Source organism: Vigna unguiculata, chromosome 6 (assembly GCF_037176805.1).
Source record: "Vigna unguiculata cultivar grain cowpea cultivar isolate G323 ecotype 2 chromosome 6, ASM3717680v1, whole genome shotgun sequence".
NCBI lineage: Eukaryota > Viridiplantae > Streptophyta > Magnoliopsida > Fabales > Fabaceae > Vigna > Vigna unguiculata.
The window spans coordinates 26,325,643-26,397,731 of NC_140797.1; the positions used below are offsets into that span (position 1 = coordinate 26,325,643).

General features: G+C 34.8%; 1 pseudogene; it reads right to left on the reverse strand.

Annotated features, from left to right (window-relative positions):
• Positions 1–28,926: 28,926 nt before the first annotated feature.
• LOC146885692 (uncharacterized) lies at positions 28,927–33,376 on the reverse strand (annotated as a pseudogene).
• Between the last annotated feature and the right edge of the window lie 38,713 nt (positions 33,377–72,089).

The window sequence follows — 72,089 nt, forward strand, 5'->3', positions numbered from 1 at the left end:
CAATTCAATTTTTTCGCAATTCGCGCAACAAAGCCACTCGCCCAGCAAATCATGCTTTCTTCACATGGTGAGTTAGTTCGCCTAGTAAATTGCCAACTTCGAAAATTCTATAAATTAAGGGTCTGAGTGAGGTCAAAACACACTTGGAGAGAAAGAAACTTGATCTAAATATACTTGAGGGTAGAAGGGCATTCGGTGAAGGCTGCAGACATTCAATTCCATCATCATTCTAGTATTCAGTATGTCCGGGAGTAGCTAACTCCCTCATTCATGGGGTTTGGGTGTAATTTATTCTTAATTCTCTATGGATTAATTATTCAATATAATTATTTTCCATCTTCTCTTGTGTTTTATGTTTGTTTTAACAACATAATCTATGAATTTAGTACATGCGGGAGTAGCAACTGATGCAAAAGATAGTTTGAGAAACCTGATTATGATCTTCAACTTGCATGTTCTATATATGGTGTATATGTGGGAGTATCGACTGATCCAAAAGATGGTTTAGGAAACCTGAGTAAGATAAAAGAATTAATTGATTTCACATGCTACATATACATGTGGTCATTGGTCATTCTTAAACATAAGCATATTGGTCATTCTTAAACATCAGCATATTGATCATTCTTAAACATCAACATATTGGTCATTAAAGCAAACTTAATAATAAAAATTACTAAACATAGAGTTTTTATTATTCAAATTTAGGCTTGTCTACGATAAAATTGAGGCTTGTTGCAAAAGATGTGAGTGTGAGAGACGGAAATGGAAATAGACTATTTGTTGTTTTTACTATGAATGGAATCAGGAAACCCAATCTTGGTGAAACTGTTATCCTATAATTTCTTAAATCAAGTTCATTATTTTCATTGTGCAAATTTCTTATTAATTCTTTATTTTATTTTAAATTTAATCTTTTTATATACACCAAAATGTTTTATTATTCTTACCCTTTATCAGTAACCAACCAATTATTTTAAACTCGTTAGTCTTTGTGGGAAATTATATATAGATTTTTCCACTATATTACTTGTGCAATTTGGTACACTTGTCAATTTCGTAATAGAAGGATACTTAGAGAGGTTGATACTCAGTGTAGCCTGGAGAGGTTTGCACTCATGTATCTAGAGAGGTTGAAACTCATGTAACCTAGAGAGGGTGATACTCATTACTGATCAAAGTTGTTGGTTAGGCAAAATTCTTAAATAGGTTGCTTAAGAGACTGGACGTAGCCTCAGGTAGAGGTGAACCAATATAAACCTGTTGTGTACATACTCTCTATCCTTGCACCTTTATTTGCAAGTAGTTATTTCGTTTGTAACTACATATTTGTGTGTGTAGTATTTGAATTTGTTTTCAAGCTCTATTCACCCCCCCCCCCTCTCCCCTGTTCTAAAGCCACATCACACCAATAAACAACTGATATTACATCTAATAAAACTATTGAGGACTCCTCCAAGGATACCTTAAGAGTTGTCAAAAGGAAGAAAGCTCTTTTAACAACACAAGCTAAAAGAACCAAATCTTCTCCAATAGTTAGAAGTCCCAAAAGAAGATTAATCCTACAAGAGGAAACATCAAATGATGATCAACTTATACTGAATTTCTTGCAGAAGAAAAGAAAATCAAACATAGAGGTATCTGTCTCTCCTCCCTCACCTATTAATTTCTCATGACCTACAAATAACCCTATACAAACCATAGAATCTCTTGTAGAATCACCATTAGTCTCCCTTGTATATATTAATTTTGACATGTAACTTATCATAAAAGACCAACCATTAAATGATTATACCATAATAAACATCTTAACCTAACATGTTATAAATGTAATAATACCTTTACAAACTATAACAATTTACCCAAGACAAAAAATTATACAAGGCAGAGACCACCACTTTCTACAACCCATGTGCATATAAGACCAAGAACATGGCCTCTGTTACAAGTAATTTGAAAGGCATAGTATGAAACAACATGTATAGAGATTATGCCTTATCCGCCACCTATTGTCTTTACTGAACATACCAACAATATTATACCCTCTCACATTGTAACATCCTAATCAGAAATTACTTATTAAAAAAATAAAACAAAATAAATTTAATAAAACAACCTCATTTATTTTCAACAAATTCCCAAAACGCGGGGAAAATTAAAACTTCAAACGTCGCTTCAATAGTAATTAAAACTGCAGTGTTTAGTTATTACAAAACCAAACCATCTAAAATAATTGTTACAAAAGAAATTCCATAATAAAATTTAGTAAATTGTCCCATAGTGATCCCCACTCATTCTCTACGCATCTGCATGCTCACCTGCATCAACATCTGCTCCCATGCAACAAGTTACATGATCATCGCCAAACACACACAGATAGGGTGAGCTGATTTAAGTAAACCAAACAAATATCATAATAAATGCATCATCTCAATATTATAACCCGGGTTAGTATTTTTCCATTTTTCCTTAGTTCCTCACTTCCAACACTTGCATTAGACGTCTATCATTTCTATACCCTTTAGGTGAGATCAATGATCAATCTTTGTTGCACGAGTGTCTACTCGTCCCTCCGACTCCAGGCCACCACCTAATAGTCCACACGTAGGAATAACTTTGCCACGACATCTCACCGCGACACCAAGTGGAGTTCCCCAAAACGAACCTAAGTTCGTAGTTGTTCCCAGACTACCAAAAACTCTATCAGATGCACTGAAGAGGGCAATCATCCGAAACCTCGCCGTACGAGCCACAACTCGCACACTCCACTGGACTTCCTAAACTACCAGGCTACAACCTAGAGTGGCCACGTGTTCCCCAATACAAGATGCACTCGTAACTGGGCCCCCAGCCAAAGCATCGCATCATGAACATCAAGGAGGAAATAGAGAACTTATCAAATTAAGCATGGAATACAAGTTAGGGGAGTTCCTTCGTTGTTTTAAATTGTGACTGTTGCGTAATCATGTAATGTATGGAATTGTTAAAGCCTGCATTTCTGTCAAGGTTGAGTTTTGCTCGCGTTTCTGGATTTTCCAGAAACCGCCTGGCGGTAGGTCATGTGCCGCCAGGCAGCCTATGTGTTTTACTCTATTTTTTGGGGTTCGCTTATGAACCGCCTGGCGATTGAGGATGGCCCGCCAGGCGACGCAACGTGCGTCTTCTCATTTTCTCATTTTGGTTGGTTTGTCAGCGATGTAGTGGTGTTTGGGTTGTATTTCTATTGTACATATTTAATTGGCATGATGAATTATGGGATTGTAGTTACTAAATTGATTGGACATTGCATGAAATTGAAAATTGCATGAATATCAATTGGTGTGTTGATGAATTGGGGATTTCATAGTCGCACTAGATTAAGTGATAAGGTTAGTGGAATTTCGTATATGGAGGAGTATTATGAAGGAATAATGAATATAAACATGTGAAGGCAGCCTTTTGGATCGTAAATCGAGTGGAATCAGAATTGTAAGGGTTGGAATAAGGTTCGTAGGTGTTGAGGAAATTTCTGGGTTCCTGGAACTGCAGGAACCGCCTGGCGGCACCCAATTGGCCGCCAGGCGCCACATCAGAGGTGTGTGGTGTTTTGATTCACGAAAACGTTGTTTTTCATACTTTTCGCGCAACAGTAACCGCCGGGCGGTGGTTTAGTTCCGCCGGGCGGTGGTTTAGTTCCACCGGGCGGTGGTTTAGTTCCGCCGGGCGCCAATTCTTCTGATTCTGGGCGCTAGGTGCCACCAATTTTTTTGCTTCGCGCAGTTTTCGTAAAACTGCATTTGTCGGTTCGTAACCGTCTGATTTAGGTGAAATTTTGAAAGGTGGTCCCTAACATGTGGTTCTTCACTTTGAACGGTGGAAATTGGATTTGGAGGTCAGTAGATAGAGATATACATTACTTAATATTGCTGATTTTGGAGTTTGTAAAATACATGAATAAGCCCTTGATTAGTTCAAGTAACTTCTAATGAAGCATAATTGGGTGCATGTGGTAAGTTAAATTCAGAATGTATGTTAATTGGGTATGAGTGAGATAATTATGTGAGATATGGTATGGATGGTGAAACTTTATGTGGAATGTATGTGGTTTTGTGCTTGTGAATTTTTATTGAGGTACATATGCAATATTGACAAAAGTGTGATGTCATGAGTTTATAAAAATAACAGACTGTATGATCCTAAGACGGGGTGTATGTGGAATGTATGTGGTGCATGACAATACTTGATTTGATGGCATGTTTGAATGGGTGTGGTGTAATCTTATTATAGTTGTATGACTGGAAAACCAGGCTGTGTTGTAAATTGTTGTGTTGTATGATTGGGATCCCTTGGGGATCTGTTTAAGTGCCAAGAAACCCATAGCACTACGCTACTGGTATGGCGCCTGGCAACGCGAGCGAGCCGCCAAGCGGACGAAACACAAATCAGTGGCAATGGCCATTGTTGACGCGTGGCGCCTGGCGGTAGGGAGGGTTCCACCAGGCGGAATGGAACAGTAGAGGGGCTGGAAGGAGACTGGCGTCTGGCGGCGTGAGACGGATGCGTCAGGCGGTGGTGACGAGTGGCGCCTGGCGGCAGGGCGGAGTCCGCCAGGCGGTGACGGTGCAGTGATAATTCTGCAAGCTCATGGCGCCTGGCGGTGTGTGATGCCCGCGAGGCGGTCTGGACCTAGTGTTTTCTTGGTGACGTGAGATGCGCGCCAAGCGGTTTTGGTTCAGTGATGGTGCGCGAGGAAAGGTTTCTACACAGCTTTAGGTGATGTTCATGATGCGAGGCTTTGGCTGGGGGTCCAGTTACAAGTGTAACCCGTATTGGAGTAACACGTGACCACTCTAGGTTGTAGCCTGGTGGTTTAGGAAGTCTAGTGGAGTGTGCGAGTTGTGGCTCGTACGGTGAGGTTCGGGTGATTGCCCTCTTCAGAGTATTCTGATAGAGTTTTGGTAGTCTGGAACAGCTACAAACTTTATGTTTGTTTCGGGGAGCTCCACTTGGTGTCACGGTGAGATGTTGTGACAAGGTTATTCCCACGTGTGGACTATTAGGTGGTGGCCTGTAGTCGGAGGGGCGAGTAGACACTCGTGCAGCGAAGATCGATCATTGTTCTCACCTAAAGGGTATAAAAATGATAGACGTCTAAATGTAAGTGTTGGAAGTGGAGAATAAAGGAAAAAGGGAGAAGAATACTAACCTGGGGTTTTAATGTTGCGACGTTGTAATTAATATTATATTTGTTTGGTTTTATTTAAATGTGTGTGTGTGGCGATCATGTAACTTGTTACATGGGAGCAGATGTTAATGCAGGTGAGCAGGTGGATACGTAGAGACGGAATAGGGATCACGACGGGATTATTTATTCAATTTTATTATGATTTTCTTTTGTAATTTTTATGGTTTGGTTTTGTAATAACTGAATAGTACGATTTTAATTACTACGGAAGCGATGTTGAACTTTTAATTTTCCCGCGTTTTTGGGAAATTGCGAGAATAAATGCGATGTTTTATAAATCTTATTTCTTATTTCTTTTTAAATAGCAATTTCTGGCTAGGACGTTACAGCCTGGCTATGTGCCGCCAGGCGGTTTCTGGAAAATCCAGAAAATGCGAACAAAGCGAAAATCGAAAGGTCCTACACTTCAAGCATGATCCAGAGCACATATTCATATGATAGCAGAATTAAAAACGCAATAAGAACTCCCCTAACCTGAATTTTCTCGTGCAATTGCTCTTTCAAGGTCCTTCTATGAATTCCTATTTGATTCCAAGCCCTTGCCTCCACCTAATCAGCTTCAACCCCTGTCTTTAGGGTCACTTTTATGCTCAGAAACTCTCTCTTACCCAGTCTACACAAAAATCTCCTTCTCCCACTCTCTTGGCCAATTACTCAAACCCTTAATGAGGGTTTATGGTTCAAAAACGAAATTAACATTAAAATTGGTTTTAATTAACTTTCAAGGCTCATTAAGAGTTGTTTTTACAGCCCACCTTGGCTGCCTCCTAGGTTTTCTAGGCCCCTTCACACTCCTACCAAAAATATAGTTTTAACAAAAAGAAAGTTATTTTGTTCAAGCCAAGGTTTGAACCCATTACCATACAATTACAATTCAAGTGCACAACCAACTCAACCATGTCATATTTCATGCCAATATTTATGCATCTAAAACTATCTACTTACTCATCACGCTCCAAACACATCATTATAAAATAATAAAATTAAATAACACAGCAATGGCATACATAAGACTCAAACCCAAGTCCTCTCACACAATCCAAGTACTCTCAACCACTTGAGCTAGTACTTTTCCACGTCATGAAGGTTAGCATTAATTGCGATAAAGGCTTTCACTAGTCCCATTTAATTAAATTCTTATTTATTTAATTATTTAAAAATAGTGGGTCTTACACACATTTTGTTGGGAATAGTCCAAGTGTGAGTCAAAAGTCCCACATTGGATAGAAAAGACTAAGTTAAACACTATATAAGAATAAAGGCCCATAACAACATTGCCTTAAGGTTTTGGGGTTAAAGTGGTGTCTAAGGTCTTATATATGTAAGACTAATGTCATATAACCATATAGAACCACAATCTCTCAATGACCATAACCATAACAATGACCATGACCATAACCTATATGAAATATAATATAACCTATCAGTGGTATCAGAGCCGATGGTTCGGAGTAACTGACCGCATAACCATAATCATAACAAAAAGGGGTCACCAATGTGACTGACCGCATAACCATAACCAAAGGGGTCACTCAAACACCTGAAGGGAAATATACCATATGAAAAAAGAAAAAAAAAAACAAGGGACTCACCCTTGAGGGGAGATGTTGGGAATAGTCCAAGTGTGAGTCAAAAGTCCCACATTGGATAGAAAAGACTAAGTTAAACACTATATAAGAATAAAGGCCCATAACAACATTGCCTTAAGGTTTTGGGGTTAAAGTGGTGTCTAAGGTCTTATATATGTAAGACTAATGTCATATAACCATATAGAACCACAATCTCTCAATGACCATAACCATAACAATGACCATGACCATAACCTATATGAAATATAATATAACCTATCACATTTTCTCACTTCATCTTAGACTACCTCTCTTAAGTGTAGATATAGAACCCAATATTAGTAATCCACTAAAAGTTTGGCCTATGTATACTAGGTACCTAATGTAAGACCCGTGAAAATTAATTAATTAAATAAATAAATAATTAATAAATGCGGGTAGTGGGAGCCTTTATGACATTTAATTGTGACATGTATGTTGTGGAAAAGTACTAGCTCAAATGGTTAAGAGTACTTAGTGGTGTGAAAGGACTTGGGTTCAAGTCTTATATATGCTAATTGTGTGTTATTTGATTTATTATTATTTTTAATAATAATATGCATGATCATGTTGAGTGATAATGTAGTCATAGAATCATATGAATTATCACAAAACATGAATTGGTTGAATTAGTTGTACATTGATTTAGCATTGGCATGCTTATGGGTTCAAACCTTGGTTGAACCAAAGTATACTTTTTTTTTGCTAAACATAATTTTGACAAAGATGAGAAGGGCCGGGAATCCTAGCAGCCACGTGAAGGCAGTCTAAGGGGCTGGAAAAACAACCATTAAGTGATCTTGAATGAAAATTAAGATAGTTTAATGCCATTTTCAGTTTTCTATCATCATTTCCAATTAAGACAACTTTTAGTGAAAGGAGAACTAGAGAGTGTTTGTGGCTGCCTTTGTTTTGAAAAAATTGAGAGCGAATTTGGTGTGGTGAGTGAAGCATAGAGGTGGAATTGAAGGAAACTAAGGCAAGCCATTGGTGATCAAGGGAGCTCTCCAAATTTCAAAGTTTAGCTAAGGAATCCAGGTTAGGGGAGCTGGAACCATAATTTTTATTTCGCGTTGTTAAATTGCATGAATTGTATGATAAATTGTATGCATAATTTCTGCCTGTCTCATATGATTTTTGTGTTTTTGGAGTTTTCCAAAAATCGCCTGGCGGGTGATGAACCACCGCTAGGCAACTCGTATTTTTATGGGCATTTTGGGGTTCCAGAGATGGAACCACCTGGCGGCACAAGCTTGCTCAGTAGGGGACGCGTTGCAGACCAACCTAGTTTCTAGGTTTTGCTTAAACTGCCTAGCGGTGATGAACACCCGCCAGGCGACACGAACCAAATTTTGGTTCGATTTTGGTGTTTTGAGTGTTGTGGGACAACTCTAACCGAAGGGAAAGCCAATTTTAATGGTTAAGGGGTGATTGGATGTCAAACATCATAAAAATTCATTTAATTGATGCTAAATTGGATGAAACAGTAGGAATATTATCTTAGGGTTGATGAATTGGGAATTTCTATAGTGGCAGCAATCTAAAGGGAAAATGTGAATGAATTCGTGAATGGGAAGTGTTAGGGATGAACCGTAATCCTAATAACTGCGATCGTATCCTATGGAGTCATAAATTGATGGAAATTAGAGTTGTTATGAAGGGGTAAGGTTCGCAGGTGTAGGAACTGCCTGGCAACACCTAATTGGCCGCCAAGCGCCACACCAGAGGTGTGTGGTGTTCTGATAGGCTTTGGTGATACCTTAAAGGTCGTCTTGCTGGTGTTCCTTAAGTTGAGCTCGAAATGTATCCCTTGAGTTGAGCTTGGGATAGGGGTTAAGCATGTGGCATTCCTTGAGTTGAGCTCAGGATGGCAGATGAACACGAGGAACTCTTGAGTTGAGCTCGGGTTAACGAGTGTTGCAGGTGAGTGTGCTGGTTGTGGCCAGTACAGATGGGTCCAAATAGATTGTCCTCCTCAGTAATTGGCTGACGAGTTTGGTAGTCTTGGGACGTTACGAACTATGTTCGTATTGGGAACTCCACCTATTGTTACGGTGTATGATCCGTAGCGTGGTTTCCCGCACGTGCTCTATCGGTTGTGGCCGATAGGTATGGCGGCAAGACATCTTGAGGTACTCACTAGAAGACGTAGAACACGATTAACATGGTAGTGATCATGTAGCTTGAAATTAAAGGAGGGAATTCCTTTGGTATATTTATATTGACATATAAATGCGTTGTTTATATGATTGATGTTTTTATTATTAGCTCACCCTATCTGCTTGTGTTTGGCGATGATCGTGTACGTGGTACACGTGAGCAGATAATGTTGCAGGTGGATCTGGTGAGACATAGGGCTGAAGTGGGGCTAGACTGGGATAAAGAGTTTTTTCAGAGTTTTATTGTTTTATGATTTGGAATAATTTTGTAAACACTTTACGATACTTATGATTTGGATTTAGTTTATTTGACTATGTAATGAAGTTTTAAATTTTCCGCGTTTTGGGAAATGAGATTTAATAAATGACGCTGATGTATTATTTCTATTCTATTTTATTTAAAACCGTAATATCCATACGAGATGTTACACCTAACCTATTATTTCAGTGATTCTACTTATCCTTTCACCCTTGATGATGAAAGAATCTTAGCCAAACTCTTGATAAATCTCTATATGTTCGACCATAATTCTTTTGTCAAGGTTGTACCTAACTTCATTTGTATGAGAATAAAGGCCTTGAGCTTGAGAAAGAATAAAGGACAAATGTCTTTTCCTTCCCTTTCCCACAGAACAAAATCCTCAACACCATCGATGAGTAGTCATTTGTGTTTAGTCTTGAGAATTACTTCCTAAGGGAACTAATTAAGAACGATGCCTATGATGCATGGAATGAAATGCTCAAGAGATATCATGATGAAACATCTTTATCAAATGACAAAGATACTATAGGCCTCTACACCAAAGAAGCTATCACAATCCTTTTCTAACTCATACATTATCTTCTAATGATGTTATTGTGATGTGTCCCAAGGACAAGAACTTTGATACTAGCTCTTATGTACAAAATCTACCTAAGGGAGCAAGAGGTTTCTATAGAATTAGGGGAGTAAACTACAAAAAGTTATGAGAAGGCCCCCCCTGAATTCTTGACAAACAAAATCACTTATTACAACTTGAAACAAATTGAACTTAAGAGGAAAACAAAAGTTGTGTGCATAGTATTAATGTGGATGAAATTAAAAAACTATGCCATATTCAGTTCAACAAGCATAAGGCCTTAAGGAAGCAACACCCATGGAAGAAGAGCAAGTGCTTCAAACTAACTCCCATCCTACTTAGGAGGAAGCTTCTGATGTTCAAATTCCTCGTCAAGAGGATGTTAAAGCATTAGTTGTCGCTCCTCTGTTTGAGAAAATGCAAGAAATGAAGCAGAAGTGAGTGAAGGAAAAGTCTGTAGTAATTGTAGAACAAGTTAAGACCACTCTTTTAGTGTTCATGAAAACCTGAATGTTTCATCTTCCTCTAGTCCTCCTCCTCATCCTCAACCCTGAATGTAGTTTATTTTTTTTGTGTGTATATATATATATATATATATATATATATATATATATATATATATATATATATTCCTCCAATATAATATATTTTCATCAATATATGATTTGTTTCCTTCAAAATCTATGTTTTAATATTATATTCTTACTCATCACAATTTTGTTGATTGACAAAAATGGGGAAGCATAAATGAAACATGAGGAGAAAGAAGAAATATAACATGAAGAAATATAAAAATAATAGACATATAAATCAAGAGGAGTATAAACGTTAGAAAAAATGACTTAATAGAATATTATCTTAACAAATGAAAAATAACAAGTCAACAAATGATAAAATTGTATATTAACCAACAAGTGGTATATAACAAGTGATGTATCTTCTTATTTATACTTGCTTACTTTGTGATAAATTATTACTTTACTCTAAAAATCAAGTTCAACTGTGATATTGATACATATTAAAAGAAACAATTGATTGAAAAGTGTGATAGATAATTTGATTGTAATTGTGAATTCTTAAACTCGTTGAAACCTAAAGAGGTTTGCACTCGTGTTCCTAAAGATGATAAACTCGTGAACCTGGAGAGGAGTGACTAGTTGTAACCTAGAGAAGTTGATACTTGTTGCTAGTCAAAGATGTTGATTAGTGAATTTCTTAAGCAGGTGCTTAATAGACTAGACGTAGCCTTGGGTGGAGGTGAACCAGTATAAATTCTTGTGTGCATTTTTCTCTTCCATATTCCTTACTTTATTTGTATTTGTTATATTATGTCTGTGCAAGAAGATATTCAAATGTCTATAGGGTCTATTGAACCCCCTATTCTAGAGTCACTTTGCACCAATAAGTGGTATCATAGCCAACCTCTGGGGGAGTTCTTGACAGAACTAGAGGACAAGTCCATGTATACAATATGGAGAATAAACAACAGAGTGAAGTGTGTCCACCTGTTTTCAAAGAAAAAGAATATGATTTATGGAAAAAGAAGATGATGCCATTCTTAACAACAACCAATTCCAATATGGTTGACATTATCAATAATGACATTCCCACATTGCATGATAATAAAGGAAAAATACTTCTTGAAATACTTGGGACAAAAGGCAAAGATATAAAGTTAAATTAAACACCAACACAAGGTACACTATGTGATGTGCACTATTAGAACACAAAGTCAATAAAGTCATAACTATGGTCATTACCAGCGAAATGTGGAATTGCACCTTCTCACAATGAATCTCTAAAGAATTCTGACAATTTAGAATTGGACTAAGAAGAACATTCAAATATCATGGCAAATAGGATAGACAAATCTTTATAAAAAAAATGAAATGGAGAAGAGGTAAATGTATAAGATTTAAATTCTATAACATTTATTTGTAATGATCATATGATTATTAATACACACAAATTTTTAAAAGAGGTTCACATAAATTAAACCTAAATGAAAATACAAGAGTAAAATCATTAAGTTTGTTAATGGGAGAAATAATAACACTTTAGAATAAGTTGGGGATAGAATGTAAGGAAAGAAATAGGAAAATCGGTAAGTAGAGAATATATTTTCATCATTTGAATAATAATACGACTTATAAAATTGTAAAAAGGAAACTACACTAAGCATATTTGTTGATGTTTTGGGTGATGTTCTTTTCATACTTTTATAAGTCAAATAGTTGTTCAAATGAATGAAAATATGCTTTCTTCTTTTCAAACTTTTTGTTCCTTGCACTTTATTTCCAATTTCTTAAGATGTATTATTGTTTTTCCCCTTAAAGAACTTAATGATTTTACTTTTGTATTTTTTTTCGAATTCAATTATATGGGAAACCTCTTTAATACTCCTTGCATGTTAACAAGCATGTAGTTATTAAAGATAGATGTTATAGAAATTAAATAAGACAAATTTACCTCTGCTACTAGTGAGGATTTGTAACACCTTGTTAGGATGCTACTAAATTACATAGGAATTTTTCAAATTAAAAAAAAAAAAACATCCTTTATTTCATCAAAATAAAGTTTTCCAAAAAACAAATTATCCAACTTTATACTCATCTGACATATACATTTTTTCTAATTATAATTTTTTTCCAAAACATTAGAAATAAAAAGAATTCAAAATTTTTTTCCCAATGCAATCCCCAAGCTCCTCACTGATGTGCATCCAAATCAACATCATATGCAACGTCACTCTACTCCCGTATAACATCGTCATACGATCATTGTAGGTGAAAATCACAACCATAAACATGCAAGGGTGAACTAACCAGATAAAACATCATACAACATTATATTACCAACATACAACTCACCTTGCATTATTACAACATATGCATAACCTCAATCAAGATAACAACCCATAACATGTTCCCATAACCATAACATGTAATTATCAACATTTTACCACCAAGTAATATCAAATGGTATGACGTTCTCTCATAACCAACCACTCTACCTTTCATGCAATAATGGCTCTTGGAAAGGGCCTTTCACTTACTTTCTATAGACTTAGAAGGAACAACTCTACCCGTTGAACAAAGTCTTAGGTAAAAACACTATTGCTAAGCTTATGCCAAAGAGTTATGGTTGAAGGAAACCCTTTTCCTTGACTCAACAAAGCCCTATGGGTAAAAGAACCATCCTGGCTTTACAGTTATCAAAAAATTCATACTATCTCATCACATATGTATACACATGTATATCATACCTCATCATCATAAGATTAATCATACACCATCAATATACCATAACTCAAGCATTATTTTTTTGCACTTAAAGATTTTAGCATATAACTTCACCAAAAATTTGGAACCAAATAATACAAAAACAACAACATTTTTAAACTAGCAACAATATCATTTTAAAAATACAACAATAACACCCAATTTTTAAAACAACAACAACAACATTTGAGTTTTAAAACAACAAGAACAATCTGAAATGGAAATAGCAACAACAATATAAATTTAAACATTAACAATAATCTAATTTTAAAACAACAACAACATTTTAGTTCTAAAACAACAACAACAATCTAAACTTAAAACAACAACAACAATCTAAACTTAAAACAACAACAACATATTAGTTTTATAAGAGTAACAACAATCTAAATTTAAAACAATAACATAAAGATTTACAATAAGTTATAGTATAGACAACTAGAGCTGTCAAAACGGGTCACCCGACCCAACCCGGCTCGACCCGCGACGGGTTGGCCACTTAGTGGGTCAACCCAACCCGACTCACTTATTAGCGAGCCAACAAAATTAGAACCCGACCTGACCCACCACGGGTTGGCGGGTTAAACGGGTTGGCTCACTGGCTCACTTAATTAAAAAAAAAACACACAATTTTTTTCTTCAATCTCCAAAAAACTAAATTATAATTCTGATTAAAATCTAAATAAACTTCAATACAATCCAAATGAAATCCCAAATTATGTTAAATTCCAAATACAAACCAAAATCACAAAAATATAAATTCCTATCTAACATCAAATCATTTTTGTCACTTATTTTTTTAATATATATATAATATATATATATATATATATATATATATATATATATATATAATCTATACATATATAATATATATATATATATATTATATATATATATATTATATTATATATATATATATATATATATATATTATATGTATTATATTATATTATATATATATATATTATATATATATATATATGAATATATATATATATATATGAATATATATATATATATATATATATATTATATTATATATATATATTATATATATATTATATGTATTATATTATATATATATATATATTATAATACATATAATATATATATATATATATATATATAATATAATATACATATATAATATATATTATATATTATATATATATATAATATATAATATATATAATATATAATATATATTATATATGTATATTATATTATATATATATATATATATATATTAATTTAATATTTAAAATTTATTGGCAGGTTGGTGAGCTGCTTATTACGGGTTCAACCCGAATGAGCCGGATTTTTAGTAGGTTGTGTTCAGTTTTAACCTGTACTGAAATTTGTATTTTTTTTTAATCCAATCCGATCCAAATCTGTGATGAGTCGAATTGGCTCGCGAGTTATAACCCATTTTGATGACTCCATAGATAGCATGTAATAATATACAAAACTTTCATCAACTCTACTATATTATAAAATACATGCTTCTATATACCACTAGACCGAAAATGCCAAAAATTATTAATCACCGAGCGCTGAAAAAAGGATACAATCTCCCATACACTTCCGAAATTAAATTACTCACCTAATTATTCAAAATGTGCCTAAAGTGTGAGAAAGGCTACCTAAATAAAATGTACTACCCACACCTCATAATAAAACGAATCCACGAATCCGCCATGCCAAAAATCACTTCAACTTTATTCAAATAAAACACCCCCACGATTAACATCTTTAAACTTTGGCAGAATAAAATAATATTATTTAAGATTTTTAATAATATATACATATATTTATATGCATTCCAAACCAATTAACAATAACAATGATTACAACTTACACCGTACACCGTGCACGAAGTTTTCCAAGAAGGTATAATACCTAAAACCCCAAATCCTATACAAGATAAAATATCATTTTACCCTGATATAACATTCATAATGAAATTAGATTTAAATAATTGTATCATCTATTTCTTATGTTGTCACTTGAGGTTAATATAAAATATACCATATTGTCATCTATCTTCAAAACTTAAACCTAAAACTTTATATCATTATTAAAAAATTTTATATTTCTTGTCAATTTTCTTTTGAAAATTTTTTCGTAAAAAATATTGAGAAATTTTGTTGTGAATTTTTTTTTTCAAAAAATTGCTACCAATGTTTTTACAAAATATTTTATATAAAACACTTTTTACAACAAATTTTGTAGAAATTACTTGCAAATTTTATAATTTTATAATGAATAATTACTCATGAAGGAATTACCTGCCAATTAAGACTTTTAAAAAAATAGTAGAATTTTTTTTTTCTTGTAAATATTTGTAACAAATTTATAAGAAAAATCTCATATAATACGAGAATTTATAGTACCGTATAATATTTACATCTCTAATTTTAATACTTAATAAGCCGGGATAATCCAAACTTTCCATCTACTCAGCATACGTATAATTTATCTGCATTCACTCAAATTGGTTTTATAAAAACGAAAATGATATTTGAACAAAATTTTTGGACTCAGTTTTGACATAGATGAGGTGGCACAATAGTTAAGTTTTTTAAATTGATTTTCATTAAAAGGTTTTACCTTCTTGCACGTGCGGACATTTTTTGGGGGAAAAGAAAAAAAGTATTATGTTTTGTAGAGAGAAGACAAAGGCATTTTCTTTTGCTGAGAGAAGACAGAGGTGACGAAAACACATCGTTGAGAACAAGGGTTTCCATTGTCGTCATCCATGCCCACGGTCGGTTGTGAGTTTCCTTTAATTTTATCTCACGACTTTCTTACACCTTCATCATTTCTGGGTTGGTAACCCAATCATGATTTATTTATTTCTTTGGCACAAAGAACCCGCAACCCAAACATCGAATTGTTTGGTCTATGTGAGATTCACCAGAAAAGTTGAAACATTGGGTTTATTTAAGCAAAAAGGTCAAATATTTGGGTAGTAGGAGTCATTGCAAGTAAGGAATGCGGTAAGAGTGATTGCAAGGTTGGGAGAATCAAGTTTTTTGAGTGTTGTTATTGGAATCCTTCCTTCGTCGATGTTCATCCGTTGTGGGTTCTGTATGTGGGGAGTAGTGTTGGAATAAGTGAGGAGTTATTGTAAATTTTTTTATTATTAGTTGCAGTAACTCAAAATATGAAACAAAAACTGGTACTGATGACCAAAATATCCAACATAACTTCCCACTTAATTGTTCTCCACTCCTCACTTTCAAACATAGTGTGACTCAAAAATTCCAAAAAATCCTCGTGGCCACATTACCTAGTATTTAATGTCATGGTCATGGAAATGAATTTGTATTATGTTGAGGTTAGTGTGAGGATATTATGTTCACAATGAAGTTTGATTTTTATATAAAAATTGGGTAATGAAGACCAAAATAGTCATCACAACTCCTTACTTACTACATATGTACTCCCCACTTACGAATAATATCAGTATTAAAACAATTTCAAAAAGGTCCACCATCCACATAGCCCAATAGTGAATGTTGTCGTACTGGCTAAATATTTTATGTACATAATGTACCATGCATGAATTATTCCATAAGTGGTGAGTATAAAGTTATTAATGGGGAGTGGTGATGAATATTTTGGTCTAATAATTTTCACTTTAAAAATGGACTTCAAACTTGATGACCTTAATGTACTGCAAATTGATTTTCACAACCTAAATACTCAATATTCGGTTATCTTCATGACATTGGTCTTTTATAAAAGTAATCATCAATAACTGATAACATAACTGGGGAGCATTGGCTAAAAAAATGGGGAGTGGAGATGAATATTTTGGTCTAATAATTTCCACTTTAAAAATGGAATTCAAACTTGATAACCTTAATGTACTGCAAATTGATTTTCACTACCTAAATACTCAATATTCGATTATCTTCTATAATTGTTTTTTTTTTTATAAAAGTAACCATCAATAACTTAATCCATAAGTGTGGAGTACTGACTAAAAAAGTGGGGAGTGGTGACAAATATTTTGGTCTAATAATTTCCACTTTAAAAATGGAGTACACATTTTATTGTCCACACAACATGATGACCTTAATGTACAAGAAATTGATTTCCACTACCTAAACACTCAATATTCAGTTATCTTCATTACTTGGGTTTTTTAATAAAAGTAACCATCAATAATTGAATCCATAAGAGGGGAGTACTAACTAAAAAGGTGGAGAGTGGTGTTGAAGATTTTTGTCTAATTTCCACTTCAAAAATGGGGTTCAATGTTTATTGCCCACAAAACATGATGACCTTAATGTACTACAAATTGATTTCCATTACCTAAATACTCACTTTTTAGTTATGTTCATTACTTGGATTTATTGTAAAAGTAATCATCTATAACTGATAACATAAGTGGGGACTACTGACTCAAAAAGTGGGGAGTGGTGATAAATATTTTAGACTTTTTCGTAGTATTTCATTGAAGTGAAAAATTAGGTGTCGGAAAATGATCCTTACAGCGTGACCCTGATTTTCTAAAAAATGATTTCAATTACCAAAACATAGAATATTGGATTATGATATTCGTTGTGATTTTTTAAAATGGTTCGTCAATGACTCATTACATAAGTAGGGAGTATGGATTAAATAAATGGGTAGTCATGATAGATATTTTGTTCATTTTTTTGCAATTTTTAAATGAAAGACAAAGTAAATTGTGAACACAAAATCCTCAAACTCACCTAAATGTAGTTAAAAATAATTTCCATGTCAAAAAAGTTGCAGAACTAGGTTACGTGCTTGGGTGACCTTTTTTTAAAATGTCCCAAAACTGAATTATAATGTTAGTGGGTAGTACAGATGGTTAAAGTGGGGAGTTCTGAAGGATATTTTGTTCATTACTGTTGTTGTTAAATTAAAGTACCAACATTTTCTTACGAAGTTTGTGGGTAGTAATGTTGTATTCAGTAGAGAGTTATATTGGATTTTTAGGTCAAGAGTTGAAAATTTGGCTTATTATTCAACCACTATTTCAAGGTTTTTGGGAACAACTGCAGGATTATTTGGTGAGTTTTATTCAACATCACCACATCCTTTAACAACCCTATATTCATCACAAGTAATATATAAAGAACCTTACTTCCATATTGATAATAATTAAATGTCCATAATAGTTCTTATTAAAGCATAAACACAAGAAATTTGGACTTACATTTTCATCTAATAAGGTATCAAATAAACTTGTCTATCTATATTTCAATCATTCCACAAAACACAAGGTTTGCTACTGTCAACATATAATTCTACATAACTTATCATTGCACTTAATATACACAAACAACAGAGTTGCAACTTTCTTTTCATGACAACTTCGACATCAGGTCTGACGTCGAAGTGGGGACCCATTTCAAAATTACTGGGGATCTACCATATAGTTTTGTGCACTTATACAAATGACTACAATTTTTTTTAAGTCAGTAATGCCATCCACTTTGCATTGCATTGACTTTTCAGTTCACATATCTTGAATCCATCCATAATTTTGCACTTCAAAATTGTTGGCAATGTCAACAAACTACAACACCAACTAACTTTTAACAAATAAATCGTAGTATTCGGGCACTTTTTGCCTGTGGATTAAGTTTCATATTTTTGCATTAAAAAAATCTGTTAGTGTTGTTCATAATATTAAGAAAAATTCCCCACTTATTCCAACACTACTCCCCATATACAAAACCCACAACAAATGAACATCGACAAAGGAAGGATTCCAACAACAACACTAAAAAAACTTGATTCTCCCAATCTTGCAATCACTCTTACCGCATTCCTTACTTGCAATGACTCCTACTACCCAAATATTTGACCTTTTTGCTTAAATAAACCCAATGTTTCAACTTTTCTGGTGAATCTCACACAGACCAAACATTTTGATGTTTGGGTTGCAGGTTTTCTGTGCCAAAGAAATAAACAAATCATGATTGAGTTACCAACCCAGAAATGATGAAGGTGTGAGAAAGTCGTGAGATAAAATTAAAGGAAACTCACAAACGACCGTGGGCATGGATGACGATAATGGAAACCCTTGTTCTCAACGATGTGTTTTCGTCACCTCTGTCTTCTCTCAGCAAAAGAAAATGCCTTTGTCTTCTCTCTGCAAAACACAATGCTTTTTTTCTTTTCCCTTCAAAAAATGTTCGCACGTGCAAGAAGGTAAAACTTTTTAATGAAAATCAATTTAAAAAATTTAACTACTGTGCTACCTCATCTATGTCAAAACTGAGTCCAAAAATTTTATTCAAATATCATTTCCGTTATAAAAACTATTAGAAAGTGCCTCACGGTTTTACTCCATACAAATATATATCTTCTCCCCATAATTCTTCACTTTTCTCTATATTTAAATAAATGCATAGGAATTACTATTTTTCAAATTAAATCTATTACTTAATATTATGGTTTCTAACCCCAATTTTTCAAAGAATCACAGAATTCAAATTCTGTTTCGAGAACACATTGTTCATGCCAATAAATTTAACACTCCAGCTTCACGTGCCATAGAATGATAATCATCAAATCTTCATTTCAATTTACTCTCTTGCTACAAAAGCAAAATACTAAATAAACAACCCGTAATTATATATTATAATAATATTAAAACTCTAACAAAACTACTTAAAATCTACCATAGAAAACTAAACTAGTTAACTCCCTTTACTCCAAGAACGTAACCCAAAAGTGCATTTAACAATTTCACCATTAATTCATCCATAAAAACTTACATATCGTATTAAAATCATCAATAAAACACACTTTATCATTCTATAATCCACTGTGCAAACATTATTCTATACATAATCAAATAATAATAAGGGAAAAGGTTTGCTTCCCTTACCTTATTTTTCTAAACGAAAAAACCTTTTCCCTTAGCTTTGTTCTTGTTTCTCCTTTTCCTTCCAGTAGCCTAAGCCTTTTCCGCTATAACTCTCTCACAAACAAATTTCTAATCAATGCTTCACGTTTACTTTTTTTTTTCTAAAAATTCATATCAAACTTAAACGCCCTAACCTTGTGTTTGGATGGAGCATTTCAACAATGCTTAGATATTGAAATGCTTTGCATTTGAATTGCTTGCAATTAAATTCCATTCATTTATTAAATAATTTGTTTGGATAAGGAAATTAAAATAACTTACATTTCAATTTCTTGTTTGGAAAAAAAATTTGAATATATTATGAGATAAAATTTAATTTGAACAATATTTATTTTAGGCTTAATTATGTTTTGCGTTCATGATAAATTTGGAAACCTGACAATCAAGAAGGGCCCGACGACACGAATGGGTTTGACGACCTAGACGGTCCGACAACTCGGACGGGCCATCCAAACTGTTGGGCCCGTCTGGGTCATCAGGCTTGTCCGGATAGTTTGACTCATCCGGGTCGTCGAACCCGAAGGTTTGGAAGGGCCCGTCAGGTCGTCGGGCAGTCTGTGTCGTAGGGCCCCGTTCGAGTCGTCAGGCTCATCCGGGTTGTCGGGCCCGTTTGGGTCTTCGGACCCATTTGGATTGTCGGACCCGTTAGATCATTGGTCTTGTCCGGATAGTTTGCCTCGTCCAAGTCGTCGGGCCATTCTGGGTCGTCGGGCCCGTTCTGGTCGTAAGGCCCATCTAGGTCGTCGGGCCCGTCCAGGTTGACAGACGAGCCCGTCTGGATCATCGAGCCATTCAGGTCATTGGGCCCGTCTGGGTCGTCGAGCCCGTCTGGATTGTCGAGCCCATTCGGGTTGTTGGACCCGTTTGGGTCGTCGGGCCCGTCTAGGTCGTCGAACCCATCTGGATCGTTGAGCCCATTCAGGTTGTCGAACCCGTCTGAATTGTTCGGCTCCGTTTGTGTCATCAGGCCTACCTTTCATTTTTCATTTTTTTTGCATGTTAACTTTTCTTATTCATAAAATCAAATATAAAATAAAATAAAAATAAATTATTTTGCCCACTTAAATCCTCTTTAGTTTCCTTTAAGGTGTTGTTATTCTCTTTGATTGTGACTAGATAGACATGTCAAAGTGAGCCAACCCGGTTCACACGGGTTGGCTCACCACGAGCCGGGTTGAAAATGAGTGAACCCAACCCGACTCACTTTAAGGTGAGTCAGAAATTTTGTAACCCGGCTCTACCTACCACGGGTTGGTGGGTTAAGTGGGTTGGCTCACCAACCCACCTAAAAAAATTATTTATTTATTTATTTTTAAGTAACCCAAATGAGATGACACTCATAGTAAAATCAAGAACCAATGTTTTAATCATGCTCACCACCAATATATGAAAAATTATTTCCAAGAAAGTATCCATATAGTCTAAGAAAGTATGACTAATATTACAAATTTTCTGTCATGCTATTCAACAAAATATAAATAGAAAAACTATACATTTTTTTTCATGCTAATTTAGAAAAAATTGTTTATAAGACGGTTACTTGAGTAATTTACTATAAAGATTATAGTTAAAGATTAAAGTATCAACATATATAACTTGACAATCAAATTAATTAAACATTCAAACTATTCAAATATAATTAAGCAACATTCTAACATTTAAAAATATGAAATTGTGAACAAATATGTTAGGAGTAGTAAATAATTATTAAAAAAATAAAAAAATTAAAAGAAATTTAAAAAAAAATTAAAAAAAATGTAAAAAAATGTTGGTGGGTTAAGTGGGCCAACCCACCTTCAACCCAGCTCGAACCTGTTTAACCTGTGGGTTAAATGAGCCGGGTTGAGTTCAACCCACTTTTGAAAAAGTTGAATTTTTCTCAACCCAACCCGGCTCGAACCCGTGGTGAGCCGGGTTGGCTCACGAGTTGAAACCCATTTTGACATCTCTATGACTAGATATACGAAACTTGCCTCCAACACTCCAGACCCTATCATGTATCATGTTGTTCTTGTCAATCACGGGCAGAACAAATATTACAATAATGAGTAATGATACTTTAACATGGTAAAAGTTACCCATTTTTAACTCAATGAGGTGGCAGCTGAAGTGTAATTTTATTTTTTCATTTATAATTATATTGGAATGATGCGGTGGAAAATTGAATGAGGGGAAATGAAAGGAAAAGGTGCAGGGTGCGTGATATGGAGAGAAAACTAGGTTTCGGCTTCCGCTACTCGCTCGTGTCAATGAAAGTGTGATTTTTTTCGCCATTCACTTCTTTTTTTGTTTGTCCCACTCCATGTGAAACTCAATCCTTAGTTTTTTTTGCTGCCATTTGCAAGGTTCTTTCCTTACCTTTTTAGCCCCTTAGGACTTGGGTCTCTTTGTTTCCCGTGAGTGGTTAGCCTTGACCAATAGCAGGGGCAATCACCAAGGTTTGTTTGTCTCTCATTTTTTGCAACCAACAAAACTGCGACTGTTTCTGATAAGATTCCAGCCACCGCTAATGGCACAAGGTTTGAGAGAGTAGCATGTGCAGCGAGGGTTTCCTTCCAGCGGCGACAAGTGCTTCCTTCCTCCGGCGACGAGAGCTTCCTTCCATTGATGATAAGGGTTTTCTAACCACGGTGACGAGGCTTTCCTTCCAACGATGGACAAGGACTTGTCCAGGTGGGGTTCATGACGGAGTTGTTCGCAAAGTGTAGCTGCAAATTGAAGCCCACTACCCATTTTCCCACAGTAACACACATTTAAACTTTCAAGATGTAATCTTTAGCCTCCAAAACTAGCATGTAAAAAGTTTATTACCTTTTGCTAATTATATTTTGTGTATTTTGGAATAAGTTGTGGTGAGAATTAAGCCTGAAAATATCAACGGAAAAGAGGGGGATTGGGAAATTACAAGGGTTTCTTTTGATGCCCTGTGTATTGGGGACATAAAGTTCATGTTTGATGAAGTTTTTTTATGCCAACTCCAATCAGGTAGGAACTTAATTTCATTGTTTGATTGGGATTGATGTTTTCAATATTAAAGTATCTCTTTTGATTTAAGGAAAAAATAGTAATTTGAAATTATATCAGTTTGTTGTAATATTGAGGAAATGGAGAGTTGTTTTATTCAATGTTCTTGTTGTTTGGTTTTCTTTTAAGAGAACATCAATCTTGAATTTGATTTATGAGCTCTTCTATGTTCAGGAAGATGTTTTTCAGTCAATGGGTGTTCCCTTGGCTAGAAACATCTTAGTTGGTTACAACATTACTATTCTGTCACTTGGCCAGGTACATTTGGTTGCTTGTTTTTAAACTTTCCTAGTGACAAAACGAGTGTCACTTTTTGATGGAATATTGAGGATTATTTTTCCTTTATCACCTATGTTGTGCTTCTTTACTAGTCTAGGAGTAGTAGAAAGATTTACACAATGTGAGGTCCTCTAAGAAATATATATATATATATATATATATATATATATATATATATATATAATTTATCATTAATGTAAATTTGTATATATGATTAAAAAATAAGATATATAATTATGTCACACATAGGTGTGGTAATCAAATATTAATGGACATCACGATTAAACAAGGTTTATCTATTCATTAACTTTTGTTTTAAGTATTTTTATGGCAAATGAAATCATACAGGTAGTCACCATGATAGAAAGTGTTGAACATTATGGAAATTGCACCGAAACCATATATATATATATATATATATATATATATATATATATATATATATATATATATTAAATTTTGAATGATTGAGTTTGGATTACTCAATCCTATCCAGCAGAACCTTGAGGTAGGCAGATGCTTCCGTCATTTTGGTACAAGTTTTCATGAATTTATTGTTTCTTGTTTCTACTCTACATGCTTGTTACCTTTGTCAAAATTATTGCAGATGAAGGATGATTCAAGAAATGCTCCTTATATTGAGAATCTGATTGAGGAATACGTCACTAATTATGATTATGTGGCACAAATTTTGATTAAGGTAGGGAATCATGAAAGGCTACATTGTTGAAATGTATATGTAATTTGTGAGAAGCTAAAAGCTTTGGTTTTGTTAGCTGATACTTTTGGATTAACTATTGTATGCATTTGCCCATTAATGACAGCGACCTTTATTGGTTGTATGCTGCATGGCCTTTCAAGAGGTAAAAGGGAGTTGTTTGGTCTCAAAAAAATGACTCTAGCAAACCTTGCAGGAACACTGATTTTCTCTAGTCTCATTGTCAGCACCAAAGCACAGCACTATGCGTTCTTGCATAGGGCTATGTACGGTTATAGTGTTAAGAAATATAATTGTTTATGCCAACCTTAGGTGGTTGGTTCATAGTGAACCATACAAGTCTTTTGTTATAAATTTTGAATTTGAAAAAACTTGATGTACTTAAATCGATATTTATTCCTAAACATGTCCAATCTATGCACAAAATTAGGTAACATACTTTTGAAGTGTTCGTAATACTTCAGTTGAAGGAAGAAAATCATTTTCAACTAACAACCTTTAGTTTATTTTTCTATATTTATTTTTAGTGTTAGGTAGGTACATTGTTACTTCTACTTTGTTTAAAAGAAAATGTAACAAGGATCTTATTTTCATTGTTCTGCTTGTGAATGTCAAAATATACAATTTAATATCATTTTTATATGCATAAATAAATATCCACAAAGCATACATAAGAACTGATGAGAAAAATGTAATTAAATTTTAATTAAAAGACCTTATATAAAAAAAGGAACACTATCAAAGTCAATTGTTTTAGGTGTATAATTATGTGTCTTTATCTGTGTGAAATTTTGTAAAAGTAACATCTCATTGAATTTTTTAGGAAACCATTGGCTGGAATTAGAAAAACATTAAAAAACTTAGGTAAGAAAGGAAGACATTTAAAAATAAATTGTCTTAATGTATACAAATATATGTCTTTCACCCAATGGGTATAAACATTGTCATTAAAAAAATAAACAATTGCACAAGAAATTGTCTTTACATGTACAATGTCATGGTATGTGTTCCCACAATATTAAATGGTCACTCCCAATACGCTATTAGTTTTGATTAGTTGCATGACGAACTCAAGTAACAAACGTAAGTGTCTTTTTGTGGATAAACATCTGTCTTTTTTTTTTTATAAGATTTTGTACTTTGGCTGTACTAATTCAATTAAGTATTAGTTGGCTGTCAATTAAGTATTAGTTGGCAGAAAAACTCAACGTCCATTGATACTACAAAAGCACATTTGAAAGGCTACCTCCATACCACATTATCCCTATACCACAATATCAGTAACAAACGTAGGTGTCTTTCTATGTACAAACATCTGCCTTTTTTTTATAAGATTTTGTACACATGGTCGTTCTCATTCAATTGAGTATTTTCAATAGCACTAATTTTGGTTACTCCCAATATACTATTAATTTTTATCAATTGCTTGACCAACTCAATGTCCACTGATACCACAAAAGCACATTTGAAAGGCTGCCTCCATACCATAGTAAGTGTCTTTTTGTGTACAAACATAGGTCTTTTTCTTTGTAATATTTTGTACACATGGTTGTCCTCATTCATTTGAGTATTTCCAAAAACACTAATTAGTTACTCCCAATATGCTATTAATTTTTGTTAGTTGTTTGACCTACTCAACGTCCATTGATACCGCAAAAGCAAATTTGAAAGGCTACCTCCATACCACACTATAGTATCAATAACAAACGTAAGTGTCTTTTTGTCTATAAGCATCTGTCTTTTTTTTTAGTAAGATTTCGTACATATGATCGTACTTATTCAATTAATTATTTCCAATCACATTAATTGGTTACTCTCAATTTGTTATTAATTTTTATTTGTTGCTTCCCCAACTCATCCGTTCAGTGCCATCACAAAAGCACATTGTAAAGACTTACTCAATACCATAGTACTAGTGAAAGACGTAAGTGTTTTTCTGTGAACAATTATCTTTTTTTTTTCGTAAAATTTTGTCTGTGTGATCGTGCTTATTCATAGTTCTCGTAACAGTAAATAGTCAACCCCAAGCATGCAATCAAACAAAAGCAAATGATTTTAAATAATGTTATATATTGAAAAAGGTTATTAAAAATTAAAAACCAAGATATAAAATCATATTAGTGGTTGACTATTGAAACATATATAATAAAATTCAAATAAAAATTTTCTCTTAAACTAAGTAGAAGTAACATTGTACCTAAGCTAACACTAATAAACACAGAAAACCACTTAATTGAATAAGAATGACCATATGTACAAAATTTTATTTAGAAAAAGACATATAATTGTACATAGAAAAAAATAATTAATTGAATAAGAACAAAACACTTAATAAGAACGACTATATTTTAAAAAAGACATATAGTTGTACACAGAAAAACACTTAATTGAATAAGAACTATTAATTCTTAATTGAATAAGAACTACAATGTGTACAAAATTTTATTTAGAAAAAGACATATAGTTGCACACAAAAAAACACTTACGTCTTTCACTGGTATGTGATGTTGATTAAAGCTTTAAAATGTGCTTTTATGGTGACAATGAACGGTTGAGTTGGTGAAACAACTCATGAAAATTAATAGTGTATTGAGAGTAACCAATCAGTGTTATTAGAGTTATTTCATTGAATAAGCACGATCATATGTACAAAATGTCACCAAGAAAAAAATAGTTACGTGTACACAGAAAAATAATTATGTTTGTCACTGCTACCATTTACTGTTTTGGAGCCTACTTAATTTTGGTAGTTTCCACACACGTAATTCTAACACACAAAATGGTCTAACAGTAACAAATTTAAATGTCTTTATCTGTACAACAATTATACTTAGATCTGTACAAGTATACTTAGATGTCTTTCTTTGTACAAGTATATGTCTTTTTATGTGTAGGACTTTGCACACCGGTTAAATTATGAATAAAATTATAAAACTCTAAAAAAATATATACTAGTATACAAATAAAAATGAACAAAAAAATGTAATTGATTGGGGAACAATTTCAAAGTGCTGAAAAGTTAAAAGATCCAAAAGAATAGAAAATATTAAAAGTTATTCTGAAATCGAAATACAATTTTACATTTAAATCTAATCCTAATTTGTTTACTTCCACCAGTTGATCGTGAGATGGTGCACCACTTTATATATCTGCATATTCAATGAATAAAGAATATAAGTAATTGAAATTCAAATAAATTAAGATTAATTTATGTTAATATATATAAACTTAAACTATAAAAATATGCAAATGTACGATTAAAATTATGTGTAGGGACTAAAAGATAAAATTGGTACAATTATAAAAATCAAATAAATAATTGAATATAATAAGAAAGCAAATGGATTACTATAATCATCCTGCAATTTTATTCAATGATTGGTGTTGGTTAGTAAATGGAGTCCAACCAATCAATCTATACCCATTGACTTTTCAAAAGCAAAATCTTATGCCTCGTAGTATCTTTGGATGATAATTATAAATAACTAAATGTTTTAGTATTTTAATATTTACCATTTCATCAAGATTAAATATATCTTTACCTCTTTTGGGAAAAAGTAAAGACATACTTTGGAACCATTTGTTATCATAATATTAAATATTTTCTTACATATTTCATGATATCAATTAAAGTATTTTAGAAGGAAAAGGCTTACTTCCTCCCACTATGCCTCATCCTGACACAGATAAATGGTCAAAACAATTTGACCAGACCTTATGTAGCTCTCCATATCAGTAAGACTTTGAGATAACTAGTCAACAATTTTGCAATTGAAACCTTCAACTGTTATCTATATTAAAAATACTATCATAAAAATTTAATGATTGAAATCTTAAATCATAACACAACTTCACCCTTATAAATGAGTAATTCCATTTATATTTAATATTCCCAACTTTATGAAAAAGTGGCTTGCGCACTACAAGAAAATTACATATTTGCGAGGGAATAATCCCTAGCGAATCCCCAGCTAATCTCTCGCAAAACGATTCAGCGAGGGATTAGCGAGGAAATAGCGAAGACACTATGCCGTAGCTAAAATATAGGTAGCTAAGTCGCTAGAGAACCACTTTGTCGCTAATCCCTAGCTTATCCCTAGCTAATCAAACCCTCGCTAATCCCTAGCAAATTAATTGTAGCTAATCCCTAGCTAATCCTTAGCAAATCGGTTGTAGCTAAACCCTAGCTAATTCCTAGCAAATCGATTGTAGCTAATTCCTAGCAAATTGGTTGTAGCTAATCCTTGGCTAATCCTTAGCAAATCGATTGTAGCTAATTCCTAGCTAATCCCTAGCAAATTGGTTGTAGCTAAACCTTAGCTAATCCCTAGCAAATTGGTTGTAGCTAAACCCTAGCTAACTTCTAGCAAATTGATTGTAGCTAATCCCTAGCTAATCCATAGCAAATCGATTGTAGCTAATTCCTAGTTAATCCCTAGCAAAGTTGTTGTAGCTAATCCCTAGCTAATCCCTAGCAAATTGATTGTAGCTATTCCCTAGCTAATCCCTAGCAAATAGGTTGTAGCTAATCCCCCGCTAATCCCTAGCAAACTAGTTGTAGCTATTCCCTAGCTAATCCCTAGCTAATGCCTACCTAAGCCCTCGTTAATTCAACAATTTAATCCCTAGAAAAATAGTAGTGAATTGCATCAATCCAAAATATTCCATTCTTTTACTTGTACCTTATGAAATGCATTTTGACATAAATATAACATTAAGTATAAATCTTGCCAAACATTTTATATGAAACATGTCAAATGTTACTACATTCAAAATAATAAAAGTGATGAACATAATGAAAGTAGTCTTCACAATTGTCAACATACATCATTAAAATACGTGTTTAGAAACAAAAAAAAAAACATCATCATCTTCATATTTTCTTCTCGCCATGTTTCATGACAGACGGTGGTGAAGATATCTTTAATGCAGGAAATATTTGTGTCTTGAAAAACTCCATTCGTGTTTGCATTTGTGTATGCATTTGTTGTTGTAAAAGATTTTGCATTTCTACTTGTGATTGCATTTGTGCTTGCATTTGTGCTTGGAATTGTGCTTGAAATTGTGCATGCATATCTGCTTGTGCTTTCAACTGAGCTTGTACCTGTTGTGCATGTGCCTCTATTTGTGCTTGTAACTCTATCTGTAGTTGCTTTTGAGATTCAGTTTGTAAATGTAACTGTGTCTGCATTTCTTGTTGCATTTGAGACATTTGTGTAGCTATTGTCGTGATTTCTTCTGTTGTAGGTGCATGATTTGGATTTGTGGAAGGACCTACAACTGATGAAGATGAACTATTCACACTGATGATGGCAAGTTCCAAGCTACGACCAATACCGTGAATTCTACCTTTCTTATTTTCACCTCCCATTTTCATCCATACTTCAAAATCAACTTTAGGATGCTTTGATACATCTTCTCCATATTTTTCTACCATAGCACTTTCATATGATTCCTATATATAGTAAATCAATCATTTTGTAATATAAGATAAAATAAGTAAATAAATTATCTTACATGTATACTTATAATGAAATTTTTTGCTTTATTGGAGACATATTGACCGTCTTTTATTTTATGAACTTTGGTGTATAGTTCACCATAAGAAACAGACCCATTACGTTCCGCCTCCTGTAAAATATATATCAAAATCCAAATGTATATCAAAATATATAATAAGTATGTTTATGTATATGATTGATGCACTAATCATATCCACCAAATGTATACAATATATAAGTATTATTAGAAAGTCATAGATATTTCTACAAAATAAGAAAATGAATACCATCTTTTTCAAGTGTTGTCCAAAGCTTATTGACCCTCTAGTGTGCACCATAGCCTTTGGCTTGGCAGCCCTATTGTTTTTACCAGCAATAGATTTCTTTTTCTAGTCTTGTGTCATCCATATGTCAATTAAAGCGTCCCACATCTCAGTCCTTATTCCTCTTGGCCCAAAACCTTTTAAGTCTTCTATATTATATGAGTTTGCTCTTTCTCTTGCCTTTTTTCTTGCCTTAGCTAAAGAGTCAGAATAGCGATCCATGCATGTCCAAACCTTTCTTGCCATGCTACGATCATAATCTGATGCAAATCGGTACTTATTCTACATCAATACAAATTTATCAAAATTAATGATAATAAGTAAATGTAATATAAAGATAAAAGATTATAGTAACTTGCCTTAAAATCATTGAATAAGATTTCCTTCATATCAGCAGAATAAGTTTTCCATTTCTCAGCTGGATTAGGCATTCTCATCAATACTTCAGATATGATATCTCGAGTCACAGAATCAGGAACAAACCTTCTTCTGCATGTTCAAATAATCATTTTACAAACCAAAAATTAGCAACATTGAATTGAATATTTGATTGGATGTACTTACGGTCTGCTAACATTTTGTACAGATATGACAAGTCTCCTATCAACTTCATTATGAGAATATACACTTGAAGGATCTTGAGTAGGTAGGTCATTAGATGTTGGATTGACATTTGATTGACCACCATCAAACACTAGAGTGGTAGGTGGTGATTGATTACCATCAATTGAAGTAGCACCTAAAAAAAACATTGAAACTAGAAATTGTTGACAAAGCTAATTTATTGCCTTTTTTCTTCTTTTTTTCTCTTAATCTAAACAAAATGAATTGTCATTTGTTTTTCATGAAGATAAATGTTGTTAAATACATAACAAAATTTGATTCTTTTTACATATAAATGGTAGTTAGATTCGCTTAAATAGATACAAAAATTTAGAGTGCTTTCAACAATTATACCTGGTGATTGCAAAATAGGATCTAGTTCTGAAGGACCAACATGACATTGAATAGGCTTAAGTTGACTTAGAGTGTGACTACCTTGACCTCTACCTCTTCCTCGAACAATCATTTTAGTTCCTGTCATGGAAATATAATTGTGACATTATTTATAGCTAAATAATTGATCCATCTGGCCTGAAAACTTATCTACTTCTTATTGAATATAAAAATAAATTTTTATTGTCTACTTAATGATTAAATAAAATCACCATGAGTTCATTACCAACTTGCCTTATTAAGTCTATATACACATTCATATGCATACAAGCAACCCTTAGAAAAGAGTAATGCCATATTGAAAACTTAAGGAGCATAATAGAGAACCAAATATTGCCAACAAATTCGATGTACTGTAACCACTACAGTTCAATGTTCAAAGATTTAATACAATAGCATGTTATATATTTATCTAATAGTAATGATTTAATATAATAACATGTTATATATTTATCTAATAGTAGGTTGCTAGAAAATTTGGATACCTGCTAGAGAGTGCACAAAAGAGCTCTAATTTAATAGCACTCAATCCAATTCTGAGATCCAATTCTCACTGCTCAAGATGAAGCTTTAAATTTAGGTAACTAACAAATGCTTCAAATTTGGGTTAAAATTGTGAATGGGAAAAAGAGAGGATAAAAGCAATCCATGATCAAAGTCAAGTGTAATGTAACAAAATAAATGTCGAAACTGACAATGACTAATGAAAGAGTATAATTCCACAATCTTCTTACACGGCTTGAAAAATATAAAAGAAATAGAGCAGGTTCCAGAATCTAAATTACTAGGAAGAATATTGAGGTAATGAAATGGAAAAGAATCAATCATAACCATTCTTCATCAGATTCATCTAACTCCATATTTGAATCATCTAAATCATCTAACTTCTCATCTTCATCCATGAACCCATCATCCTTATTGTGTTCATTGTTGACCTCATCATGATTTACATTTTCAATTGAACTTTGTATATCATCCATATTTACTTCTTCCATTGGAGCATGTGCGTCAAATAGTTGTATGATCTCATTATCAATAAGAATAGTACTCATTCTTGTGGACTCTTCATCTTGAAAATAATCAATAGCAATTTGCTCATTTGAAAAATCTTCTTCATTATTCAGTGTCTCAACTATAAACAATTTTGCTTTAACCTTGCAAGCTGCCCACCAATCACTAGTATTTTTACTCCCACTTTGAGGATATTTTGTATAATAAACTTGTTGAGCTTGTCCAACTAATACAAATGGCTCATTTGTTTGAAGCTTTGATTTATGATTGATATCAACCAACCCGTAGACATTATCAACTTTAACACCATTGACAGGGTCAAACCAGTGACAATGTAGAATAGGCACTTTGTTTTCAAATCCAATATATGATAATTCTAATATCTCCTCAACAATACCATAATAGTCCAAATCATTTTCACCATATATGTTTCCTCGAACACATATCCCACTATTCATGGTGGACTTATTATGTCCATAATCCTTTGTATGGAATCTATATCCATTAACAATCAAACCATTATAAGAAGTCACAACCTTCAGTGGGCCATAACTTATCTCTCGAATCTTTTGATCTTGGACATGACTTGTACTAACCTATGAATTATTGGAAAAGTGAAAACATAATTATATCAGTATTATAATTAATAAATATTAAATTGTACATTATAAAGAGTATGGGAGAGACTACTTACTTGTTGTTTCAACCATCTACTAAAATCTCTATCTCGAGCTATGAGTATTTCATCCTCAGATATATTAGGATTTCTTTCCTTTAGTGAATCCTCGAATTGTCTAACAATACGGTAATTAATAACATAACTAATATAATTATAAAATGCATAAACATATAAATTAAAAAGAAAACTTACTGAAGATAAGATTCTGATTCTTTACAATTCACCAAGATATATGTCTCAGCAATATGAAGTTCTTCATCTGTTAAGAATCTATGTTGACCTTTGCCAATAGGGCAACATGGATGTTTAAAAATAGACAATTTATCATCCAGTTTTTGTTCACCACCATCATCATTACGAGGAACATTAGTGTACCTTGTTTGAATGCTTGGATCAAAATATAAAGAAGCAAAGTTAGAAATTTCTTCCAAAATATATGCTTCACAAATAGATCCTTCAAACTTTTGCCTTATTTCGAACCTTCCTTCTCAAGTACAACATACATCTCTCAAATGGATACATCCATCTATATTGCACAGGTCCTCCAACCTTAACTTCATATGGGAGATGTATTACCAAATGTTCCATTGAGTCAAAAAATGCTGGTGGAAAAATCTTCTCAAGCTTGCAAATTGTTTCAATGATGGAAAGTATGGCATTGTCCATGATAGAAACATGTATTCCAATTGCACAAATCTCTTCGAAGAACAAACTCAGTTCAGTTAAAACTTTCCATATTGGCCTTGGCAACATGTCACGAAATGCCAAAGGAATAAGTCTTTGCATAAAAACATGACAATCGTGACTCTTCATTCCGTTCATTGTTTCTTATACCAACTTCATCAATATACGTTCAAACATCATGAGTTCTAAAAACATGATTCAAAGTGCTCTTTGCCACACCACAAGACCTACTCGTACCAATAACACCACTTCTTCGTCTTCAATGCATATGATCAACCTTTATGTAGGCAACATGACAACCCAAAAGAAAGCTTGCAAAAATCAAGTGTTCTCAAGGCTCTTTAGAAGCATCCATCAACCTCTCCCACGACTGCTTTGATCCTTTCGAAACCAAATAGTCAAGTGACTTGATGAAAAAGGATGAAAATGGTATGAACAGATCTAGTTCACAACAACAGAACCTACCAGCCAAGTTGTAATTACTCTTTCTCAAACTATGGTGTCTCAAGTCCATCCTCAAGAACAAAGCAATCACCAGCAGCAAAGCTTTTTCAATTTCAACAGCCATGGAAAAACTCAAGATCTTATGCAGAAAGAAAGAGGATCAGATCTTGGCAAGCACAAAAATGCCACGAATGGAACCAATGAGATAAGTTCTGCCCCAATAAAAACAAAGAGCAAGGGTCAAGGAAAAGATCAAAAGGATGATTTTAATTGGGATAGTTTAAGAATAGAAGCACAAGCTAAGGCTGGGAAAAGAGAAAAGACAACAAACACCATGGATTCTTTGGATTGGGATGCTGTGAGATGTGTAGATGTCAATGAAATTGCCTAGACCATCAAAGAACGGGGTATGAACAACAGGCTTGCAGAACAGATTTAGGTAGAATAAAGTACCATGAAATACTTATAACTTTCTTGAGACAGACACCCTATGAATGCAACTTATAGTACATGATACACTATGTAGAATTTCCTGAATAGACTGGTTGAAGAACATGGAAGCATTGACCTTGAATGGTTGAGAGACGTTCCACCAGACAAAGCAGAGTAAGTCCAGTGGTTAATTACACTTCCTAATGAAGTACTATTTCTTATACAATAAAGTTAGCATTTATTTAATCTTGTTGGTGAAACCAACATCTTGAACTCTCTCATTTCACTAGTAAAACACACACAAGTGATGATACTTTTTTTCCAGTAAGGCAATATATCCATAATAAAATTGATTTACACATACAGAGAATACTTGCTCAGTGTAAAAGGATTGGGATTGAAAAGTGTGGAATGTGTGCGACTTTTAACACTACATCATCTTGCCTTCCCGGTAAGTTGAAAGAAATTTGTGCAATTATTGGAATATGGAATAAATCTGATAAATTATTGACATATAACACATGTAGACAAAAATGTAGACATCTCTCAGCTTGGGCTCAACTATACCTGACAGTAGCTTACAAGCTGCAGAAAAATGATAGTGTTTCCTCTAAGCAGTTACTACAAGTCTGATAAATCATGAATTGTCTGAACCATACTAACCTACTATATCGCTGTAATCTGAACTACCGATGAAACTGAACTTGAACTTGATAATATTGCTACAACCTCCCAAACCTGGTTCTCTTCAAAATAGTTAATCGATTAGAAAACTTTTTTTCTCCAAACCAACTTCGAAGAAGATGAACGAGAAATGACAGAGGTCGAGATAATAAACCTGATTTAGGAACCAAACTCGACGTCGTTGCAACCTCTTCGAGTTCTCTTCCAAGCTTCTCGGTACTATCTTCACTTCCGAGCTTCTCGGTACTGTCTCCAAGCTGAAATCAAAACCCTAATGTTCGCACTTCTTCATTATACGAAATCCGACAGCCTTCGATGCGAGAGCTTCCGGTGCCTGCGAGTCACTATACGAAATCCGACAGCCTTCGATGCGAGCTTCTTATGCGAGCTTCTGATGCTTGCAAGTCTCCGACCGTTCAACCAAAAGGACATGAATGTTTGAACAGTGACATGAATGTCTCCGAGAAGCAACTGTTTAAAGTTTCAACCAAATAGGATTAAGTTTTAAGTTGTATGCTTTATGTTTTTAATTCGTTTTAAAAGTTTCATACGAATAGATTCAGTTATAAGTTTTATGTTTTTAATTCGTTGACTTTCATTCTATATTTTGTATCATTTTCATTTATTTATAGTATTTATATTATATATTATATATTATATATATATATATATAATATTATATAAAATATATAATATTATATAAAATATATATTTTTTAAAGTTAAGTGTTTAATTAAATCAAGTTGAATATTCATATTTTATAAATAAAATAGATACATACAATTTATTTTTATTTATAATATATCCTAAATAATTTATTTCATATTTAAAAATTTTTAAACAATAAAACAAACTGTACCATAAATATAATAATATATAATAATATGTGACAATATAAATTAATTATTAATTTAATAATTCTTTTATTCAAATAAATTAATATAAAATATAAAAAATAGCATAAAAGAAAATAAATAATTATCAAAATAATAGCTAATCATTTCATTTTTCATATAATTAATAAGAATTGTTTTAATACCTTTTGTAATAATATTTAAATGGGAAAAAATATTGTGTTAGTTAAATGGTAGTTATTATTTAATATATATATATATATATATATATATATATATATAATAAAAATAATTTACAAATAAGGGATTAATTTATATAATAATAAAATATATGTTTGAAGATTTTTAAATACATTGATAGTTTTTAAAAATTTCTTTAATAAATTCATTTTTTATAAAATAATTTGTATATTATTTTTTTAATTAGAAATTCTATTTACTAGTTTTGGATTAGCAATAAAATCATTTTATTATTAAAATCATAGCTAATGAGCATCGACTTAATTATCATATTATGTTGTATCTAATCCCTAACTATTAGCTACAACTTAGTTGCTATATTATGTTGTGTCTAATCCCTAACTAATTAGCTTAAGTTTAAATACCATATTATGTTGTGTCTAATCCCTAACTAATTAGCTACAACTTAGCTACAATATCTATGTTGTGTATAATCTCTAACTAATTAGTTACAATTTAGCTACCATATTTATGTTGTGTTTAATCCCTAACTAATTAGCTACAACTTAGCTACCATATTTATGTTATGTTTAATTCCTAACTAATTACCTACAACTTAGTTACCATATATATGTTATGTCTAAGCCCTAACTAATTAGTTACAACTTAGCTACCATATTTATGTTGTGTTTAATCCCTAACTAATTAGCTACAACTTAACTACCATATTTATGTTTATGTTTAATTCCTAACTAATTAGCTACAACTTAGTTACCATATATATGTTATGTCTAATCCCTAACTAATTAGCTACAACTTAGCTACCATATTTATGTTGTGTTTAATCCCTAACTAATTAGCTACAACTTAGCTACAATATCTATGTTGTGTATAATCTCTAACTAATTAGTTACAATTTAGCTACCATATTTATGTTGTGTTTAATCCCTAACTAATTAGCTACAACTTAACTTCCATATTTATGTTATGTTTAATTCCTAACTAATTACCTACAACTTAGTTACCATATATATGTTATGTCTAAGCCCTAACTAATTAGTTACAACTTAGCTACCATATTTATGTTGTGTTTAATCCCTAACTAATTAGCTACAACTTAACTACCATATTTATGTTTATGTTTAATTCCTAACTAATTAGCTACAACTTAGTTACCATATATATGTTATGTCTAATCCCTAACTAATTAGCTACAACTTAGCTACCATATTTATGTTGTGTTTAATCCCTAACTAATTAGCTACAACTTAGCTACCATATTATGTTGTATCTAGTCCCTCACTAATTAGCTACAACTTTGCTACAATATATGTTTGTCGCTAATTTGTCTCTAATTAGCGAGTAAAATTTTCCCTCGCTAATTTCCCTTGCAAATCAGCAAATTTCTTATAGTGGCGCCTACTTAGTAAGGCCTTCAAGAGACGTTTACTCTTACTGGGGTACTGTTCTAGGTCTTTGGCAAGGTCTCTTTTAGCATATAATCGCATTGAAGATGATTTGCGTGGCTTTGAAGGGTACTGGTTAAAGCATAAACAAAAATAGATAGATAAGCTACTGAGGTTATTGGTGATATGCTAAGCAAAAAGCCATGATTTATATGTAACTCACCCTTTGTCTAACATTGGAAGGATTTTGTAAGCACCTCCACCCTGCAATCAATGGAACAGTAACGCAGACCAGAAAATTTGAAACGAAAGAAAAGCAACACGAGAGACAATGGAATTATTTCATTCAAAGGTTCCTATCTGCAGAACACAAAACATTCCAGAGAAAAAGAGAATCATAAGAGAGATGAATTCCCCAATCTTTTCCTCCCCTCTCTCCTCTAACAATTTTCTCTCTTAAACCCCTGTTGCACTGCTAGGTCACGTAGTCCTTCAACCACACGCTTTCTCTCTTGGCTCGTGTGCTTCTATTGTTATCCTTGCTAACAGCCACGTGTTTTCCTCTCATTGAATTGTCACTAATGGTGTCCTGCCCATTTTTTGTCTGCCCCTGTAACGGTATTCCCTTCATTATAATACTCCCTCCTTCAAAATCAACCTTGTCCCCAAGGTTGAAATGAGGGTAGGCCCGTGCAATCAATAAATTATCTTCCCAAGTGGCTTCTTCTGGGAGTCCATTTTCCCATTGGATCAGAGATTGCTGGACTTGTTGCTCACCTCGAATGATTGTCTGGGACTTTAAAACAGCCATTGATTGAATCAGAGGAGGAATCTCACTATCACAAATTGGCAAGGGAAGGCATGGCTGATCATGTTGGCCATGACATAATTTCAGTTGCGAGAAGTGAAAAACGGGATGAATCTTCGCTGATGGGGGTAACTGGTGTTTGTAAGCCACCTTCCCGATTCTATCTATCACCTTAAAAGGCCCAAAGTACCGAAGGCCTAACTTCTGATTTTTGCGTAAAGCAAATGAATGTTGTCTATAGGGTTGAAGTTTCACTAAAACTAAGTCCTCAACCTGTAATTCCACCTCAATTCACTTTTTATCTGCATATTTCTTCTGGACTTGTTGAGCTTTCTGCAAAATGGACTTGAGCTTTTGAAGTAAGTCATCCCTAGATAATAATTGTTCCTGGACTGAGAGAGGGTCGTCTGCTTGCGAAACATATGGGAGTATCTTCGGGGGCTCTCTCCCATACACAACTCGAAAAAGAGTCATACCCGTGCTTGTGTGATATGCTGTATTATGCCAATATTCCGCCCATGACAACATCTTAGACCACTCCCTTGGAGCATCAAAAGTAAAGCAACATAAATACAGTTCGAGACATTTATTAAGAACCTCAGATTGTCCATCTGATTGTGGATGGTAGGCGGATGGCATCTTGAGTGTAGTACCATTGAAGTGCCACAAAAACTTCCAGAATTGACTAGTAAAAACCTTGTCTTTGTTTGATACTATGGATTTGGGTAATCCATGTAATTTGACTATGTGCTTAAAAAATAGTTCAGCCACTGATTTGCTAGTGAAGTCTTGTTTCATCGGAATAAAGTGGGCCGCCTTAGATAACCTATCAATAACAACACATATGACCGTGAAACCATGCGATAGAGGAAGGCCCGTAAGAAATCCATGGCCAAGTCCTCCCAAATCTGGTTCGGAATTGGCAGTGGCTGGAGTAAGCCTGCGGGCAGTGCAGTAGCAGTCTTAGCTTGTTGACAAACTAAATACTGTTGAATATAAGTTTTGATGTCTTGAGCCATCCCTTTCCAATAGAATTGGGTCATAATTCTTGCCAGCGTTCGAGAAACTCCTGCATGTCCTCCTATGACGGAGCTATGAAACTCATTCAGTATAGTCTGAATTAACTCATGGCCCACTGGAATGACAATTCTGTTTTTTCATAATAACAACCCTTGATGTATAGAATAATTAGGATCATCCCCTGAGTTGTTGACGTACTCCGTAATTAAGGTCTGAATGGCGTGATCAGTACCTTGTGCTTGCTGCAATCGAGTCACTATAGTAGGTACGGCTAGAGACCAAGCTGCATAAAATGATCTAGAAAGGGCATTCGTTGGTATATTGTCTTTTCTCGGCTTGTATTCTATAGAAAACTCATAACCAAGTAACTTATGAAGCCATCTTTGTTGCTATGGTGTTTGTAAGTTCTGATCCATTAAAATTCTCAAGCTTTTCTGATCTGTTCGAAGTATAAATTTGTGACCAAGGAGGTAGTGTCTAAATTTGGCCACTGCCTCTGTTAAGGCATATAGATCTCTCACATAAGTTGATTGCCTTTGCATGGCAGGAGACATTTTTTTGGAAAAATAAGCAATCGGATGCTTGCCCTGCATCAACACCGCCCCAATACCAATTCCAGAAGCATCAGTTTCTAATTGAAAGGGTATGGAAAAATTTGGCAAAGCCAAAACATGACCTTGTGTTAAAGTTGTTTTCAAGGTATTAAAAGCTTTTTCTGCAGCTTCAGACTAGTGGAAGCTATCCTTTTTCAATAGTTCCGTGAATGGACCAGCCAAGGTTGCATAATGCTTGATAAAGCGTCTATAGTATCCTGTCAATCAAAGAAAGGCTCTTAATTGTTTGAGATTTTTTGGTACTGGCCAAGCCATGACAACTTTGATCTTGCTCTCATCCATCGCAATGCCTGTAGCAGAAACTGTGTGGCCCAGATATTCTACTTACTGTTGTCCAAAGGAGCATTTAGAGAATTTGGCATAAAGTTTGTTTTGTTGTAACAGTTGAAAGACTTTCTCCAAATGTTTTAGATGCATGCATCAGGATGGACTATAAACCAGGATGTCATCAAAAAACACCAAAACCGACTTCCTGAGTAGTTTCTGAAAGATATTATTCATGAGAGCCTGAAATGTTGTCGGTGCATTGGTGAGCCCAAAAGGCATCACCATCCATTCGTGATGAAGGATTGACCTCAATCAAGGATGGAGGCACATGCTTAAGAAGACTAAGCATGTTTAGAAAGGAAGTTCACTAATCCTTCATCCCTTTCATTTATGCTTGTTATTTTTGATTCCCTAAGTTGACTTAGTTGAATCAACTTTAGTTGACTTGTTGACCTTTGACTAGGTTTGACTTGTTGACTATAGTTGACTTGACTTAAGCCAACATGCTAATCTATGTTTATTTGCTTTGTAGGTTAATTAGGAGTAAGAAAGCAATGCTAGGTGGCACATGGTGATTGGGGAGCATAAATGATGTGGAGGAGAGAGTAAAGCAAAGGCATAAAGCATAAAGAAAAAGGCATAAAGCAAGTGTACCTATGTACCTTTGGTCTCCTTTGTTTTTAGCACACTATGGCCACTTTCTAGAGACATATGAGACACATTCTTGGTCTCCTTTTGTCCTAGAACGAAATTAGCCTTGCACACACCATGCTAGGTATCTTTTATTTGCTTAGAGGCCCCTAAACTCTTCTATATAAGGGGTGCTCCTAGACATGTAAAAGGGTTGAACATTTTGAAGTTAAAACACTCTTGTGTCTCAACCATTTGTGAGAGTTTCCTCCCTAGGGAGTGAATACTTTTAAGCCTTATCTTGCATAGCAAGTGGCGGCACACATCCACTCATCTTCAAGGTTGCCATGGCTTCTAGCCTAGCCTTGTAGTGGCGTGCTTCTCACATTTTTACCATTTCTTCCCTTTCCATTTTATGTTTTCTTCTTCCTTTAATTGTTCTTGGTTTTCTATGATTTATGTGCTTTCCATTGCATTTTCATTTTGAATCAATCCATCATCTTCTTCTTTTGAGCTTTGTGAAAGGAACCTTCACATCTAGATAGCTTGCTATCTTAATGTCCAGTGGGGATTTCACTTAGCTTTCTTAATCAACTCACACCATATTCAATAATCTTAAAAAGGAACAAGATAATCCTTCATCATTCCATTCGTATAAGCCTTGATGTGTTCTAAAGGCAGTTTTATACCTGTCCTCCTCTTGCATCAAGATTTGATGATAGCCAGCTCTTAAATCCAATTTGGAAAAAAATTTAGCTCCATGAAGCTCATCAATCAATTCATCCACTATAGGTATTAGGAAGCTATCCTTCATGGTAATTGCGTTCAATGCCCGATAATCTGTACAAAATCGCCATGTCCTATCTTTCTTTTTGACCAATATAATTGGAGAAGAGAAAGGGCTAGTGCTGGGCACAATTAGGCCAGTATCCAGTATCTCCTACACCATAGTTTCAATTTGCTGCTTTTGGCTGAACGGGTATCGGTAAGGCCTTACTTTAACTGGATTTGAACCCTATAATAAAGGAATGGTATGTGTATGAGATCTGTTTGGAGGAAGATCCCTGGGCTCTGCAAAAACCTCTTTATAGGTATGCAGCAATAGAGCTAACTCAGGCTCCATATCAACTCGAAGTTCGAGAAACTGATCATGTGTCGTGCTGGATTTGTGAAATTGAAGACAATACATTTCCTCAATAGCATTTGTGTGAAACATGCGCCTGAAGTGATTAAACCGTAAGAGCCCTTATGGGCATTAAACGACAGGTGTGGTTCAGGTGGCGGTTGAGGCTCAATATTGTCTTCCGAAACACTGTCTGAAAGTGTGGAATTAGTCGCGAAATCTTCTTCATCAAGATGCAACCATAAGTACTGTTTGTTGGGACATCGATGAGAGAGCGAATACTTTTCGTCGCAAGTGAAACAAAGGCCTTTTTCACGTCGTAATTGAACCTCAGCATGAGCTAACGTAGTGATTTTCAGTGAGTGTGTTGCGGCAAGGAGTAATGGATTCGGTGGAGAACTCTTGGAACCATAAAATTTGTGTTGAGCAGCATATTTTTCTTCGAATAATTTGGGCAAGGACACACACCTCATTAAGGTTTTAGGGTCTTGGACCAGTACGTCGCGATGTATGTCTTGACGTAACACGCCTACAAAACAGTCCAGGAGAGCCTCTAATGTAATCCCTTGAACACGATTTGCTAGGGTTGTGAATTTAACGTAATACTTGTGCACTGATCCTGACTGTGTGAGTTTGAATAAATCTGAACGGGGGCATTTATAAGGTGAAGGCCCAAATGCCATTTCCAATGCTCTCGTGAACGCCACCCAGGATGGGAACGCATGATTTCGAGCTTGCATTTGAAACCAGGGGACAACCTCTTTTTCCAAGTTCACTGAAGCAATAATTAAACGTTGATCATCGGGGGTATTGTAGTAATAAAAAAACTGCTCTACCTTGAAGATCCATTGGAGCACGTTGGACCCATCAAACTTAGGGAAATCCAGTTTAACGTTGCGAACTTAGAATGATGGAGAAGAAGAGGAAACACGGTGGCCTGTATCGAGATTCTGTATTGCTTTCAAAACAGAAACCATAGAAGTTTCGAGTGTCTCGAAATGAGTAGAGTCATCACGTTGACGCTCTAGAAGAGCAGCAATCAAGGTTTTCAAATCCTTATCTGTCGTGGCCACTGTGGAAGCCAATCGTTGCACGTCCACCATTGATTCCTTCATGCGAGTCAACTCCCCTTGAAGTTCCTTCAATCTGGTATTCTCTGCCATGAATTACGATGAAAGCACCAATGTAAGCACCTCCACCCTGCAATCAATGGAACAATAACGCAGACCAAAAAATTTGAAATGAAAGAAAAGCAACACAAGAGAGACAATGGAATTATTTCATTCAAAGGTTCCTATCTGTAGAACACAAAACATTCCAGAAAAAGAGAGAATCATAAGAGAGATGAATTCCCCAATCTTTTCCTCCCTTCTCTCTTCTAACGGTTTTCTCTCTTAGTCACGTAGTCCTTCAACCACACACTTTCTCTCTTGGCTCGTGTGCTTATATTGTTGTCCTTGCTAACAGTCACATGTTTTCCTCTCATTGAATTGTCACTAACGGTGTCCTGCCCATTTTCTGTCTACCCTTGTAACGGTATTCCCTTCATTATAGATTTGGTGTGGTGGGTCTACTCGGATTCCCATGTCCTTCGCGGCAATGAAAATGTGGTAGCCATTGAACTTGACCACAATAGCTTCTTTGTTAAGGCACAAATAGCAATTGCGACAATCATGGACGAGGTTGATGACGGTGAGGCAGTTCTCACGCCGGTGAGGGCGCGCTCACCAAACACCAAATTGCAATGCAACCCCATAAACACATAACCACCACATCACACGTATAAAATAGAGAACAATCAAAAATGAAAAAACCCTAAAATCCAATACTTGCATAATCGAACAATAACATTCAGTCAACAATAACTTTAACAAAAAGAAAATTAAAATATGCTTACCAACAAAGAAAGCAACTTAAACCAAACCACACACCAAGCAACGAACTTTTGACTGTTATTCAGAAGGAAAAAAATAGAGGTTCGAAACGACTCCGTCAAGGCACCAGAACCATACGACACACTGGGATGGTTGTCAAGGGCTAGGGTTTTTTTAGAGCATCAAACGAAGGACTTTCGGGGAATGCTCAGACGCTTTTGTCTGTGAAAGTTCTGCAACCACAAAAAATATTTCAATGGTTTATGTGGTTCACGAGTTACCGAAGAAGAAATAGAAAAAATAATGCAAACGACAAAAGGAATATCGACAAACATTTCCTCTTTCGAAGAATAACTCACTAGGACAATCGGAGAAGGTTGTGCCTCCTATCGAAGGCTCCAATGACGATGAAGGTTTGAGAAACGACGACGAAGGTTTGAGCGACGAGGAAGGAAGAACCAAAACCCTTTTTTGATGCGGACCGCTTTATTCCAAAATTTCTTTCAGCAATTTCTTTTTAAGAACTGTACTCCCTCACCCATTCTCACAAATTCACACGTGCCCTCACATTTCACTCAATTGCCATATCACATGACTCAAAAGTTAATTAAAATCTAAAATTTAAATGCCACTACGGATGACACGTTGGTAGGTTAAAAAAGGGTAAGATTTACTAGGTTAAAGTATCATTACTCTTATAATAATATCCACACAATTAATGCATTCAAGAAAATAGTTAGAAACATGCCAAATAAATTATAAAATATAAGTCACACCAAAGACACACATAAACACTTCCAAAACAAGTATAAAAACAATATTTAAAATATAAACACTCTAAATGCACACATTAGAAATCAAATTCATGACCATCAACCCATGACAAAGCTCTAGCCAAATGTGTTACACTCCACCTCTTTAAAATTACTTATTTATTTATTTATTTAAATAATACTCCTCACGTCGAACCACCACCTTTTAAACTAATAATTATTTTTTCTGAGTCTTACAGGATTTGTCTTATGCATTAACCATAAGATTTGAATGTTCTTTGTAATCAAACTTTGATTCAAAAACTTCTATATCTATGACTTCGATATCTTGCGCCTTGGTCATTTCTTCCTATATACTTTCTGTTGATGTATTGTGACTAATTTTGAAATATTCTTTTCTATCATGGTGCACATCATAATGTATTTGATTTTTTCATTCCTATGGTATGTTAGTTTTTGGACCTCATCCTATGTCTATTGTGGAATCAATTTTCCACAATCATATAAAATTTCAAGAATGCCTTTTTCAAGGATTTCTGGTAGATCCATATCTACATTATCATGTGTTCCGGAAAAAAAATACTATATCTTTTACCAAAGACAAAATTTGAAGAAAATAATTATTATGAGGGTAGTGAGAACCTTTATGAAATTTAATGTTGGGGTTTGTGATGTGGAATAATACTACCTCAAATGGTTGAAAGTACTTGGTTATTATGAGGGGACTTAGGTTCAAGTCTTATGTTTGTTAATTGTGGGTTGATTTAATTGTTATTATTTTTAATAATATGTATGATCATGATAAGTGATAATAAAATTCTAGATGTATGGAAATTATCATGAAACACAAATGGAATGGTTGGTTATGTCTTGGCTTGATAATTGTGTAGTTGTGTGTTCGAACCTCCTTGGCTTATGAATGGCATAATTAAGGGTCTAATTAAGAGTGCTAGAGTGTGTTTTGGAGACTACCATTGGAGAACATTGTGAGGAGAGGAAATTTAGAGGAACTACTATGTTTTATGAGTGAGAGGACGAGTTGCATCAGAAACCACCTGGGCCAGGCGACACATATCTTTGTTGTGTAATTCTGGGTTCCTTAGAGGAACCAACCGCCAGGCGACACATGCTTTCCAACCCAGTTTTCTGGGTTTTGTATAAATAGCCTGATAGTGATGAACACCCGCTAAGTGATCTAGAGCAGGGCCAGGCGATAATGTAGGGTCATGGCTTGTATGCTTTGGATGTGCGTGGTCTACAAGGCTTTGAGTGATACCATAAGGATGGACTTTGTTGAAGCATTCCTTGAGTTGTGGCTCGAAATGATATCCCTTGAGTTATGGCTTAGGATGTAGGGTAACCACGCGACATTCCTTGAATTGTGGCTCGAAATGACATCCTTTGAGTTGTGGCTCGAGATGAAGGATTAACACTTGATATTCCTTGAGTTATGGCTCAAAATGGTGTGTTACCAGTGTGAGTGTGTAAGTTATGGCTCGTACGGAGGGTCTCCACTCGATTGAGCAATCACAGGTTGTGGCCAGTGATGTGCTAATCTTGTGTCGAGAGTACGTACTGTAGTTCGTATTGGGAACTCCACCTAGCGTTGCAGAGCGTGGTCCGTAGCATGATTTCCCTCACGTGTTCTACAAGTTGTGGCTTATAGGTGTGGCAACAAAGGGTATCTTGAGGTTAACATCTAAAGATGTAGAGCGTGGATAAACATGGTGGTGGCCATGCGTGTAAAATCAGACGATGAAATTCTCTGATGTGTGTGTGTGGATATTGAGTTATGATTTTGTATATATATGTATTTATATATGTTAGCTCACCCTATTTGCTTATGTTTGACGATGATTGTGTAATGATTTACACAATAGCAGATGATGTTGCAAGCGGTGCTGGTGAGGCATAGAGCCGGAGTGGGGCTAGCATGTATTTTATGGAATTTTATTATTGTATTACTTTTTATGTATTTGAGAACGATTGTTTTTATTGGTTTATGGATTTGTATTTTGGTGTTGGAACTTAAAGTTATAAATTCGGACGAGTTAATAAATGTTTTAAATTTTTCCCGTGTGTTTGAGAAAGGCAGTTGAGGTTAATGCGTATTTATTATTTATTTTATTTTATCTTATTTTAATTAGTAATATTCGATCGGGATGTTACACAAAGTAGTTACAAAAATAATAACCGACTAACAAAATATCTCTTTTGTCCTATACAATAATAATTGTTAACAAAATATCAATTAGTCCTTAAACACACTTAGGCCCAATTCTTGGGTCCATAAACTTTAGGCCAGTTTTGGAATGTCTCATCCATCTTCGAGAATCAGGTCAAGCCCTAGATGACCAGAACAATACACATCCCCCTAGCCTTTAGCCGAAGTGTTTGAGGCGTAAAGGTTGAAAAAAGTCTGTTAAACCCAATCTTGAATATTTACTTCCCAAACTTTTCCAGTAGTTTTGTTTTAACTAATTCTCTTATCTTGTCAATTTTTGATGTCGCCTTTTTGCACGTGGCCGACGGATTAATCCATCGGTAATGCCTGTATGGAATTATGAATTTAGTTACCGACGGATTAATTCGTCGGCAATGTCTATGTGAAATTAGTCACTTATTTACCGACGGACTTACCGACGGACACCCATGATTACCGACGAATTAATCCGTCGGTAATGCTTGTATGGAATTATGAATTTAGTTACCGACAGATTAATCCGTCGGTAATGTCTATGTGAAATTAGCCACTTATTTACCGACGGATGTCGCATACTTACCGACGGATGATATCCTTCGGTAAAGTTCGCGGTATTATGAAATCGCATTTCACTTTTTTTCCCCAAATTCACTTTCTTCCCCCAAATTCACCACGCCAATTAACGTTGCCGCTGCTCACTGACGTCGCGATTGCACTGTCGTCACCTCGCTGCTGTCGTCACCTCTACGCAGTCGTCGCCTCTCCGCTGCCAACGTGGGTCTGAGTTCCACGTTCCAAGATCGTCTGGGTTCCACGTCGGAGCAGCTATGTATTCTCGTCGGCCACCGCGTTCGTCAACCCTTACCTTCATTTTGGTCAGTTTAATTCATTCTTCTTCTTGCCATTGTTATCGCTGCTAGGTTTTTTATTTGTAAGGAATTGTGTTCTGGATTGCCGATGTCGTCACCTCTCCACCCTCGCCAGCCACTGCACTGTTCGACCCTCACCCTCGTTTTGGTGAGTTTAATTCATTGTGGTTTACCGAATGTTGATCGCTCATACTTGTTCTCACATGGTTCTTTGTTTTGTAAGGGATTGTGTTCGGTCTTCCCACGTTCGTTGGTCCCAGAGCATTGATTTTGGTCCCAAAGCACTAATCTTGTGGTGTGTTTGCGAGATATCGGAGCCATTGTAAGGTGTGTTTGCCGATTGGTTTTGTTTTTGGTTTAATTATTGCTGATTGATGCTTAGTCCAAATTGAGATTAGTTGAATTGTTATATGTATTTGGATTGGTTCTGTTTTTGGTTTGATTTCTAATTGATGCTTAGTCCAAATTGAAATTGTCTGAATTGTTATTGGTGATTCATTAATTGTTTTTGGTTTCAATAATATTATATTTTCATTTCAACAATCTATACCACCTCATTTATTTTGATAATAGCAGTGTAATTCTAAATGAAAAGCTTGTACCTGTAATGGGAATGAATTGCTAATTCTGTTAAACTCTTATACTGCATTGTGATGCCTCCATGAATAGATATCATGAATCTGATGATGGTATTTTGGTGTAGACATATTAACTTTTCACAATTTTGGTTAGAAAAAGAGGTTAATGATGAAATAAAGTGAGGGCATTTAAGTCGACTTGAAGTATATAAAAATTAGATTCCAATTTTCATCTTGGCATAGTCTTTCGGTTCATAGGTTAAAATGTAACCCAAATTTTTGCATTGTTTCATTAACCCATATCCTTTTTACACTACTGTCATGTAACCCAAACTTTTGCTTAAAATTTCCCATATATTGATCTTGAGACTTCTTTTTTCTTTGGGTCAATTGAATATGAAAAAGTCAACTCATGGTCAACTTACCAAATTTTCAGCCAATTTAGTGCATCTTTTGCCATTCTTTTTGTAAGTTTTTTTGCCCTTCATTCACTATTTCTGCATCAAAAAGCGCCACACAAGTTAACCACTCTAATTCAATGAAAAAAAACATAAACGAAGTTCTTTAAGTAGACTAGTTATGCATAAACTAAGTCACACAAGTTTGGGTCTCCACACATCAATTTTCGTGCAACATGTTATTCTAGTCTTTTATGTAACATCCCTAAGAAATATTACTAAATAAATAATTAAAATAAACAATTAAATCTCAAAAGTCGCAATGTTATTATTCCCAACGCGGGAAAAATTACAATATAAAAATCGTGCGCCAAAATTTATAAAGTAGTAGTAATAAAGCTCTACAATTTCCAAAATTCCAAAGCCATAAATGAAAACATCATAAATATATAATGAAAAATCCAATCTCTAATTCCCAAGCTAGCCCTCACTCCGTCGTTGGAGTATCCTCAGCATCACCTGTATCAACATCTGCTCCCGTGTAACAAGTCACACGATCATCGCCATACACAAACAGAAAGGGTGAGCTGAGAAAATAAAAACAATATATAAACATATATATATATATATATATATATATATATATATATATATATATATATATATATATATATATATATATATATATACTATCACCACATAAGTCATACACCCAATCTTATACACTCTATAAAGTTCTTGGCCAAGACCTTAACCCCAAGACTTTTCAGCCTTCAATCACACAAATGGTTAGCCTTGGACCCGGGAATATGATGCTCACACGAACCTACCCGCTTGTGGTCCTTCCTCTACGAACCTCCCCACTCGTAGTCCTGCTCTACGAACCTCCCCGCTCGTAGTCCTGCTCTACGGACCTACCCGCCCGTAGTCCAACACATGTGATCCACCAGCTCCATACCTCCCCGCACGTGGCATCTCTCAAGCGTGAGCACGGAACATACGAACCTACCTCACTCATATCCCCATGCAAGAATAACTGGATATAAACCTCCCCGCTCATATCATGACATGTTAACCACCATCCATGAACCTACCCGCTCATGGCACAGTATCTCCCGATCCAAGTATAGCATCATTGCTAAAACTCAACACAACACAAGTCACAGTCTGTTGGATTTTCGCCTGGCGCAACACCAAGCACCGCCAGGCGAAACTGGTCCAGACCGCCTAGCGGTACAGTCCTCTTCGCCAGGCGCCAGACTTGCACGCAGCCCCTGTTCTCTCCGCTATCGCTTGGCGGTTACCACTTGCCGCCAGGCGCCACTCTCACACACACCCACTATTGTGGCGTCTACTGCCTGGCAGGTCACACTCTACCGCCAGGCGCACTCGTGACAGTATTTCACCCCTGTTACGCTTATCGCCTAGCGCACCCACCGTGTCGCCAGGCGCCATATCAGAAACAACACTTTACTGATTTTTAGCACCTTAATTAGTCTGATTTGCTGCATAACTCAATTCCAAGGACCAAATAGAGACTCCAATATCGAATCCTCATTATGGTTAGTCTACAACTATCATATGTAATCAAGTACCTATACTTTACAATGATCAATCCATCTATTCAAGTTTTCTCAATTAACAAGAGCATTATCATAATATAGCAACTCCATCCACACCTATGAAAACAGCTAGCATTTCAATACCTTTAATCACACCCCCAAATATACCACACTGTAATGACCAACACTTTCCTTTCAATAGTCTTAATATATCTTTATTCCATGCTTACAGGATTGTCCATTTCCATAATACCCAACACCTAATTATTTTCCAATCCCTTTACCACAGCCGCACCAAAGGACTCAAGATTCACACTCAATACCTGCAGAATGCTTGTTTAACTCTTAGCTAATTTCTAATACCTCACACCTATTTCTTACCTCATCCAAATATTATAATCCAATCATTCTAAAGTCCCCATTTTAATCGTCTTTCCATGCCCAATTCAACCACAATTCATTCACAGATAATTTCTTCCCAAAACAGACTCACAAATCTTCCCAACAGCCATGTACGTTGCTACCTGAATTTCATAGAACAACCCCTAGCCTCGCTATCGCCTGGTGGCAAGCATAGCGCCGCCAGGCGGTACAGTAGTACCCATCTAAATGCAGAATCCTCCATACCTGCGAGTGACTTCAGGCCTTTTATGAATCCATCCCTGTTGCCTAACGCACCAAATTGCAGTAATACATATATGATAAACTGGACTTTCTATTCGCAATCAACTTCTTAATTTCTTTACTTAGCTTTTACCCTCTAGAATTAACCCCAATTAAATCCCTTCTCACACTTGAGCATATGATCACAGAGTTCTATACACGGTATGTCTGAAACTTTGCCATACCCTAAATTCGAGTTAATTTCATATCAACAATGCACCCAATATGATCTACACACAACAATTTCAGAAACTACAATGATTTCCACACGAACAACATCAAAACAACCCAGAAAGAACGCGAACAGTGTCGCGTCGCCTGGCAGATATCCATCGCCGCCAGGCGATTCAAGCCAAAACAAGAACAGCGCCCACCACTAATGAGCCGCCTGGCAGTAGGGATTGAACCGCCAGGCGGTTTCTGGGAAAAACCCAGAAACTCGATAAAATAGTGCGGAAAACAGATGGAAACATGCAATTTCGATCAATCAAGGCACAATATGGTGAATATGATTAAAAACACTCAAAAACAACTCCCTTTACCTGGAATTCCTTACTAAACCACGAATTCTTGATGTAGCTCTAATCCAAAAGCTTTCTTAGCCCACTCTTGCACTTCCAATACGTTTTCCAGTCTCTCCACCCCTTACAACCAGTATTACCCTTTTGGAAACTCAATATCCAACCCTTGCACGCAAATCCAGTACCCCTTGACTCTCCAATTAGCCTTCTCTCTCTCACTTACTACCCAATTAAGTGTGCTTAATACTAAAAACGAAAATACCTTAAGTATCTTGTTAATGACTACTCATGAACCATTATTGGATGGTTTCTAACCCATTAGACTGCCTCCCTATATAGCTAGGGTTTCTACGTCTCTTCAATACCATGCAACCAAAAATTTTCCAAAAAGAAAATTAGTTTTTTTCTTAGTAAGGGTTGAACCCACAACCAATCAATTAACAAGTCAAGTGCATAACCAATTCAACCAATTCACAATTGTGATAATTCTTCAATTTCTAAGGTTATGTTATCACGTCCCACATCCAAATATAGAGCATAAAAATTCATAAATTAAAAAACACACAATTGGCATACATAGGACTTGAACCCACGTCCTCTCACACAATTAAAGTACTCTCAACCACATGAGCTAACACTTTTCCACGTTATAACAACCCACATTAAATACTTTAAATGCTTCTATTACCCGCCATTATTAAATAATTATTTAATTAACTATTTAATTAACTATGTCATGTAACCCAAACTTTTGCTTAAAATTTCCCATATATTGATCTTGAGACTTCTTTTTTCTTTGGGTCAATTGAATATGAAAAAGTCAACTCATGGTCAACTTACCAAATTTTCAGCTAATTTAGTGCATCTTTTGCCATTCTTTTTGTAAGTTTTTTTGCCCTTCATTCACTATTTCTGCATCAAAAAATGTCACACAAGTTAATCACTCTAATTCAATGAAAAAAAACATAAACGAAGTTCTTTAAGTAGACTAGTTAATCATAAACTAAGTCACACAAGTTTGGGTCTCCACACATCAATTTTTGTGCAGCATGCTATTCTAGTCTTTTACATCAGTTTTCATCATTTATTTACCAATTAGAAGGTGTTTATTCCATTGCTTCATATTTCCTTTGCTGATTTGGGATGTCTTAGCTCATTTTGACCATTTCTAGTTCATATTTTGGGTTTTTACTAGGCAAATTCGAATTAGCTTGTTAATTATGAGTTCTCATATGTTCTCAACCTTTCTTTTGATAATTGGAAGTTGTCCAAGTAGTTCTATAAGAGTTATGTGCACTAGTTTTCTTAATTTCTAAATTTTTGGAGTTTTAGCATAGTTTAGTGGTAGTTTTAGGTCTTAGGTAGCTAGATTTTGAGTTGTGGTCAGTTTTAGCAGTTTGAGCTGTTTTCTATTCATATTTTGCCATTAGAAACATGTTAGGATAGTTAGATTAGACTTCCATAGTTAGCTTAGTACATGCATACACAAAAGGGTTAATTTTGTAGACTAGTCTTGGTTTTAGGTAGTGATTTTTGGTAAATCATTTAGGAGATAGTTTGTGACTTAGGATTAAGTTTTCTTAAGTCATTTTAACCTTGTCTAGGTACTTTAGTGGTAGTTCTACCCATGCTTTAGTATAAACTTAGTTTTAGCGTACTTTTAGGGTGTTTTTAGAGGTTTTAGATAGTGAAATTTTGAGTTTTAGGTAGGATTTCAGTTTTGAGTTGTTCTTTAGGATCCTTTAGTCATTTTAACTTTTTTGAGTAGGTGCTTGGTGCTGTTTATACCAATTTTTTTGTAATGTTTGTTTCATGCACATTTTTTATGTGGAATTGTTAAAGTTTGGGTCTCCAAACATCAATTTTCGTGCAACATGTTATTCCAGTCTTTGACATCGGTTTTCATCATTCATTTACCAATTAGAAGGTGTTTGTTCCATTGCTTCATATTTCCTTTGCTGATTTGGGATGTCTTAGGTCACTTTGACCATTTCTAGTTCATTTTTTGGGTTTTTACTAGGCAAATTCGAATTAGCTTGTTAATTATTAGTTCTCATATGTTCTCAACCTTTCTTTTGATAATTTGAAGTTGTCCAAGTAGTTCTATAAGAGTTATGTGCACTAGTTTACTTAATTTCTAAATTTTTGGAGTTTTAGCATAGTTTAGTGGTAGTTTTAGGTCTTAGGTAGCTAGATTTTGAGTTGTAGTCAGTTTTAACAGTTTGAGTTGTTTTCTATTCATATTTTTCCATTAGAAACATGTTAGGATATTTAGATTAGACTTCCATAGTTAGCTTAGTACATGCATACACAAAAGGGTCAATTTTGTAGACTAGTCTTGGTTTTAGGTAGTGATTTTTGGTAAATCATTTAGGAGATAGTTTGTGACTTAGGATTAAGTTTTCTTAAGTCATTTTAACCTTGTCTAGGTACTTTAGTGGTAGTTCTACCCATGCTTTAGTATAAACTTAGTTTTAGCGTACTTTTAGGGTGTTTTTAGAGGTTTTAGATAGTGAAATTTTGAGTTTTAGGTAGGATTTCAGTTTTGAGTTGTTCTTTAGGATCCTTTAGTCATTTTAACTTTGTTGAGTAGGTGCTTGGTGCTGTTTATACCAATTTTTTTGTAATGCTTATTTCATGCACATTTTTTATGTGGAATTGTTAAAGTTTGGGTCTCCAAACATCAATTTTCGTGCAACATGTTATTCCAGTCTTTGACATCGGTTTTCATCATTCATTTACCAATTAGAAGGTGTTTGTTCCATTGCTTCAAATTTCCTTTGCTGATTTGGGATGTCTTAGCTCATTTTGACCATTTCTAGTTCATTTTTTGGGTTTTTACTAGGAAAATTCGAATTAGCATGTTAATTCTAAGTTCTCATCTATTCTCAACCTTTCTTTTGATAATTGGAAGTTGTCCAAGAAGTTCTATAAGAGTTATGTGCACTAGTTTACTTAATTTCTAAATTTTTGGAGTTTTAGCATAGTTTAGTGGTAGTTTTACATCTTAGGTAGCTAGATTTTGAGTTGTGGTCAGTTTTAGCAGTTTAAGTTGTTTTCTATTCATATTTTGCCATTAGAAACATGTTACGATAGTTAGATTAGACTTACGTAGGTTAGCTTAGTACATGCATACACAAAAGGGTCAATTTTGTAGACTAATCTTGGTTTTAGGTAGTGATTTTTGGTAAATCATTTAGGAGATAGTTTGTGACTTAGGATTAAGTTTTCTTAAGTCATTTTAACCTTGTCTAGGTACTTTAGTGGTAGTTCTACCCATGCTTTAGCATAAACTTAGTTTTAGCCTACTTTTAGGGTGTTTTTAGAGGTTTTAGGTAGTGAAATTTTGAGTTTTAGGTAGGATTTCAGTTTTGAGTTGTTCCTTAGGATCCCTTAGTCATTTTAACTTTGTTGAGTAGCTGTTTGGTGCTGTTTATACCAATTTTATTGTAATGCTTGTTTCATGCACATGTTTTATGTGGAAATGTTAAAGTTTAGGTCTCCACACATCAATTTTCGTGCAGCATGTTATTCCAGTCTTTGACATCGGTTGTCATCATTCATTTACCAATTAGAAGGTGTTTGTTCCATTGCTTCAAATTTCCTTTGCTGATTTGGGATGTCTTAGCTCATTTTGACCATTTCTAGTTCATTTTTTGGGTTTTTACTAGGCAAATTCGAATTAGCATGTTAATTCTAAGTTCTTATCTATTCTCAACCTTTCTTTTGATAATTGGAAGTTGTCCAAGTAGTTCTATAAGAGTTATGTGCACTAGTTTACTTAATTTCTAAATTTTTGGAGTTTTAGCATAGTTTAGTGGTAGTTTTAGGTCTTAGGTAGCTAGATTTTGAGTTGTGGTCAGTTTTAGCAGTTTAAGTTGTTTTCTATTCATATTTTGCCATTAGAAACATGTTACGATAGTTAGATTAGACTTACATAGGTTAGCTTAGTACATGCATACACAAAAGGGTTAATTTTGTAGACTAGTCTTGGTTTTAGGTAGTGATTTTTGGTAAATCATTTAGGAGATAGTTTGTGACTTAGGATTAAGTTTTCTTAAGTCATTTTAACCTTGTCTAGGTACTTTAGTGGTAGTTCTACCCATGCTTTAGCATAAACTTAGTTTTAGCCTACTTTTAGGGTGTTTTAGAGGTTTTAGGTAGTGAAATTTTGAGTTTTAGGTAGGATTTCAGTTTTGAGTTGTGCCCTAGGATCCTTTAGTCATTTTAACTTTGTTGAGTAGCTGTTTGGTGCTGTTTATACCAATTTTATTGTAATGCTTGTTTCATGCACATGTTTTATGTGGAAATGTTAAAGTTTGGGTCTCCACACATCAATTTTCGTGCAGCATGTTATTCCAGTCTTTTACATCAATTTTCATCATTCATTTACCAATTAGAAGGTATTTGTTCCATTGCTTCATATTTCCTTTGCTGATTTGGGATGTCTTAGCTCATTTTGACCATTTCTAGTTCATTTTTTGGGTTTTTACTAGGCAAATTCGAATTAGCTTGTTAATTTTGAGTTCTCAACCTTTCTTTTGATAATTTGAAGTTGTCCAAGTAGTTCTATAAGAGTTATGTGCACTAGTTTACTTAATTTCTAAATTTTTGGAGTTTTAGCATAGTTTAGTGGTAGTTTTAGGTCTTAGGTAGCTAGATTTTGAGTTGTAGTCAGTTTTAGCAGTTTGAGTTGTTTTCTATTCATATTTTTCCATTAGAAACATGTTAGGATAGTTAGATTAGACTTCCATAGGTTAGCTTAGTACATGCATACACAAAAGGGTCAATTTTGTAGACTAGTCTTGGTTTTAGGTAGTGATTTTTTGTAAATCATTTAGGAGATAGTCTTGGTAAATCATTTTGGTAAATCATTTAGATGCAGAACCTGACCCTCCTCTGCAGGATCGCCCGATGATTGAACCTGTCGGTCGAGGGTAATATTTAAATTCAATTATTCTCATTGTTTATATTATGTAACTTCTTTCATCTTCTGACAATTTTCCATGAATTGTAGGTTTGTTCCATCTAGAGTTGCTTCACAAGCTATCACAAAGACAATCAAGCAATAATTTCTTAATCCTTGGCCATCATGGGGATCAATACCTGAAAAAGACAAGGACATTTTCTGGCAACGTTTCAAGGTAACGTGTTCTAACTTATTATATAGGTAAATTAAGTTGTTAACTACTATTCCATGTTTAATATACTTATAATGTTTTATATGTTTAAATTATGTTATAGAGGAGAGTTCAGTGGGCACCAGAGCATGAAATTGCCATTAAGAGAAATTTCAACAACAGAGCTTCCCATCGTCTATCTAAGTTGTTTAGAGATGCTAGAATGGCTAGAGAAAGGCCAAAATGGATTCCTAATGATGTGTGGACAAGGCTGCTAGAACATTGAAATTCTCCAAGTTATCGGAGCAAATGTATTGTAGTAGAAAAAAATAGGGCTTCTGAAACAGGTGGAACCCTACACACAGGTGGATCCATTACCACTTACGAGCATGCCCTTCGTATGGTAAACACATTAACTGTTTGTATTTGTCACATTTGAACTACATTTTTAAAGTTTGAAATCAAATCAAATCTAACTCTATAACATTTTGTTGCAGGCACGTGAGTTGGGACGCCATGTGTTTCTTGATGAAGTCTTTCAGCAGACACATATCCAGAAGGGTACTAGCGAGTATGTGGATGAGAGGTCTAGGAAGACAAATGTAAGTCTCTTTTACTGTTCAATATTATTTACTCTTAAATGTATCCCACCACATAATTAAGACCTTTGACTAGCACGAGTATTAACCTCTCCAGATATCACGAATATTATCCTCTCTAGGTTATAATGAGTACCAACCTCTCTAAGTATCACGTCTCAATCTCCCCTTGACATCAAGAACTCTCAATTATAATCAAATGATACTCTCTCACGCAAGAGAGTCACAATAACATTCACAAAGTTCAATTCACTTAGTGAAGAATTTACAATGGTTACTCTCAGCCCAATATCACTCTCTAACAAGGATAAATATGACAATATAAACTTTCACAATGTTTCTTTTTTTCTCTTTTCTTTTTTCTCTACAAGAATTATTTTAACAGTGTTTCAACACTTCATATTTTTCTCTCTTATCTCTTTTCTTCTTCGTCTAGGTCTTGATATATAGTTGCACTTGTTGCACTTGACCATTGAGGCATAGTGAATTCTGAATATCTTTGTATCTTCTAGTATCTTCAAATATTCTATGTCATTCTTCACTTTGGAAGTTTTTGATAATCAATCAAAGTATATTAGTTCTTATGAATAATCAACTCTTTCCTTTTCAATGTTTCAACAATTTGAATTTTAAATACTATAATGTTGAGGCTTCAATCATCTTTAGACTCTCTTACAATATTCAACTATAGAGTATATTTCTCGTCTCATGATTGGTTAATATTCATTTGAATATTTTAGAATAATCAATTAAAGAGGAATTCAAAATACTTCCTTATATGGATAATTTGATATACAATCAACATTTTGGGTATTCTTCAAATATATCTTTAGAAATATCTTCAATTATCTTTTATTTCCATATTTTGTCTTTAATCAAAATATCTTCAAATGTATTGAGACTATTGTGCAATTCTCTTGATCATCAACTTCAACGATGAGATTCCTTTAATTAATTTGTAATTAAATTTGATCACTTTGTGATTGGATATAATTCTTCCGCACCATTCTAAACTTGATCAATCTGATACTTATTTAGTCCTTTGATTCTTCATTTATCTAGTCATTCTTCTAAATAGGTTGTCTATTGGAAGTACTCGTCTAATAAGTGTTTTCATCAATAAGGTCATTGAGTTGACTTTGACTCATCTAATGACTTTATCTCATCTAACATAGATACTCTTTTAATGCATTTGTGTACTAGTGTTGACTTGTCTAACATCTCATGTTGACTCGTTTGATAGATGTTTGTCTTGTGTCTTTATATGCTCGTGTTGACTCGTCTAACATAGCGTTGACTCGTCTGATAAATACTCTTATGTTATTCTTTGTGTGCCTTTTACATTGATTCGTCTAATACATTATGTTGACTTCTTTATGTGCTTCTGATTCGTCTTATGTGTAACATCCCTGTAGGATATTACTTAAAATAACTAAAATAAACAAAATAGGAATAAATACCCCATTTAAAATTAAAACATTTCCCTAAAATGTGGGAAATTTTAACACATTAAAGTTTAATAGTACGCTATTAATAATCAAAATATCCAGAAGTCACCTTTACAATTTTAAAGGTCAAAACAGTAAAATTTTATAAGTCAAATTACATGAAAATTTAATAACAGTCTTTATAAAATCCTTTGTACTCTACTCCCACTCTCCGCCACTAAGCATTTTCTGGCTCACCTAAAATATCATCTGCTCCCAGATAACAAATTACTCGATCATCGCCACACACAAACAGATAGGGTAAGCTATGCATAGAGGTATAAATAAATATGAAATCAACCCACCCAACAAATCATAAATATCAATTATTTCACCAAAACCCTCACTTTCCCACACTCATAATCATTATTAGTTCATGCATGCACTCTAAATCTTGGGACTTCATGTGCTTCCACGACCCTCCTCGCTTGTGGTCCTACCTATAAGCCTATCTTGCTCATAGTCCTACTTCACGGACTATCACGCCCATTCATCCGAACTCCTCGCTCGGACCCGAACACGCATACCTGCCTTCCCTACTATGAACTCCCTCGCTCATAGCATTCTCAAGTTGAGCATGAGATGAACTCCCTCGCTCACTCATCCCAACGATAGTACCTCCGGTGAACGAAATTGTTCACATTCCGCATGAGGTCCACCCATCACGAACTCCTCGCTCTCGACTCAAGCCAAGCACATCCCAGATCCTAAGGACTTAGTCCTTCAAGTCCAAACACCACAAATATGTGCATATAATTTCCTTAGTTTAGGAGACACCAAGCAAACCAACTCAAACAGTACATACAAACCTGACTTCTCACCATTCTCGCTTAAGCCATGGCTCTTCGCCCAAGCGAGTGCATTTGTCTCGCTCAAGCTGAACTACCTCGCCTGAGCGAGTGTGATACAATGGCTCTCCGTGACCTCTCGCTTAGGCGAGGTCTCCTCGCCTAAGCAAGGTCATCTCTCGCCCAAAACCACAATTCTCTCGCCTAAGCTACGATGCAAGCAACACACCTATATTTTTTGTAATTTCTCGCTTAGGCGAGACCTTCTCGCCTAAGCGAGACCCTCGTTCGCTCAACACATAACCTCCCTCACCTAGACGAGGGTTCGAACACTAAACGCAACATGTTTCGTCGTGACCTTGCCTAAGCGAGAGAATTTGTCGCTCAAAACCAAGTTTGGTCGCCTGAGCAAGACGCTCACACCAGAACTAGGAACGAGTTCCTACAATTTTTGCTTAGGTGAGGGTGACTCACTCGGGCGAAAACTGCAAAGGTTCTCCCCTGTTCACTCGTAAACTCAACCAAAATCATGCCAAAATGCAACATAATTAGTACCAGGCAATTCTACATCAACTAGCAATCCATTTGAACATGTTTTTAATCCATTAGAACTACCAAAACTCGAGCTTTAACCAAACATAACCACACAATACCCAAAACCCTCATCTAAAACATATAAAGCATTCAAGGGCTTGGCAACAACATCAAGCAGACCAATTCTCAATCACATTACACATAACACAAAATTTCTAGTACACAAAAATCAAACTGATAAGAGAAAACACTCAAATTTCAACACATTTGATTCAAACACAAAAGAACAGCTTCCCCACCAATGCTTTGCTTCAACCTTTCTCCCAATTCAGCCTCTTGTGCACCTAAAACTCACCTCTCACTATCTAATTTCGTTCTCCTCTCAAAAGTAAAATCACCAAACTACAGAAACCTTTCTTCTCACCTAGAATTGGCCTTTTATAGGTGTCTTAATGATGAGTTTAAGAGCTGAAACGAAAAATGGGCTTAATGGTGGGTTTAATTTCTATTCAATGATAATTACTTAGTGGTTTTTCAGCCCCTCTTGGCTGCCCTTCTGCTAGGGTTTTCCCTGCCCTTTCACATTCAAGTCAAAACTGATTCTAATCCAAAAAAAAATCAAGGTTTGAACTCGTGACCATACCAATGCCAATTCAATACACAACCATTCAACCAACTCATATTTAGTGATAATTATCATAATCCTTTGACTATACTATCACTTAATAGGCTCAAATACATTATCAAAATAATAATAAATCAAATAACACACAATTGGCATACCTAGGACTTGAACCCAAGTCCTCTCACACAGATCAAGTACTCTCAACCATTTGAGCTAGTACTTTTCCACGTCATACCAAATAACATTTAATGTCATCAAAGTTCCCACCACTTGCATTTATTAATTAATTAATTAATTTTCACGGGTCTTACATTATGCATTTTCTTCACTTGTTTACTTGCTTGCCTTGACTTATCTAATGCTTTTATGATTACGTTGACTCTTTGTTGAATGTGTCTGAATACTTTAGTCATCTAACAACTTGGGACTTTTCGTCCTTGCACATATGACTTAAACTTGTTTAAGTTTCATTTTCATTGTGTTTGCTTCAGATTTAAGGCATCATATTTCTTTGTGTCATTTGTGGTTTAATATGTTGTCTTGAGTCTTCTAGTGTGTTCATCTAACCTAAATTGTTTGTCACTTGTGTAGAACCTGAGTCATCTAATGGCTTGGTCATCTGATCCGACCTTTAACTCATCTAACTAGTGCTTTTAACTGAGCGTATTTAAGCCTTGCCTTTTTCACATGTTTGCTTCCTTTTCTAAGCATGAATCTTCCTTGTTGTGTTATGCTTAGCTTAAAATCATTGAACAAAACATATACATATATGTATTCATATTCACAAGAAGATAAACACATTCTTGGGTAGTCTAATGAGCATGTTCATTTTTCTAATGAAGTTTATTACTTGACTAACTTTTTTCTATGTCCAAAGCTTTGTCTAAGATATTATTTTAATTATTCTAAGCTTATTTGGAACATATATATTTACTTATCTTTGTTTATTTCATCATATGTTTTGTTATCATCCAAACTTATTCACTCTTAGACTCGTCTAATGGGGTTTCCCACGTTCAATGCTAACAAATACATGGTGAAATACTGATCGAGCCAAAGGACGTACAACAAGAGCTGTGACTAGGAGAATACAAGAGGAATGGGCCTTAAATGCGCATGCAAGACCCAAGATGAACTTCACATGGGCCAAGGAAGATGTGAAGACCTAGCCTAGGACACTTTGCTTATAAATACTAGATTAGGATTTTATTTTGGGCTTTCAATTTTGGGCCCAGTAGAATAGGGTTTTCTTTGGGCCATGTATTGGACCTTAGAGGAAATTGGGCTTTAGAAGTAATTTTGGACCAAAAAGGGGAATTGGGCCAAATGGGCCAAGAGTAGTGTGTCTACTCTAGAAAAGCCTAGAAGCTTCTCAAACTTGCTCTCCAAGGATGAGAGATAGCTTCCCATGGCAAGACAAGTGTGATTTGCTTAGGTGGCAAGTCACACCTCCCACATGCTCCTTTTTAGCTCCAAAATTCAACTTTCTAAACTCCTTTTCCCTCCACTTTTTAGAGACTCCTTGGTCGTATTTTAGCCTATAAATAGAAGGCTTAGGAGATGTATTTTTCAGCTTGAAATTGAGTAATGAATTGCTTCCCAAATTTGTGCACAAATCTCTTTTGAGCTCACCTTAGAGTAAACTCTTCTCTAGTTTACTCTAGTCTTCTTCCTTAGGAGTTGGCCTCACCTCTCTTAAGAATCCTTTCACCTACACCAAACAAAACACCTTAAGCTTCTTTCCTTCATGCTTCCGCATCCAACACCATCCATGGAGCCTCCATTCTTCATGCAAGCTTCAATGGAGACAAGAAGAAGCCATCATGTGGTATCATGAGCCTTGGTTGCTCTCGATTTTAGTGAGTTACGTGCTTCTTCTCCATTTTTCTTTCAATTTCGTGTTGTTCATCACTTTTTCTACTTGTCTTGCTGTTTTTGTTCCTTTTATTTTGAGTATTCATGTCTTTTTACTTTGGTTCATCTTCATTTGCTTCCTCTTGAACCATCCTTGTGTGCTTTACGTGTTCTATTTGGTTTCTACCGTTTACTTTTCATTTTAATTGAGTATTTGTTGTTTTTGTTTGGTTCATTCTCTTGTTCTTGAGTTTATTTTGATTTTAAGATCCATATGTTTTGTCTAAAGTCATGTTTAGTCCATATATGTCATTAATTCCTTGTTTAGCTTTTAATTTGCTTTGAATTTGTTGGTGATGTGCTGAATTCTATTTCAGATTTGAGTGTAGTTTTTAATCCTTAAAAATTAACATTCTTTTCTCTCTTTGAGCCTTGGAAATGAACCTTCACATCTAGATAACCTTAGTTATCTTAATGTCCAGTGGGAATGTTCCTTGTGCTTGCTTAAAATCACCATAAACCACACTAAATTTCCTTTCAATTAATTGTGCTTTGGTGCTTTTTCATTTCTGTTTTTGAGTTCAGATTGCTATTTAGATCTTAGCAATGTCTTAGAGTCAATTTCCATTGTGTTTCATTGAGTTTCATGATCTTCTTTTGATTCCTTTAAGTTTCCTTCTCCTTTGTGTTTTTTGTTTCCATTAAAATGCAAATGATCAAGCATAGTGTGGTGGTGATTCTGATTTGTGGTGGAAACTAGCTGTTGTAAGAGCTATCAAAAGAAAGAAAGAGAGCACAAAAAGAATACAAGCAAGTGCCAAAAATAATCAAAAGAAAAGATCAAAAGAAAGTGGCAAAAGAAGTACACTAGAATCACTACCATCACTTGAGTTTGAGAGCATTATTTTGTTGCATTTTACTATTGTTCCAATTTCTGTCTGACTGCACACTATTTGTATTTGATTTATCATAAAACATTGGCCGGTGCAAATCTAAATCTAATTTTTCCCTCTTTTAGCTAAGACATAGACGAAAACGTGAAAAAAAGAATCATTGAAAAATGTTGAGAAATGAAAAAATGAAAAATAGCTGAAGCAGAGGCTTGAATTCACATTTTTGTACTGACAGTGAGTGAAAAATCAAATTTTAGTGCAGTTTTCTAGCTTATTTTGGTTGTTTTTCATCCATTCTAGTGTCATTCATTAGGTAATTCATTTGAGTGTTTATCTTGTTTCTTTACCTTATTTCTAGTTTGTCATTTCTTTGGTAATGCTTTGAGTTTGTCATGGCATTATTCACTTTTGGTTTAGCAATTATAATTTTGTGTTTTTTCTTGCTTTATTTCTTGACCTCTTTTGGTTTGGTTTCTATATTTGGTGCATACTTCTTTTTGGAGGTGATCTAATTTTCCTAAGGTAGCATCCTAGGAGGTGGAGTACCTAGTCCCGAAAGAGAATCCTCTTTGGTGAAATCAAGAGGAAGTGCAATAGTGAAACACTTGTGAGGACCAAGCCAAGAAGACAAAGCCAAGAAGACCTTTCACATTTTGTGCACTTTGATTGTATTCAAATTGAGTTGTAAAATTGTAATGCTTTCCTTCTTGTATTCATGGCCTAGTTAGGTGTCTTGGGGGAGTCTTAGGTACTCAATCCCATCTCCTAACTAGAACCTCTTCTATACATTAGTGAAGCGCTTTTAGTGGTGAAGTTTGAAGGTTCCAAGTGCCTTCTACTTCTACCAAAACTTATGCCGCATATAGCTTCTAATCTTTCTTGTTTTTAATTTTCTTGTTTGATAGTTTAGTGTGTGTCAACTTAGTCTTTGAATTAATTTCATTTAAGAAGTTTTGTACAAAATTTTCAAGTTCCCTTGGCTAGGAAAGACTTGGTATGTAAGAATCCAAGTGATTCACCTCTCTTTCCTGGAGGAGAACTAAAAGCTTTTGCTATCTACTTCTTCTTTGAAATTTTCTTTTAAAGACCAAAGTCTTCTAAAATCTAAAAAAAAAAATGTCTCAACCTCCTTCTCAATGTATGGGTGCTTCAAATGAAGAAGAAATAAGTTTGAAAAAAATTACCTTTGATTTGAGAGCACTACTACGTTGGAAGGAAGATGAAATAATTGCAAGGGAAAGGGAAAAACAAGAAAGAGATAGGTTTCATCAAATTTTAGATGAAGAGGGGATGGGAACAAGAAATATGGAAAGGTTGCATGAGAGGATGAGTAATAGGAGTCAACACTTGTACTCCCACACTCCAACACTAGTCACACACTATGAAGAAGAAGATAGTAGACTAGTTGACAACTTCTATCAACCTCCTCCTCCTCTAAGAAGAGAAAGAAGAGAGCCTAGGGAACCAATAGCCATTAGAATAGACCTCCCTCACTTTTTATGGGAAAGATGATGTTGAAGCTTATCTTGATTGGGAAATGAAGGTTGAGCAACTCTTTGCTTGCCATCAAATAAGTGAGGAGAGGAAAGTACCCTTAGCTACCCTTAGCTTCCAGGGCAATGCTATGTATTGGTGGATTGCCCTCGAAAGAGATAGGAGAATCAATCAAAGTCCTGAGGTCAACTATTGGAATGACCTCAAAGGAGCCCTTAGGAGAAGACATATCCCCTCCTACTATCATAGAGAGCTAATGGATAAACTCCAAAGACTCCATCAAAATAAAATGAAAGTGGAAGAATATAGACAAAAGATGGAGTTATATATGATGAGGGCTGGGATTAGGGAGTCCGAGGATACCACCATTGCAAGGTTTCTTAGTGGCTTAAGTCTTGAGATAAGAGATAGAGTAGAATTGTTGCCCTACCAAGACTTAAATGACTTGGTTCAACTTTGCATAAAGGTAGAGCAACAAATTCTAAGGAAAAATTTTCGAAATGACTACTCTAACTCTTATACCAAGAAAGAATTCAAGAGGGAGGGTAAGCAAGTCAAAGAGGAACCCTCCAAAAGTTTCAAGGAAAAGGAGAAACCAAGGGAAGGCACATCTTCACACACTCGCACTAGTGAAATCAAATGTTTCAAGTGTCTTGGTAGAGATCATGTTGCATCTCGATGCCCCACCAAAAAGACCATGATCTTAAGGGGTGTTGACCACTATAGTAGCCAAGATGAGCAAGAAAGTGAGAGTGAGACTTCTAGTGAGGAGTCTAATGATGAGTCTAAGGAAATTACCTATCCTTGTGAAAGAGACCTTCTAATGATTAGAAGACTTCTTAGCAACCAACCCATTCCAAAAGAGCCAACACAAAGAGATAACATCTTTCATACAAGATGTAAAATTTTAGAAAACACTTGTTCTCTCATTATTGATAGTGGTTCATGTTGCAACTGTTGTAGTACAAGGTTGGTTAATAAGTTGGCTTTGACTATCATTCCCAATCCAAAACCTTACAAACTGCATTGGCTTAATGAAAGTGGGGATTTGACAGTCCAACATCAAGTGAAGGTTAAGTTATCTATAGGGAAATATGAAGATAGTGTGCTATGTGATGTAGTACCTATGGAAGCTTGCCATGTTTTATTGGGAAGACCTTGGCAATTTGACAAGAAAACCATGCATAATGGTCTTACCAATGAAATCACCTTCACTCACAAGGAAAGAAAATTTGTCTTGCATCCTTTATCACCATCCCAAGTGGTAGAGGATCAAATCCAAATGAGAAAGAAGTTGGAAAAGGAGAGAAAAGAGGATAAAAAAAGTCCTCCCTCTCTCCCAAAAAAGTAACTAAAGATGAATCTGAGGTGGGAGAGATTGGTGTTCCTTCTCCCAAGGTCATTCAACATGAGAACATTTTGACTATAAAATCTTTGAACCAAGTTCTCAATGATGAACAACCTTCATGCTTCTTATTGTTTACCATGCACTGCCACATTTCTTGAACTTAAGAGTCTACCTCCTAAAATTGAAAATCTTTTGAAAGAGTTTGAGGATATATTCCCTAAGGAAGAGCCAATTGGGCTTCCTCCTTTTAGAGGAATTAGGCATCAAATAGATTTAGTGCTTGGGGCAAGTCTTCCAAATAGACCAGCCTATAGGACAAATCCTCAAGAAACAAAGGAGATAGAGTCTCAAGTGCAAGAATTGTTGGAGAAGGGTTGGGTTCAAAAGAGCCTTAGTCCTTGTGTTGTGCTTGTTTTGTTAGTGCCTAAAAATGATGGAAAGTGAGAATGTGTTGTGATTGTAGGGCTATAAATAACATCACCATCAAATATAGGCATCTAATCCCTAGGCTTGATGACATGCTTGATGAGTTGCATAGGTCCCTCATGTTTTCTAAAATTGATCTAAAGAGTGGTTATCACCAAATAAGAATCAAAGAAGGTGATGAGTGGAAAACCGCTTTTAAGACCAAATTTGGACTATGTGAATGGTTGGTGATGCCCTTTGGGCTTACTAATGCACCTAGCACATTCATGAGGCTAATGAATCACGTTCTTAGAGAGTGCATAGGAAAGTTTGTGGTTGTCTACTTTGATGAAATTTTGATCTATAGCAAGAGCTTGCATGAGCACATAGACCATTTGAGGTCTGTCCTTACTATTCTTAGGGTAAATAGTTTGTTTGCAAATAAAGAGAAATGCACTTTTTTGTGTAGATAGTGTTATTTTCTTAGGTTTTGTAGTAAATAAAAATGGGGTCCATGTTGACCCTACAAAATAAAGGCCATCCAAGAATGGCCTACTCCTAAAAATGTTGGAGAAGTTAGGAGCTTCCATGGTTTGGCAAGCTTTTATAGGAGGTTTGTTCCTAACTTCTCTACTTTGGCTTCACCCCTCAATGAACTTGTCAAGAAAGATGTATCTTTTAATTGGGGTGAAAAACAAGAGTCTGCTTTTCAGCAACTCAAGGAAAAGCTCACCAATGCACCCATTATAGCTTTACCAAACTTTTCAAAAACCTTTGAGCTAGAGTGTGATGCATCCGGTGTAGGAATAGGTGCTGTGTTGTTGCAAAGAGGGCACCCAATTGCTTATTTCAGTGAAAAACTTCATGGTGCCTCCCTCAACTATCCCACCTATGATAAGGAATTGTATGCCTTAGTTAGGGCCCTTCAAACTTGGGAACACTACCTTGTGTCCAAAGAGTTTGTCATTCATAGTGACCATGAGTCGCTAAAATATTTGAAGGGCCAACATAAGCTAAATAAAAGACATGCTAAGTGGATGGAATTCTTGGAACAATTTCCCTATGTGATAAAGTACAAGAAGGGCAAAATTAATGTGGTGGTTGATGCCTTGTCTAGAAGGCACACCTTGTTTTCAAAATTGGGAGCCCAAATTCTTGGATTTGATCACATTCCAGAAATGTATAATAAGGATTTTGAGTTTTCCTCTACTTATGCTGAATGTATGGAAAGACCTCAAGGAGGTTTCTGTGTGAATGAGGGGTATTTGTTTAAAGAAGGAAAAATTTGTATTCCCCAAGGTTCACAAAGAAAACTCCTTGTTCAAGAAACACATGAAGGGGGATTAATGGGTCATTTTGGGGTAGAAAAAACCCTAGGTCTTTTAAAAAAGAAATTTTTTTGGCCCCTTATAAGGAAGGATGTCCAAAGGCTTTGTAATATATGTATTTCATGCTTACAATCTAAGTCTAAAACAATGTCTCATGGATTATACACCCCCTTGCCTGTTACTTCAGCCCCTTGGGAAGATATAAGTATGGATTTTGTCTTAGGACTCCCAAGAACACAAAGGGGTTTTGATTCCATTTTTCTGGTGGTAGATTGTTTTAGCAAAATGACACACTTTATACCTTGCCACAAAGTGGATGATGCTAGCAACATTGCTAGGCTTTTCTTTAGAGATGTGGTCAAGCTTCATGGTATACCTCGCACCATAGTTTCTGATAGAGACACCAAGTTCCTTAGCCACTTTTAGAAAACACTTTGGTCAAGGTTAGGAACTAAGATTAATTTCTCTACTTCATGTCACCCACAAGCTGATGGGCAAACTGAAGTTGTTAATAGGCCTCTGTCTACTATGTTAAGGGCAATTTTGAAAGGGAACCACAAATCTTGGGATGAATACCTTCCCTATATTGAGTTTGCCTATAATAGAGTAGTTCATAGGACTACTAAAATCTCTCCATTTGAAGTTGTTTATGGCTTTAATCCTCTCACTCCCATGGACTTGCTACCACTTCCTACATCTTTTGATTTTATTAATAAAGAAGGGGTGGCAAAATCTGATTTTGTTAAGAAAATGCATGAAAAGATTAAAAGCCAAATCCAGCAACAAACAAAGAGGTATGCTAAGTACAACAATAAGGGGAAGAGGGAAATGATTTTTGAAGAAGGGGATTGGATGTGGCTACACCTTAGAAAAGATAGATTTCCTAAGCAAAGGAAGTCTAAACTTAGCCCTCGAGGTGATGGTCCCTTTAAAGTGCTGAAAAGAGTAAATGATAATGGGTATAGGCTAGAGTTGCCTAAAGGCTATGATGTGCATGCCACCTTTAATGTTGCTGACTTAATACCTTTTGCAGGTGGTACAGATGATGAGGCAAAGACTACAGATTTGAGGACAAATCCTTCTCAAGAGGAAGGGGATGATGAGATGCCTCGAGCCAAAGGACCTACAACAAGAGCTATGGCTAGGAGAATACAAGAGGAATGGGCCTTAAATGCGCATGCAAGGCCCAAGATGAACTTCACATGGGCCAAGGAAGATGTGAAGACCTAGCCTAGGACACTTTGCTTGTAAATACTAGATTAGGATTTTATTTTGGGCTTTGTATTTTGGGCCCAATAGAATAGGATTTTCATTAGGCCATGTATTGGGCCTTAAAGGAAATTGGGCTTTAGAAGTAATTTGGAACCAAGAAGGGGAATTGGGCCAAATGGGCCAAGAGTAGTGTGTCTACTCTAGAAAAGCCTAGAAGCTTCTCAAACTTGTTCTCCAAGGATGAGAGTTAGCTTCCCATGGCAAGACAAGTGTGACTTGCTTAGGTGGCAAGTCACACCTCCCACATGCTTCTTTTTGGCTCCAAAATTTAACCTTCTAAACTCCTTTTTACCTCCACTTTTTGGAGACTCCTTGGTCTCATTTTAGCCTATAAATAGAAGACTTAGAAGATGTATTTTTCAGCTTGAAATTGAGTAATGAATTGCTGCCCAAATTTGTGCACAAATCTCTTTTGAGCCCACCTTAGAGTAAACTCTTCTCTAGTTTACTCTAGTCTTCTTCCTTAGGAGTTGGCCTCACCTCTCTTAAGAATCCTTTCACCTACACCAAACCAAACACCTTAAGCTTCTTTCCTTCATGCTTCCGCATCCAACACCATCCATGGAGCCTTCATTCTTCATGCAAGCTTCAATGGAGACAAGAAGAAGCCATCAAATACTAAGTAGACAAATCTAGATATGTACTGACTAGATGATGCACTTCTTGGATAACTTGTCTTTTATCATATTCTCTTCTCCATTTTTAAGAACACTTTATTTTCTTTATTAGGCTCGCAAACCTTAGTTTTTTCTCAACCTTTAGAAGTTGTCCAAAATTTACATCGTCTATAAAGTTATGAAGCATTAGACAAATCATTCTTGTGTCTTCTATTGATGTGTTATGAGATTTTTTTTTACTTCAGCAACACAAGAACAAATTAGAATGTCCAAGAAACATCTATGTATCATCAAAACTCAACTCTAGATGATTTATTCAAGTTCTCTATTGGATTTTAACATATTATAATATTCAATTAAACTCTTTTAACTAGAGCATCTAACACATGTCATCTGCCTAGAACATTTATCTTCTAACCAAGCTTAACCACACAAATCCTTTCAAAGCTCATTTTACCCGATTTGAAAAAATCCTAATTAAACAATAGATTTATTGCTTTCATCTACCTATCGTCAACTCAATTCATCCATCTAACCAATCATTTGATCAAGTCATTCTTATGCAACGTTTATTGCTTTCATCTACCTATTGTCTGATAGGCCATGTCTACATATTACTTTTCTTTCATCTAATGTTTCACCTACTAAGTGTATTTACACATAACATTTGCTCTATGTAACTACACTCATCATCTACCATTTTTAACCTTATAAATTCCATACTTACTTCTTCATATCACATATTATATCATACCTAGTGCTTTCTTAGTTCATTTTTGTGCATCTTTTGTTCTATTTTGCCATGTAAAATATAGTCTATTTAGTTTAATTACAAATATCGTCTAATTTGTGTATTTACAATTTTTGTTTACTACCCTCACTAAACACATTTTCCCTTCTCTTCTATACCATTCATCTAAGTCATTCTTCACTATATTTTATAAGATCTTACACCTATCATCTGAAGTTTTCTCTAAACAACTGCATAAACCCTTTAACTATATTACCTTACCCGTTTGGTTTATTTAGATGTTCTTACTTATCCCTTAAGCAAAATGGCATACACTCAATTTAAGATTTACCTCCAATAAACCACTTGGCTCAACTGATATATTTCAAGGATTTAAACTTGTTCATTAGTTCAAACATCCAAAAAAAACTTAATAGAAAACTTCCAACCCCACTAAATTCATTAAACAAATCACACACAATAATCAATCGACATATTCACCTCTCATCAGAAAACATTCAATTCATAAATAAAGAATTAAGCTAATTTCACAAATGAAAAGAACAACAACTAGCTTTCCTTGGATTAAGCCTTTTTTCTTTACCAAGCACCACAACTCGAACTCTCACAAGATATTCTATCTACACAAAGACAAACTTAGATTAGGAATCTGAACACATCCTAGTGACCACTAACATGTAAATATTATCTTAAACTCGAAAGAGCCACATGCAAACAAGTTTTCCCTACATTGAAGCATATCACCAAACATACTCAAGAGAAAGGTTAATGATGAACTTACTCTGATCCAAACTTTGATCATATACAATGAAAGCCCTCTAAACCAAGATTCCTATAATGTAATTTGATTTTCAAACAGATGAATATATTGGTTAGAATTCTACAAATATTATAGAGGAAGAGAAAATAAATAAGTTTAGAGATATGAAAGCTTTTATAAAATGAAACCCCATTTGTTAGTTTTCTATTTATAGTTCAAGTTTTTTAGTAATAAAATAATCGTGTTTCACACAAATCTGTTGACAAAAAGAAGAAGATGGACATCTTCCTCCAATAAGGAGTTTTGATGATGATGATGACTTATACAGAAGTATGAAAGACTTGATGATGATGTATTGAAAAATTTTGAAGAATTAAAGAATGCTTCGATTCAAGAGATTAATTGAAGACTTAAGAGTTTAGTTGTTTAAAGTCTTGTAATTTGTGTAAATTATTTAAGATAATTAAATTAGTAGGTCAAGAGTCAAAAGGCAGAACCCAAACAGCAGAGCACTGAGAGAAAGTCTTATTTTTACAAATCGCATTGTGATAATCGATTATCACTTATGATAATTGATTATCATAAGTATTCTTCAGAAACTACTCTGGAATAATCGATTATTTCAGAGGATAATCGATTATCAGCACGAAACAATATTTTTCAGAAACTGCTCTGGAATAATCGATTCAAGAGAGGTGTTTTCTAAACCTAATCTTTCTTATCATTGATTGTAAGTTTGGTTTATTTTAGTGATTGAGTTAATCTCATTTTTAGAGATTAACAACTGGACGTAGGGTCTTTTGATCCGAACCAGTATAAATACTTTGTGCAATTTTCTCTTCTCTACTCTCTTTATTTTATTGTGTTTATTAAAATAAAGAAAATAATTTTAATTGATCTTTGATATTAAAAGGGAAAATTTTAAAAGCAAAATTTTTATTAAGAACCCAATTCACTCTCTTCTTGGTTTTTGTCCAAACCCCAAACATTCCGCTGCACGATACCAATAATTGGTATCAGAGCTTGCTTTGATAGTTCTTCAAAATTTTCGAAAATGGTTGGAC